Raw genomic sequence first — 72089 nt, forward strand, 5'->3', positions numbered from 1 at the left:
AAAAGTAGTTGATGAGGCTATGGATGCCTCCGAGTCCTCATTGATGGGACAAGAGTGTAATGGAGAAACCGAGTCAATGGGAGATTCTGAAAGCGAGCAGGAATCTAGAACTAGTAACGCTGGTCACATGGAGCATTCCGAATTTCAAAGCAATAGTGACAGAGACCCAGAAGAAGACCCTTACCAATCTGAGGATGATAGCTTGCAACCCTTGGCTGATGAAATAGAAACGTCCTCCAAAAGCAGTATAAGGGTCAGTGACTTTGCCCCAAGTGATCAAATTCAATCAAGCAAATCGGCCACCCGGAATAGTATCAGGGTCAGTGAAGTTGGCCCAAGTGAGTAGGCCCGAAGCAGCAGACTATCTCCCCTAAAAGACATTGTTAAGGACAAGTCCCACGATACAGTCAATTCACAAAGCTCTAACAATAATTTAGAGGAGGGTAGGTACGAGTACAAGGTACGGAAGGGTTGTTAGACCAGTAAAGAGACTTGTTGAAGCCATGACAATGCTTGTCAGAGAACCTGACGTCAGAGACCATAACAACACTCCTAAATGTCCTGTTGAAAGTCTTGGCTATCAGTGATGCAGAGTATTAAGTAGGCTATGTGTATTCAGTGTTGAGTGCAAGTGACAGTTTAGGTTACGGGACAGAAAGGGTGAAGGTGATGTGTAAAAGACACATTATTACTTTGTACAATGTTTTGTACAGTCCTAAGGTTTACCCTTCAGGTATTTCTTTAACTGGTTTAAAGTGCCCGCCCTAGTAATGTGTCTAAGGTATGTATGGGTTGATGGAATTCTGCAGGGGTGAGTGTAGCAAAGTGAAAATGTAGTTTCCATCAACCTCGTGTGCAATGTAGACATCAAAGAACGCCACAGTTCGCGGTAGAGTAGTGGGTGAAACCATTCACTTCAGGAAAAGGGGTGATATAAATAAAGTTTCCTTTAATTTTGTGTTACTGAATTCATAAAAATATTTGCTGCCATTGTAGTAAGGTTGGTAATACGAGAGCTCTTCGGACTTACCATTTTTTGTACTATTTTCTTTTGAAAGAACAACTAGTGGGTTGAGTGCTTCTCCCCTATTTGGGAAGTTGGTCTGCCTGCTCCTCAGTCAGAGAGATATTGTGAGAGCAGGTTCGTGTCTCCTTCCTCTGTATATAAAAACTGTTTAAAACTGTATAACATAAGTGTTTTTGGAAAACTGGTTCATATATCCTAAAGTCTATACCAAATGTGGCTATGTATATATTTATTTTGCCTTTAATGTCTTGAAGACCTATTTCAGCAAGTTAACCAAGTTTTTGCTGGCTTAGCTAGCCATGTTAATGATGAGCTAACTAGCACCGTTGGTCACTGCACTACAACATCACGCTAGCTATTGCCAGAAGGTGATTTGCTAGCAGGTGACTTATTGAAATTAAGTGAATGTTTATTTTCTTACTACCTTAAAAGGTTTATATAAAAGGGTTGTACTTGTGCTCTGTATTTATGGATTAATATTACTTCACATTGAGGGTATGTATCACTACTGTTGCTCCCATCTAAAATATATATTGTGTCCTACCTAACTAGTGAACGTGTGGCAGTGACCGTCCTGTCAATGCCTGTCATCACTGTTTGATATCTTTTACTGCAGGTATGCGTTTCTGTATTTTTGTTATTTTCTAAACACAACACATGTATACTATACGATCACTTTGTGGATTCAGTCTGAGAGAGATATTCTGAGAGCAGTGAACGTGTGGCTGTGACCGTCCTGTCAATGCCTGTCATCACTGTTTGATATATTTTACTGCAGATAAAAACCGAGTCAACCGGAAGTGTGGGTGTCCATGTGCCTTTCTTCTGGGGGGATATGTGAAGTTGGTTACTCATGGAGTCGAAAACTGACTTGTATCACGGGTGACCTGGCTGTGATGCAGCCACCACCACGCTTGAAAATATGAAGAGTGGTACTCAGTGATGTGTTGTGTTGGATTTAACCCAAACATAACACTTTGTTTTCAGGACATAAAATTAATTTCTTTACCACATTTTTTGCAATTTTAATTTAGTGCCTTATTGCACGTTTTGGAATATATTTTTCTGTACAGGTGTCCTTCTTTTCACTGTCATTTAGGTTAATATTGTGGAGTAACTACAATGTTGTTGAGCCATCCTCAGTTGTTTTCTTTTATCACAGCCATTACATTCAAACTGTTTTAAAGTTACCAGTGGCCTCATGGTGAAATCCCTGAGTGTTTTCCTTCCTCTCCGGCAACTGGGTTAAGAAGTATGGACACCTGTATATTTGTAGTCACAGGGTGTATCTATACACCATCCAAAGTGTAATTAATAACTTCACCATGCTCAAAGGGATATTCAATGTCTGCCTTTTTTTTTACCCATCTACCAATAGGTGCCCTTCTTTGCGAGGCATTGAAAAACCTCCCTGGTCTTTGTGGTTGAATCTGTGTGTTTGAAATTGCTCAACTAAGGGACCTTACAGTTAACTGCATGTGTGGGGTACAGAGATGAGGTAGTCAATCAATCAATTAAAAACGTATTGCACACAGAGTGAATCCGTGCAACTTATTAAGCACATTTTTACTCCTGAACTTATTTAGGCTTGCCATAACAATGGGGTTGAATAGTTATTGACTCAAGACATTTCAGAGTTTCATTATTAATACATGTAAAAAAATAAAAACATTATTCCACTTTGACATTATGGGGTATTGTGTGTAGGCCAGTGACACAAAATCTCAATTTAATCTATTTTAAATTCAGGATAAAACACAAAATGTGGATAAAGTCAAGGTGTGTGAATACTTTCTGAAGGCACTATCAGTTGCCCATGACATGACATGACATGACATGACATGAGATTAAATTATTGGAAGAGTCTTGACAGTAAAAGGTGACACGGGAACATTCTGGATTAGTCTTGATTTGGACACACCAATACACTAAGCCATTGTTTCTTAATCCTGGTCCTGGGGACACAAAGGGGTGCACATTTTTGTTTTTTCCCCTAACACTACACACCGGATTCCACTAATCAACTCATCACCAAACCTTTGATTTGAATCAGGTGTGTGAGTGCTAGACAAACAAAAACGTGGGAGGTGTTGAATGGAGCTGAAGGATGGGAATAATAACAGCTAACAACTAATAACAACAAGATAACTAATGTAAAGCACACTGTGTCCATAATAATTATATAGGTTATAGGTTGAGAGCTTTTGTGAAAGAGCACAGTTAGAAAGATATGGCATATAGAAGCAAACCGGATGGACATCATGAAAATGATCGGAGAGGTTGAGGGTAAAGGAAGTTCAGGAGTAAAAACAAACAAAATAGAATTATTGTAAAATTGACTGTGTCCATAAAATGTATATAGTATGTACAGTGAGGGAAAAAAGTATTTGATCCCCTGCTGATTTTGTACATTTGCCCACTGACAAAGAAATGATCAGTCTATCATTTTAATGGTAGGTTTATTTGAACAGTGAGAGACAGAATAACAAAAAAATCCAGAACAACACATGTCAAAAATGTTATAAATTGATTTGCATTTTAATGAGGGAAATAAGTATTTTACCCCCTCTCAATCAGAAAGATTTCTGGCTCCCAGGTGTCTTTTATACAGGTAACGAGCTCTTAAAGGGAGTGCTTCCTAATCTCAGTTTGTTACCTGTATTAAAGACACCTGTCCACAGAAGCAATCAATCAGATTCCAAACTCTCCACCATGGCCAAGACGAAAGAGCTCTCCAAGGATGTCAGGGACAAGATTGTAGACTTGACAACAGTTGGTGCGATTATTCGCAAATGGAAGAAACACAAAATAACTGTCAATCTCCCTCGGCCTGGGGCTCCATCGAAGATCTCACCTCGTGGAGTTGCAATGATCATGAGAACAATGAGGAAACAGCCCAGAACTACACGGGAGGAACTTGTCAATGATCTCAAGGCAGCTGGGACCATAGTCACCAAGAAAAACAATTGGTAACACACTACGCCGTGAAGGACTGAAATCCTGCAGCGCCCGCAAGGTCCCCCTGCTCAAGAAAGCACATATACAGGGCTGTCTGAAGTTTGCCAATGAACATCTGAATGATTCAGAGGAGAACTGGGTGAAGATGTTGTGGTCAGATGAGACCAAAATGGAGCTCTTTGGCATCAACTCAACTCGCCGTGTTTGGAGGAGGAGGAATGCTGCCTATGACCCCAAGAACACCATCCCCACCGTCAAACATGGAGGTGGAAACATTATGCTTTGGGGGTGTTTTGGTGTTCGCCAAAAGCCATGTGGGAGTCTCCCCAAACATATGGAAGAAGGTACTCTGGTCAGATGAGACTAAAATTTAGCTTTTTGGCCATCAAGGAAAACGCTATGGCTGGCACAAACCCAACACCTCTCATCACCCCGAGAACACCATCCCCACAGTGAAGCATGGTGGTGGCAGCATCATACTGTGAGGATGTTTTTCCATCGGCAGGGACTGGGAAACTGGTCAAAATTGAAGGAATGATAGATGGCGCTAAATACAGGGACATTCTTGAGGGAAACCTATTTCATTCTTCCAGAGATTTGAGACTGGGACAGAGGTTCACCTTCCAGCAGGACAATGACCCTAAGCATACTGCTAAAGCAACACTCAAGTGGTTTAAGGGGAAACATTTAAATGTCTTGGAATGGCCTAGTCACAGCCCAGACCTCAATCCAATTGAGAATCTGTGGTATGACTTAAAGATTGCTGTACACCAGCGGAACCCATCCAACTTGAAGGAGCTGGAACAGATATGCCTTGAAGAATTGGCAAAAATCCAAGTGGCTCGATGTGCCAAGCATGTAGAGACATACCCCAAGAGACTTGCAGCTGTAATTGCTGCAAAAGGTGCCTCTACAAAGTATTGACTTTGGGGGGGTGAATAGCTATGCACGCTCAAGTTCTGTTTTTTTTTTTCTTATTTCTTGTTTGTTTCACAATAAAACATATTTTGCATCTTCAAAGCGGTAGGCATGCTATGTAAATCAAATGATACAAACCCCCCAAAATGTTTTAATTCCAGGTTGTAAGGCAACAAAATAGCAAAAAAGCCAAGGGGGGTAAATACGTTCGCAAGCCACTATGTGTAAGTTTTTATCAAACTCAATTTAACAGTTGGATCATATACATCTACGCTCTTATTAAACCATGTTAAATTCCAATAGTGGTGTGTTAAATAAAAATAGTTTACTTAGAAAATCCCAATTTTGGCATGTCCCACATGTTTGTCCAAATTCTAGGAAGATAGTAACCCATTTAACCCCAACATTTCCCCATCTTTTCACATCCTTACATTGAACATATACAGTTGAAGTCGAAAGTTTACATACACTTAGATTTGAGTAATTAAAACTTGTTTTTCAACCACTCCACAAATGTCTTGTTAACAACCTATAGTTTTGGCAAGTCGGTTAGGACATCTACTTTGAGCATGACACAAGTAATATTTCCAACAATTGTTTACAGACAGATTATTTCACTTATAATTCAATGCATCACAATTCCAGTGGGTCAGAAGTTGACTGTGCCTTTAAACAGCTTGGAAAATTCCAGAAAATGATGTCATGGCTTTACAAGCTTCTGATAGGCTAATTGACATCATTTGAGTCAATTGGAGGTGTACCTGTGGATGTATTTCAAGGCCTACCTTCAAACTCAGTGCCTCTTTGCTTGACATCATGGGAAAATCAAAAGAAATCAGCCAAGACCTCAACATTTTTTGGGGGGACCTCCCCAAGTCTGGTTCATCCTTGGGAGCAATTTCCAAATGCCTGAAGGCGTTAAACACCATGGGACCATGCAGCCGTCATACCGCTCAGGAAGGAGACGCGTTCTGTCTCCTAAGGATGAACGTAATTTGGTGCGAAAAGTGCAAATCAATCCCAGAACAACAGCAAAGGACCTTGTGAAGATGCTGGAGGAAACAGGTACAAAAGTATCTATATCCAAAGTAAAACGAGTCCTATATCGACATAACCTGAAAGGCCGCTCAGCAAGGAAGAAGCCACTGCTCCAAAACCGCCATAAAAAAGCCAGACTACGGTTTGCAACTGCACATGGGGACAAATATCATACTTTTTGGAGAAATGTCCTTTGGTCTGATTAAACAAAAATAGAAATGTTTGGCCATAATGACCATCGTTATGTTTGGAGGAAAAAGGGGGTGGCTTGCAAGCCGAAGAACACCATCCCAACCGTCAAACCCGGGGGTGGCAGCATCATGCTGTGGGGGTGCTTTGCTGCAGGAGGGACTGGTGCACTTCACAAAATAGATGGCATCATGAGGAAGGAAAATTATGTGGATAATTGAAGCAACATCTCAAGACATCAGTCAGGAAGTTAAAGCTTGGTCGCAAATGGGTCTTCCAAATGGACAATGACCCCAAGCATACTTCCAAAGTTGTGGCAAAATGGCTTAAGGACAACAAAGTCAAGGTATTGGAGTGGCCATCACAAAGCCCTGACCTCAATCCTATAGAAAATGTGTGAGCAGAACTGAAAAAGCGTGTGCGAGCAAGGAGGCCTACAAACCTGACTCAGTTACACCAGCTCTGTCAGGAGGAATGGGCCAAAATTCACCCAACTTATTGTGGGAAGCTTGTGGAAGGCTACCCGAAACGTTTGACCCAAGTTAAACAATTTAAAGGCAATGCAACCAAATACTAATTGAGTGTATGTAAACTTCTGACCCACTGGGAATGTGATGAAATAAATACAAGCTGAAATAAATCATTCTCTACTATTATTCTGATATTTCACAGTCTTAAAATAAAGTGGCGATCCTAACTGACCTAAGACAGGGAATTCTTACTAGGATTAAATGTCAGGAAATGTGAAAAACTGAGTTTAAATGTGTTTGGCTAAGGTGTATGTAAACTTCCGACTTCAACTGTAATAGTCAAATCATAATGTTAAAGCAGGTGCGCTGGTTCTACTCTTTTCGGCAACATTCTAGTGTTTTGTGAAATTGAGTGCATCATGCATAACATATCAACCCTGTTACCCATAGCTAGATAGGCTAAACATTTTTTAACAAGTTACATTTATTGTAAGCGTGTATTCAAATGCCCCTCCCTGTTGCACACAACACACTTCCATTCCCCCTGTCACAATGGGAGTTATGGCTGATATAAAATTAATTTTGTCAACCCTGTTACAACCAACCCTGAAACTGTAATTATCACCTTTTAGTTATTTTTTATTAATTGAACCTCTGGAAATGGGAAAACATGTTTGTAATGAAGTTGAACACATGCTCTTTATGACAGAAAGTAAAAATTAGGTGAAAATAAAGTTAGTTTTGACAAAATTACACTACACAAAAGGCACTTAGTGGAATGACCTTCTTGCAATACAAGAAATGTTCAGGAAAAGCAATTTCTCAGTGCCCGTAATTGTGTATGGTGCATCAGTTTTAATGCCTAAGGGTTGTTCTTGAATTACGGTGGCATTTGGGCTTGACCTTTTGGAAAAAAATTACTAAATTTTTCTTGTAAAAATAAATACATGTATTTGGGTACATCTTTCTAAATCAACTAATATGGTAGCTTAATCACTAAATATGTTTTACCATTATGACAACATTGTGCCACCAGTAGGAGTAGAAACACCAGTGAGACATTTTTGTTAAGAAGATTTTCTGAAATGGAGGCCACACATGCTAAAATCTATCCTTTTATTTTTTTATTACTAAAGCGGTATGATTATTCATTTTGCTCACAATGTTATTTCCCTTCATTTAACACCAAGTGACACCTTGGATTTAGACACACCAAATTATCAACGGAAGCCTCAAATTTATGACATACTTAAAGGGTGTGAATAGCTAATTATTATATTTAATATAGATCCCTCCCCCAGTAACAGTTTGCCATTGGCGAGAATGCCTTGAATATCTTTGCAGTCAGTAATTTTCAAGACACACATACTACAAAAATGTTTTGTATTTCAAATCAAATAATGTTTTATTTGTTACATGCTTCGAAAACAACAGGTGTAGGCTAACAGTGAAATGCTTATGGGTCCTTCAACAATGCACAGTTAAAGATTAAAATAATTGTGTTAATAAAAAAATTGAAAGTGACACGTGGAATAAATACAGGGTAAATAACGAGTAAAAAGAACATGGCTATATACAGGGAGTACCAGTACCGAGTCGATGTGCAAGGGTATGAGGTAATTGAGGTAGCTTTGTACATATAGGTAGGGGTAAAGTGACTAGGCAACAGGATAGAAAGACAGTAGCAGCAGCGTATGTGGTGTGTGAAAGTGTGTGTGGCGTCAGTATGCATCTGTGCGCATGTTATGTGTGCGTGGGCGTATGTAGTGTGTGTGTTGGGGTGTCAGTGTATGCATGTGTGTGTGTGTGTGTGTGTGTTGGGCTGTCAGTGCAAGTATATGTGAGTGGGTGGGTAGAGTCCAATGTGTGTGCATAGAACAAGTGCAATAGAGTTATTGCAAAAAAGGGTCAATCGCAGGTAGTCTGGGTAGCCATTTGATTAGCCATTTAACAGTCTTGGATCTGAGGGCCTAGCCAAATCTTTTCAGCCTCATGAGTGGGGGAAGAGGCACTGTCGTGCCCTCTTCACAACTGTGTGGGTGTGTGTGGACCATGTTAATTCCTTAGTGATGTGGACACCGAGGAACTTGAAGCAGCTCGACCCACTCCACTACAGCCCCATCGATGTGGATGGGGACGTGCTCACCTCTTCCTGTAGTCCATGATCAGCGCCTTTGTCTTGCTGACGTTGAGGGAGAGGTTTTTCTCCTGGCACCACACTGCCAGGTCTCGGACATCCTTCCTATAAGCTGTCTCATCGTCGTCGGTGATCAGGCCTACCACCGTCACGTCATTTGCAAACTTGATGATGGTGTTGGAGTCGTGCACCGCAGCCACACAGTCGTGGTTGAACAGGGAGTACAGGAGGGGACTAAGCAAACACCCGAGGGTACCCCGTGTTGATGGTCAGCGTGGCATATGTGTTGTCGCCTACCCTCACCGCCTGGGGGTGGCCCGTCAGGAAGTCCAGGATCCAGTTGCAGAGGGAGGTGTTCAGTCCCAGGGTCCTGAGCTTGGTGATGAGCTTGGAGGGGACTATGGTGTTAAATACTGAGCTGTAGTCAATGAACAGCATTCTTACATAAGTATTCATTTTGTCCAGGTTGGTGAGGGCAGTGTGGAGTGCAATAAAGATTGCATCATTTGTGGATCTGTTGGGGCGGTATGCAAATTGGAGTGGGTCCAGGGTGTCTGGGATGATGGCGTTGATGTGAGCCATGACCAGCCATTTCATAGCTATAGATGTGAGTGCTACGGGGCGATAGTCATTTAGGCAGGTAACCTTGGAGTTCCTGGGCACAGGGACTATAGTGGTCTGCTTGAAGCAAGTTTTGCATTACAGGGATAGGTTGAAAATGTCAGTTTAGACACTTTCCAGCTGGTCTGCACATGTTCCGAGTATGCGTCCTGGTATTCCGTCTGGCCCTGCGGCCTTGCGAATGTTAATCTGTTTACAAAGGTCTTACTCACATCGGCTACGGAGAGCGAGATCACACAGTCTTTAGGAACAGCTGGTAATCTCACGCATGGTTCAGTGTTGCTTGCCTTCTAAGCAAGCATAGAAAGGCATTTAGCTCGTCTGGTAGGCTCACGTCGCTGGGCAGCTCGCGGCTGGGTTTCCCTTTGTAATCCGTGATAGTTTGCAAGCCCTGCCACATCGGTTGAGCGTCAGAACTGGCGTAGTAGGATTAGATCTTCGTCCTGTATTGACGCTTTGCCTGTTTGATGGCTCGTCGGAGGTCATAGCGTGATTTCTTATAAGCATCCGGATTAATGTCCTGCTCCTTGAAAACGGCAGCTCTAGCCTTTAGCTCAGCGCGGATGTTGCCTGTAATCCATGGCTTCTGGTTGGTCGATCCACTTATTAATGAAGCCGGTGACTGATGTGGTAAACTCTTCAAAGTTAGAGGAATCCCGGAACATATTCCAGTCTGTGCTAGCGAAACAGTCCTGTAGCTTAGCATCTGCTTCATCGGACCACTCCCGTATTAAGCATGTCACTGGTACTTCTTATTTGAGTTTTTGCTTGTAAGCAGGAGGATAGAGTTATGGTCTAATTTGTCAAAGGGAGGGTGAGGTAGGGCCTTGCCTATGCGTTTCTGTGTGTGGAGTAAAGGTGATCTAGAGTTTTGTCGCTTCTAGTTGCACAGGTGACATGCTGGTAAAAATGACGTAAAATGGATTTCGTTTTCCCTGCATTTAAATCACCGGCCACGAGAAACGCCGCCTCTGAATGTACATTTTCTTGTTTGCTTATGGCCCTATACAGTTTGTTGAGTCCGGTCTTAGTGCCAGCAGCGGTTTGCGGTGGTAAATGGACAGCTACGGATTATATAGATGAAAACTCTTGGTAAATATGGTCTGCAGCTCATCATGAGGTATTCTAACTCAGGCAAGCTATTTTAATAGCCTTGTTTTATTGATCTATACAGTATATTAAATAATTTTGTTCACTGCCTAGCCTTCAAAATAATATAGATCTCTCTAAATCCCAACAACATGTCACTACACCTCTACACAGACATCACCAGTGGGACAAGACAATTTGCTAGCCCCCAGTAGTTTCTACAATGCATACAAATACAGTTGAAGTCGGAAGTTTACATACACTTAGGTTGGAGTCATTAAAACTTGTTTTTCAACCACTCCACACATTTCTTGTTAACAAACTAGTTTTGGCAAGTCGGTTAGGACATCTACTTTGTGCATGACAAGTAATTTTTCCAACAATTGTTTACAGACAGATTATTTCACTTAAATTCACTGTATCACAATTCCAGTAGGTCAGAAGTTAGCATACACTAAGTTGACGGTGCCTTTAAACAGCTTGGAACATTCCAGGAAATGATGTCATGGCTTTAGAAGCTTCTGATAGGCTAATTGACATCATTTGAGTCAATTGGAGATGTACCCGTGGATGTATTTCAAGGCCTACCTTCAAACTCAGTGCCTCTTTGCTTGACATCATGGGAAAATCTAAAGAAATCAGCCAAGACCTCAGAAAAATAATTGTAGACCTCCCCAAGTCTGGTTCATCCTTGGGAGCAATTTCCAAATGCCTGAAGGTACCACGTTCATCTGTACAAACAATAGTACGCAAGTATAAACACCATGGAAACACGCAGCCGTCATACTGCTCAGGAAGGAGACGCGTTCTGTCGCCTAGAGATTAACGTACTTTGGTGCCAAAAGTGCAAATCAATCCCAGAACAGCAGCAAAGGACCTTGTGAAGGTGCTGGAGGAAACAGGTACAAAAGTATCTATATCCACAGTAAAACGAGTCCTATATCGACATAACCTGAAAGGCTGCTCAGCAAGGAAGAAGCCACTGCTCCAAAACTGCCATAAAAAAGCCAGACTACGGTTTGCAACTGCACATGGGGACAAAGATCGTGCTTTTTGGAGAAATGTCCTCTGGTCTGATGAAACAAAAATAGAACTGTTTGGCCATAATGACCATCGTTATGTTTGGAGGAAAAAGGGGGTGGCCTGCAAGCCGAAGAACACCATCCCAACCGTGAAGCACGGGGGTGGCAGCATCATGCTGTGGGGGTGCTTTTCTGCAGGAGGGACTGGTGCACTTCACAAAATAGATGGCATCATGAGGAAGGAAAATTATGTGGATAATTGAAGCAACATCTCAAGACATCAGTCAGGAAGTTAAAGCTTGGTCGCAAATGGGTCTTCCAAATGGACAATGACCCCAAGCATACTTCTAAAGTTGTGGCAAAATGGCTTAAGGACAACAAAGTCAAGGTATTGGAGTGGCCATCACAAAGCCCTGACCTCAATCTTATAGAAAATGTGTGGGCAGAACTGAAAAAGCGTGTGCGAGCAAGGAGGCCTACAAACCTGACCCAATTACACCAGCTCAACAGGAGGAATGGGCCAAAATTCACCCAACTTATTGTGGGAAGCTTGTGGAAGGCTACCCGAAACGTTTGGCCCAAGTTAAACAATTTAAAGGCAATGCTACCAAATACTAATTGAGCGTATGTAAACTTCTGTCCCACTGGGAATGTGATGAAAGAAAGAAAAGATGAAATAAATCGCTCCACTATTATTCTGACATTTCACATTCTTAAAATAAAGTGGTGATCCTAACTGACCTAAGACAGGGAATCTTTACTAGGATTAAATGTCAGGAATTGTGAAAAACAGAGTATAAATGTATTTGGCTAAGGTGTATGTAAACTTCCGACTTCAACTGTATATGTTTTGCAGTATAAAGGACTTACATATGTTTTCTTATTAAATAACAGTTATATTAAACAGATTTTTTCATTTCAAAGTGGTTTTATATGGTGCCAAAGTCAAGGGACAGCATTTACCACTGCAATTCAAGAATTACTCCTAATTATGTTATGACTCATTACTTTACCCGTACCTTTCCTATGACTATCACACTATCATATTTATACCTGGGGGATGCCCACTGCAGTCATTGCAACCCTTCACTTTGAACAATTTCTCACTATTTTTCCCGCAAACTCCTCCGGTCCTTTCCTTATCCAAGCGCTACATCAATTATTAGTCATAGGCTCTAGCCTCAGAGCGACGGGGACTGCGCTGTCCATCTCCCTCTCATCTTGGCTGCCACAGAGAAAATCCCTGCCATCTTACACTCCAATGACATTATATCTCTCCCATTTCCTGCTCGCATCCTAACAAGCCCTTCAGTTGGGCAGCTTTTTGGCAGCGAATCACAAAAACTCATCCTAAAGGTTAATACAGAAACCGTAGTTTCCGTTTAGTCACTCACTAACTCAATTTGAAGGAAACAAATCATGTTTGACGACGTCTTTTACAAACACAACTTTTCTTATTTTGTCCTCTTCTCACCAGATCACAATGACAGCATAACATGCTGAGGTAAACGCTGCCATTATTCCTATACCCAATGTTGCTCCATTTTCTCGTTAGGTTACATGTAATGTTATAGCCTCCACACACATACCATCATACTCGTTTTGGCTTCCCGTAACATATGAAATGCATTTTCATTGGAAGCACTATTAGATTGCTATGTGCCCCGTCATTGGGCACTTAATTTATCACTCAAACACTTCTGGAAACTGACCAAACAACACGCAAAGTGTCATTTCAGTCCACATCAACTCTGCAGAAAGGAATTGAAGCTGGCAGGTGAAGTGGAGAATCACACTCACTCTTTTACCTCACAATATGGCCCACATACTTTCACTGGTACTGAAGCACAACTGATGCATAAAATACTCCTTCACCTTATAGCGCAGAGAGAGAAGAGAGACTCTACATAGACAGAATGTAGAGGGGAAATTAGAAGAAAAAAGAGGTACCACAAAGGACACACAAAGATGTAAAAAGGCAGAAAGAAAGAAAAGGCAGACAGAATATAAAATAGAGGTCCTTTGGAGGATGAGCTGGCAAAACGGTTAAGCTCAGTGAGGCGTTTGGGTATGAGGGGGATCTATGCTCTCTCTCTCCCTCCCCAGCGCTCCCTCTGCTCCTGGACACAATCAACACTGAAACAACAAGCTAATCAGAATCACAAGGCCCAACTGTTGGCACCCTCACCTCTTCCCAGGCTGCCCTAATCTCAAAACACATGATAGACACAAATCCAATGAGCTCCATCCGTTCAGCCATCAGTTCTATCGCAAGCCTGTGCCATGATAGGACAAATATGACCCCTATTGCATCGGAAGTGGGGTGGTCTTCACTGGAGGGCAAAGATTAGGCTCACAATGTAACAGAGTGGAGTGAATATTCTTGGTTGGATCACTGCTGTTTTACCCTTGAGGGAAATAGTTTGACCTCAAACAGTAACCAGACGTGCAAATTAGATGAATTTATGATTTGTTTGAACTGACGGCAAAAGACGTGCAGGAATAAACCTAACACAGACTGTTTGAAGTTGACACAAAAGAACAAAGGAAGCTGACAGTTATGCTTCAATGTCTCGTGTATCTAATTCTAAGAGGAACTTTATCACCAATCATTGATCAATATTGCTTTGAAGATACTGTATCTAGTGACATCATCTCTAAATCAGAACATACAGAACTAACGTGTTTCTAGTCATTAATCTACAACTTCACCACCGCCGTAGTGCTCTGTGGGATACAGTAATACTTGAGGACTTGCTCTCGGTTTAACTTTCCTGCCTGTAGCGAATTAATGTGTAAGGGGCACGGAGTCAAACTTTGGCCCAGTCAGCAGCACACACGCGTCTGCTCCTGCCCAATACTCAGTCTCGTCTAGTCGGTAGGGCTCGTCCATATGGAGATGGTTAAAACCCTCATTAGTCGGCCTACTTGAAATACAGTCGCAGTGACGCTTGTCCATAAAAGCACAAAGTAGAGTGGTTTCTGCGGTGGCATTAACCAGGTCGAGGCATCGAACCCCCGAGACTTAGTGATTTGGCGCAGGCCACGTTCGCTCGAGTGATGGCTGAAACCTGAATGCATTCCAAGAAAGGAGAAGGAAGGACGTTTTCTTGGAAGGTTTCTGGAACCTTTTCGTTGAAATAGACTGATCCATCTTTGGGTGAGGAAGGATGGAAAAATGTCAGAAAAAATGTATGGTAGCCTACAATGGGATATGGTCCATTGAAAGAAAAATGACTTGGTTTTATTAAAAACATATAGTATTACGAAAGTCTAGCTTGAGGGAAGGCAAAATCTCTCACTGGATCGATGTAAGAACTTTTTAAATTCTGTCTGTGTCTAAAAACTAGATGAGGATCTACCAATGGGACTTTCTGCCTCAAATGGAAAAGCCTACAAAGACCACTGGATGAGGTTACATGCAAAAACCATCTACAATGTGAAATTTCACCTGTATTGAACAGGTGACATCAAATTACCCTAACTTCTGAAGTTAGGGATATGTGTCTAGTATGAAAAATGTATGCACTCACTAACTGTAAGTCGCTCTGGATAAGAGCGTCTGCTAAATGACTAAAATGTAAATGTGTCTATACGTGAAGCTTTCCGGCTAAAGGATGTTAGTTTGAGGGTTGGATAATGTTAGCCAAAAGTGTGAGAGATTTGCTGGGCTGTTTGATTCAGACCCTAAGAGTTCTGATCTGTTTGGTGAGCTGACGTTATGAAAAAGGGCAGGCCTAAAGCCACTCCCTGTAAAATCTACAATCTGCAAACAGGAGAAAGTATGCCTAGCTTTTGAGAGGTTTTATAATCAAACAGCACACCAGTGTTAATGGTGTGTGTGTGTATTTATGTATGTATGCGTGTCCTCATGTTATTTCTTATTGAGACCCTTTGGAGTGACCTTTCATCTTAATAATTATTGCCAAACGAATATTATACAGCCATAAACTTTGGGAAACTTTACAACATAAAAGACAAACAAACTATGTATTGACATTGATTTGGCAAAAATGATCAACTATATTGCCACGGACATGGAATGAGCCATCCTACTGTAAGGGGTGTTGGAAAAGCTGTTAGATGAATCAGGTTAGACAACAGAAACCACAGAGCCGTATAGTAACACTGTCAAAGGCCATTAAAAGTGAAAACCTCAGTCACTACAGAGACAAAAGATGTGCTTATGAAATAGGTTCTAATTGGGGTCAAGAGAGGTATTACAGCAATATTGGCGTCCTCAGTTCTGTGCCAAGTGTTTTCTCCCACACCAAAACACACACCCACCCAGGGTGAGAGGGTCACCACATGGTATCCACTGACCTTTTCTAAATATACTGTCAGAAAACAGACTCATTAAAGTGATCGCTTGGCTTTTTATTGGGTGTTATTTCTATGTAACGCAGACAATTGAGAGGCATTTCCACTCCCTGCAGAGGCCAGCTGTGTGTGTGTGTGTGTGTGTGTGTGAGTGTGAGAGAGAGAGAGAGAGAGAGAGGCCTATGTGTGCCTGCCCATGCGTGTGTCTGTGTCTCTGTGTGTGTGTGTGTACATGCATGTCCAGCCACACGTGTATGTGTGTTTGTATGCGTGTGACAGGAAGAAAGAGAGAGAGTGCATACATAAAGTATGAACATCTGTCAAAGCAAGCATGTCCATGTGTGCATACGCAAAATTGAATGTGTGACTATTTGTGTGCACAGTCTACCAGCAGAAGCAAGAATGCAAGATACAAAAATCAGTCGCTTTCAAAAGTATGACATGCTCAACACAGGAACCTGTCATCGAGTCAATATACATTGATCAAAAGTATCCTTTTTTTCCTTTTAATACCTTCAAGAGTTATTGCACAATATCTTTGAGGCGATGGATTTTTGACCAACAGGAGATTTTTACCCTTCACACTAACAATAAAATATTAATTGAATGCAAACTATTAACAAAGCATCCGATTCTGCAAGTGGCGCCAGAGCAAGTGGCGTGTGTGTTTGTTTTGCTGTGTTTGAACAAGTACTACAGGGCCAGCTGGGGCAGTGTTACCTGTAAGCAGTAATAGAAATACCCACTGCAGATTGCAGTGTGTGTGTGTGTGTGTGTGTGTGCATGCGAACAGTGGACTTAGTTTGCGGTACTCACCACCAATGACTTCTTAACTTAAATTCCTGTCAATATTCCATCATTTCTGAGCAGCACTGCGATTGGCCAGTATACATTATTTCTGTCTGACCCGTCCACAACATCTGCAACATGAGAGACAAACAGAAAGGTTTCCACCAAGCCACCTGAGAACTCCGAATGCCAAAATAATTCAGTCAAGTCACTGTCCCTGGTTTGTTATGTAAGCCTGTGCATTCTTAATGGTCAGGGGTTTGGAGCCAGGCCTGGACCCAGATGCCTGCGTCTGCTGTGTATCCGCGGTGTTCTCGCTGGTAGGCTGTGTTTGTTTATGTGTAAGAATAAGTGTATTTGAATGAGGGTGGAATGTATAGTATGCAGTGAGAGGGAAGGGATAAACAGTGAAAACAATAGCCTACCTCCAATATACTTGGAGGTATTTCTTGCAGCCTTGCATCCAAACCATGACAAACCACAGGTCTGAAGAGTTGTGTGAAAAAAATACATATCCTCTGGTCTTTCCCACAGACGCCTTTCCCAAATCCCCATCCTTCGCTCTGGAGAGAACAGGCCTTCTTATGGCGCTGCTGTCAATCAAAGGTCAATAACCCCCTGCCTGATCGATCAGACAGTATTTTATTTTCTCTCCACCAACCAGATACCAGCTCAATGTATAACAAGAGAGCTGGGGATAGAACGAGACAGGGGAATGGGCGAGAGAGAGGAGAAAGAGGCCTCCTCCCTTCCTCCCTCTAGGATCCCTGAAGTATTTGAGCCTTGCTTGACATTGTCAAGGACTAGGCATGGATCAGAGCGGTGCATAGTGATGCACCTGCCTTGCCCTGGGGTCCTGCTGTTTTTGTTCTAGATCTAAAAAAGGGGTCTTACAGGAGGTTTGGCTCTCCAGCTGGTAATTATTTCCTTATGGCAATAACACCCACATCTCTACACATTTACACTTAATTACTGTGCTTCTCACCCAGATTGGTAGCCTATTTGACTAACAGAGATGTTCTGTACAGCGTAAGTACCTAGGGCCAAATACAAATAAAGCTGCTGTATGTGTGTGTAAAATGAACATTATCGCCCATAAGGCATTGATATTAATGGGATAATTATGCACACAGGAAAGATCTGGCATGTAATGTAGAGCCAAAAGTCACCATTATCAAATCTGTAACTAATGTGGAGCCAGCCGATGCATATGGACGGATTTATGAAACGTGTCCAGATTCGTTTTCCATTTCTGATGATAGTGTTTAGACAATCAAAATGATCTGCTAGCTTTGATTATCAGAAAAGCCAGATAAGGGCTGTTTTTCAGCATCTTTGCCAATACAAAATGCACAGGTTGTATTTTGAGGGCAGTGTTCTCGTTCCAAGAATGAATTATGCTCCTCAAAAGATTAATTCCAGAGCGCCAGTAGTTACAAATCAGGGAAATAAGATGACGGAATAGAAAAGCCACTCATTGCTAAATCATTAAAAATGAACTTGCATTACATTGAGTCCAAAGCGGGACCCTAGGATGCCATAATATGGACGGGAGCCAAGAGCTGGGCAGTTAAAGGTGGAAGGCATTCATTAACCACCTTCACTCCTCACAACACGGGACGCTATCACGGAAGCAGACAACTCGCTTTCAGTGGGTTTCAGTCATCTTTCAGTTCGGTCTTATAATATTAATGTTTTGAATTTTCTGAAGCAGACTCGTGTTATGCCACAGGGGCTCACTGGTGGGTTCAAGTCAGATGAAGGTTTATCAAGACTTGACGGGCAATTCCACATTTCAACCTCACTTTCATTATCTCCAGCCAATACCAGTGTCTACATATGTGCATTTCAAAGTTTGGTAAAAAAAATTAAGTTCTACCTGATGACATCATCAAAAGTTAAAACAATTTCAAACACTGAGATTCGCGGTGACGTGGGGAACAAGAAAATACCCTCCCTCTGACTAGAAACTCATTGCAGGTTTTGAAAATCACTGTTCTTCCTTTTAATCCTACCCTGTGACGTCACAGACGCATTTCTGAGGACCTTTCTTCTTAAATATAGAAACGTGCCGTTTTCACTTATGTAGACAATGGTATGGTGATGGAGATTAAGGTGAAAAGTGGCAGAATGTCTCTAAGTTGTCAGGAGTCCTGCATAGCTCAAAAATAAATACAAATAAAGAGTAACAAATACTTGTGCATTTCCATTGTTGTGTCAAACTTGACCCTAGATTTATTCTACATAGAAAGACACACTACAAGCCAAGTGTCTGAATTACATAATACATTTGCTTAAAAAGGACCATTTCACATGCAGCACACCCTCCAGTGACAGGGGAAGGGTAAGAAATTAGGTAACTTTCAACATAAAATGTTGATGAAGTTTGGGGATATGATCTGTGCAGCTTTGGCCCCGGAGACTGCAATTACGCTCGCTCTCCTTCCTTGTCATCTCCATCTTGACATTCTCATTGGTTATCATGCAGGGAGCTAGCCCGAGTCCCCAGATCATGACTATGATTAATAAATAATAATGGAAAGTACACAGCTATATTTATAGACAGGAAGTTCTAACTTGACCTCACTTCACACACTGACCATGGTCGTCGTCCTCAAGCCAAGACCACTACGTCATTCTTTCACAAGTTCCGCTCACCTCCTTACCATGAAATATTAACACCTGCATACTGTATGTTTGGAGGGTGGATGGCGGACAGTAGCACCTGTGCATTTCATCACAGGACAGCGATAGACCTGTGTGCTTTCTCTCTAGACAGTAGCTATTAGTATTGATAGCTACACCTTGCATACTATGTCTATTAGAAGCACTGTGTCTATTGCAAACATGACAGTGATACCTGAATGCTGTGTCCTTGTAGGACAAGACTGCGTAACACACCTACAGTACATACTGCAGCTTCTGTCATTTGTTCTAGAAGTACTGTGTGTAACCCAGGAGTATAACGCCTGTATGTGTCTTTAGAAAGGACATTAACACATTCACAATCTTTCTGACTTACTGTTTCGTCAGCAAAAAGCAAGTTGGATCCAGGCCAAGGTGTGTGTGTTTCTGTGTGTGTGTGTGTGTGTAGGAGTGCTCGGAGGGAGGTGTGTGTGTGTGTGTGTAGGAGTGCTCGGAGGGAGATGTAGGCAAGCAGGCAGGCAGGAAGGTACATTGGGTGCCTGTGAAGTCAGGGGGGGATAGGTGGAGTGTTAACGGGGGAGACACCTGACAGCGGTGGGGTGTATGCTCCCTGGCACTTCTGTACATTCATGTCACCGCAGATAAAGTCAGCACCTGTGAAGAAGAACTACAGCACTGCTGCCACTGTCAGGGACAGGAGGAATCCTATATACTTCTGTTCTTGTGTCCTCCTCGGTCAGCACCCTTGTCATTGTCAGGCACATGGTATGAGATGCATGTACAGAAAGCAAGCTGAAGCTGTGGTTCTCTCTCTGCTTGGGTAACAATCAAGAAGTCTACTTGGGATGTGACCTGGAGTGAGTTGAAAGGGCCTATTCTCTCCTTTTCTTCAACTGGAGACGCAGGATCTGGCAAACCCTGTTAATTATAAAACGACAAATGGGGCACACGTTAGTGTTGTAAGTTAGCGAAGATGAATGAGCGAACATGATACTATTGAGGCACAGCCATGGTGGAGAGTGAGCGTGAAGGGCTAGTAGTTGTGTGTAGAAGAAGAAATGGCTTAACGCCCAGTGAGAGTCATTAGATTGAACCCGTGTGTGGGCTGCTTACTTCATTACACTTCGCACAGTACCGGGTGCAATAATAATCACAGTTCCATCTCATTCATCAAACTCTGGGAATTCACTACTGGCTGCACCTGGATGAAAAACCCCAGGAAAAAGAAAGTTGTCTCCCATTTAACTAGAGGGTAACACAGAAGGAGTGCAAATACCCATCACACTTCCAGGCTATCGAGTTTCACTCCTGTCTCCATGTATATGGAATATAAAATAAACATACACACGTACGCTAGACAGAGGCCGCAAAACAAAGCCAAAAACTATTATGATTGTATGGCCCTCTAGTTTTGGCAGCAGTTACCTGTTCAATAAATCTGCCTCCCACTTCCAGTCCTTACATGCATGTCTGAGAGAGATCCATGCCCCTTTTCCTGCCCCATAATGCACAGCTCAGCAAAGCCAAAGGTTACCTGGAGTTGGGCTATCTATCAATGTGTTCCCAGTTCACCCCTTAAGAACGGCTTGAGCTAAATCGAGCTAAAGCCTGGTACTGCCACCTGCTGGCCCAGGGTGTAAACAGGGTAACCCCTCAATCCCAGAGTCCTCGAAAACGAACTCCTGCCTGCCAATGTAATGTAGCACAAGTCCGGTTAAATTAGTTCTAAAGCTACAGGTTATATAGAGGTGCTAAAGTTAATGTGAAAACGCATTGTACGTGCACAACATACAGGTAAATGCCAAAAAAGGAAACACTTGAATAAATGAGGGATAAAGTATTTTATCAAGCAGGTGTTTCCACACAGGTGTGGTTCCTTTATTAATTAACTGATTAAAACATCCCATTATGGTCACGTATAAAAATGATCTCAACCCAATTGAACACATGGGAGATTCTGGAGAGGCACCTAAGACAGCGTTTTCCACCACTTTCAACAACAAAACACCAAATTATGTAATTTCTCGTGGAAGAATGGTGTTCCTTTATTTTGGCAGTTACCTGTATTTGGATACTACCCCTAGAAAGAGCTGATCTGCAACAACTTCTCTCACTAGCACATAATGGGATGCAATAGTCTAATAAGTGGTGGGTTGTTTTTTCCTCCACCCCCTTTGCTTTCTAAAAGACTGAAAATGAGAGCTTCCCTAATACTTGTGCTTTAAGCAAACGTCCAACTCTGTGGTGAAACGGTGTGGAAAAACTCACCTTCAGCAGTGGGGCAGGGAGGGAGAAGGGGAGGCCGCATGTGCTGTGAATTAGCTTTCGCGGGTAGGCTTGTGGTGGGAGTAACCTTGGAAACCAGCGCGGGTGTTTCTGCATGGCTGCAGTCTGCAGTGCCTCAGGGGCTCAGTGACCCGGGTGCGAAGGGAGGAAAAAAGACAGCAGGCCGAGACCCACGCTCCCCCTCTCCTACTCCCTCGTCCCACCAGTGGCCCCCGGGGAACCCTTGCACGCACCTCCAACCAACCAGCCTCTCTGTAAGGCATCGCTCTCCTTTTCCTTACATGTGAGTCCTCTCCCTCACTCTGCCTTTATGTAAGGCGTATTCGCCCCCTCAGTCTCTCACTCAGCCACTGTGTAAGGCCTTGCTCGCCCTCTCTTTCTATTCCACTGAAAAGCAGCCACCTGTCTCTCATCACGTTCATTTCTGAATGGAGGGTGTCTCAGTCCTTTCTGTCTTACACACACTCCACTCAATGCATGGACACTGCACATAAGAGCACAGCCAGAGGCTGATGATGTTCATTTCAGCCAGTTTATTCACACAGCACATACTACAGTGGGTAATGTATTTCAAAACATTGTACAGCGCTGTCACATCTGACAAAAGACTCTTGATCCTATCAGTAGTATAAAAATAGTGTCACTACAAAAGTATAAATTAGGCCTACCGATAAGACAACTCAAATCCAAAAAACTATCTGCCAAAGCGTGATAAAAAGACAAATTATGGAATCAAAATAAGCAACATGAAATAAATTTTTTGCAGCCCAGCAGAGTATAAAAATTACAAAGAATGACAATTCTCCATAAAATAAGATAAACACAACATTAATGCTCTGTTAGAATTGAGAATAGTCAAATTCTGAACGAGAGGGAAAGAGTATTCATGTTAGCCATCTTGTATTTACAGTTAACATTAGCATCTTCTTTCAACACACCCACTGGAAAAAGAACGAGACCTGTGTTTCTGCGAAGTCATAAGTTAGCAGCAATATTATTTTATTTTTTTAATGTAGTTCTCTATAACAGTATTTAGCTTGAGTTGTGTGTATCAAAACCTTTGAAATGCTAGTTTATAAAAAGAGGTATGGTGTTATCAACGGTGCTACCCATTTCTGCAACACTTGCTCCCTCTAGTGGAATAAAACAGCAGTTATCTTGTATTTACATACTGCCACCCCTGAAAGGAGTACAACGAAGTTGCCCTTAGACTCTGAGCTAAAGTCAGTTTTGTGCCTTTGCCCCTAATGTTTAAAGCTAGGACTTGGGGAGGTTAAGCAGATCTTTAGATCTGTGCCTATGAGCAACTTCTAACCCCCTGAAACTGTTCCGTCTTAGAAGAAACACACTGGCTTATATGATAGAATAGATCAGTACTCTAATATTGATTACATGCATATCTTGTAATAATTCTAATCTTACCAAAGAAAGTATATGAGGCAATAGTAGTAGTAGTATTGGAGATAGCCACATCAACGACTGACTGCATGTCCAGGATCATTTTCTGCTTGAAATCCTAATTTAAGATCTACAGGTAAAATCCCTTCACTACAGCTGCTCTAAAAAAGAACACAAAAACTAAAACATCAATTTCAGTTCCATTATCTATATGCTACACTTACTATTTTATCATATTGGACAGATCCAAAATCATCATGTCGGACAGACCAGAGCCTTTACTGTATGTCCTTCAGTCATAGAACTTGAGGTAAAAAAGCACACCATTGCTTTGGACAGAGGAAAGTTAAGTCTGAACTATCTATACTTGAATGGGAATGTTATCAAGATGTACCTCGGTGTGTGACACTCACTTCCAATATAGTATTGGTCAAGCCGTTTGAGACATTATGCACATTCCAACTACGTTGTGCAAGTTTGTACAAAGGCAACAAAGATTTCACACACTTAACTCCTAAATTAGAAAGTGGAACTTGTGTCACTGAATGGAGGACAGACAAAACTCAAGTGCGGGGAAGGATGAACATACATTGCCAAAACATTTAATCCTTCAATCGAAATCATACAAACAAATCCAGTGCATTAATTAAAAGCATGAAACCATAACAGCCACACCAGTAAGTTTCTTTGGACTACTTGCTTTTGGATAAATTAACACATGGGTCTATCTTTGATGTAAAAAGTACAAACGACAAATGAAGTCTAAGAAAGACTAATAAATATGAGAAACTGACAAACATAGTACATAAAGACAAGTGATGTTTGGTGTAGTGAAAGACTGTCTTTAAAAACAACATGGCTAAAGACAATGGGAGGACCAGACTCAAAGACACCATCTCACATAGAAAAAGTTGAAAGATGCCACTAACAGTCCTGGGGCAATCAGGCCAACGAGTTCCCAAACACATCCACCCCTACCGTCAAGTCATTCAGTATAGTTACTCAGTAACACAGTGGAGTCTAATCGCACCATTGTCCAGAATGGATCTGAGCCCAGGCCCTACACAACCACTGGAGCGCACACTCGCCTTAAGCTGGCCATACATTACACGATTATAAACTGCGATTTTGCCACGATTTGGGATCCACTACAAATTTTCTGCGATCGAAGGTAAATCGTGATGTCGTAGGCTCTGACCAAGACGTCGTACTTCACATAATGTGATTGGATGAAAGAAGTGAGATTATGGGTTTTGCGCTCTGCCGATCAACATTTTAGGTCCCGATAATTTTTCTGCCAGAAATTTTCAGTCGTGTCTTGTGTAGTGAGGGGGGTGCTACGATGTGACTTGCAACTTGTCCTCCGTTGCTCGGCTACAGCAACAGAGTAGGAGGTGGGCCATGACACATCTGGAAATAGCAGGACAGGGAGGGGTCTAGACAGGTCGCAATGTGAGCAAACTGGTGTAATGTGAGCACACCGGTCGCAGACTTCAGGGTGACAAGATTATGCAGTCAATTCAGATAATGTGAGTGCGCCAACGATGTAAAGATTTGTATCGTTGTCTAATGTATACCTAGTTTAGTCCTTCAAATAGTTACTATAGTCAGACAACTACAAGCCATGGAAGAAATGGTGAAAAGGCAATTTGATAACAATGTAAAAGGCATGAAGTTGACTATGACGTATAGGGACAGAAGTAACCTCGCCTGGTAACACAGTGCAACAAAGTGGGACTTGAAAAGTGTGCGGTTAAAAATCAAGGCGGGAGAGGTCCTGTGGTCTTGTGTAGCTCGGTTGGTAGAGCATGGCGCTTGCAATGCCAGGACTGGGGGTTTGATTCCCACGGAGGACCAGCATGAAAAAAAGTATGAAAATGTATACACCCAGTACTGTAAGTCGCTCTGGATAAGAGTGTCTGCTAAATGAATAATATGTCGATGTAGAGCGAGCCGCTACAGCTGTATTACATGGGACTTTGAAAAATGTCCTAAATCTCCAATCAAAATAAATGTTCTATCACATTGATCATATTAATTTTGGGAAGCCCAGTTGATTCTGAGTTCAGCATATAACGTTTATATGTGAAAACTATTTCTAAGATGCATACTTTCAGAACTCACTTCCTTGTTTAAATCAGTTGCGCTGCTCGCGCAATGTAGGGGGGAGGTTCTAAAGGTTATGCTAGATGGTGATGGACTGAGAGACCAGCCAATTAAAACCAGTGGTTGTTTCATCTGCTCCTGCCATAGACTTCCGGCCAAGTCTCGTTCTGAGGCGCTGTGAAACCAGACTGTTCGACAGAGGCAGAGCCGGCTGGTGGACGAGACTAGGTCAGAAGTGAATCAGCGAAAGACAGAGAGAGATCTTTAAGGCCCAACGAATAACAGAGGTTACTTGCAAGCACCATATGCAACACCTTTACCATCCTTGTCATTTATCCTATGAATTTTAAGCCATTTAACCGCTGATAATTATTTGTTGTTGCATTTGGCACTAACCAGATCAGCATCTTGAGAAGACCCCCTATTCCTCGCCTCCTTGAACAGTATCCAACCAGTCCGGGTGTTTGATAAAATAAAATAAAAACATGCCACGGGGGACTCGAACCTACGCTGCAAGTTGTGACAATTGTCAGGAACTAGACGTTCTACACTGTAAACTAGCTAGTTACTTTGATTATCAGAACGTGCCAGTGGACTTCTGGTAAGGACGCTTTCGTGAAAATGTGTTGGATCACGTCCAACTACGTCAATTATTTTAATTGGCTGATACAGAATCTGTTACAGGATTTAATTACGTGCTCAGCTGGTCGTCCTCAGCATCATGGCTAATTGTGCCAGGTTGGCCTATGAGAAACGCTAGCAGCTAGCCATTTTAGACCACAGGTATAAACCTTGGGTCTAAGCAAACGTTCACGAGTATGGCCCCTCTGGGCTCCCCTATCCCTCTGTAGATAGCCTGTGTAGTCATTGGTGGAAAGGTCGTGGTTAGGTCAGCGTTGGTGGTCGGACCGTAATGTTCAGGCCATGTTGGAGCGCAGGAAGACAAGTTTGTTCATCTCCTCGGCGGTGACCTGCTGCCTCCTCTTCATGGCCAGGCTCTGCTCACACACGCTCACACACTCGCTGCGGACGCCCACGGCGGGCACGGCCAGCAGCCACAGTGCTAGGCGTGCCAGTCTGGGGAAGCGGTCGCCCACCGTGGTGCTCCAGTAGTGGAAGAGGTCTGGGGTGGTGCCCTGGAGGAGCGGTTCAGCCAGATACTGGAACACCTCCTGTCTCACCTGGGTCTGGCTTTCATCTGACGACGCCTCCGACGACACGGCTACTACCCCTCTGGCGTTCACTCCACCACCGGGGACGTCCACGCGAAGCCGTTTGGGTGTTGAGGGTCCATCCATGTCCTCAACTCCGGACCCCCCGCCGGTGGCTTGCCCCCCGTCGCGGGGGTCTGTGGCCATCTCGCAGGCACGGGCGATGATCTCCTCATGCTGGTAGGCTGGGACGGGACGCAGCTTCAGCTGAGGATCCAGGACCATGGCTACCTGGTGGGCTTTCTCCACCTTAAAGTTCTCCTTCAGGGCTTCCAGGAAGTAGTGGCAGAGCTTGCTGGCGGTCCCCACCTCCCCAGCCTTGGAGGTGAACAGTTTCTCCAGGCGCAGGTAGACAGGTAGCACCTGCTGCAGGGTGGGCCTCCTCTGGTTGCTGAGCTCCAGGGCGGCCAGGCGCAGGGGGGCCAGCAGGCAGGCCAGCGTCCCCAGCAGGTGTTTGTTGAGGCCCTGCAGCGTGGAAGCTGTGGCCTTGCTCCTCCCATATGCCTCACAGATCTGCTCAAAGTGGGCGTGCACCTGAAGCAGGGCCTCAGCCGTGCGGTCCCAACAGGGAGGGGTGTGGCTAGGCCTGGGGGGAGCGGAGGGGTTAGACGTGCCCTCGTCCATGGCGGCGCTGGTGGAGTCGTCGCGCAACGAGAGGCTGGTGGAGGCAGCAATGTCGCGGCAGGCAGCCAGCAGCTCAGTCAATTCGTGGAGCCCCCGCGCCTGCAGGCTGCGCTTCCCCAGCACTGCCTGGACCACTACACCCAGCGAGCACCCGGCGCACCGCAGACACACCCTCCCCCCGCCCGCCTCCAGCCAGCGGCGAGCCCCCCACCCCCACCGCAGACACCCTCGGCTCAGTCACATATACTGTGCGGATGTCCGACATGACGAACTCCGACAGCACGTTCTGGGTCCACTGGTGCACCTGCTCGGGTCCCTCCCTCAGGTCTGCCTCCTTGACGCCTAGAACGTAGCGCTTGAGCCTGGACCCCTCCACCTGGTAGGCTGTCAGCACTAGGCAGGCGTCAGGCCCCACTGTCTGGGAGTGGCAGGTGACGGCAATGCCCAGTGAGGAGTTTGAGCCCAGGGCGCAGGTCACCTTCACCTTGATCTGGTTGTACATGCGGGGAAGCTGGCGCAGGGCCAGCGAGCTCATGTTGCCCAGGGCTTCGCGGGTGGAGTAGGCACCATGGCGGGCGCCCGTGTCCACCAGAGTCTGGGCCAGCTTCAGGAAGTCCTTGCTATTGAGCATGTTGAGCACACCCAGGTCTGTACACATCACCCTCAGGAGACGTTCGGCCACCTGCTGCCTCTCCTTCTCCGGTAGTCCACCACTGTTCTCTGTGGATAGAGAGAGGCAGTGAGAGAGAGGAGAGAGTGAAAAGAGATGGAAGGAGAAAGAGGAAAAACAGGGAATATATGGGAAAGAGAGGTAGAGAGAGGAGAACGAGTTTGAGTGTGTGTATTCATAGGCAGTGTGGCCATATCTATTCAGTGACAGTGATGATTAATAGTAGCCTACTCACGGTTGGTGTAGTGGTTTCTCTGTGTAGGCTGGGGCTGGGGCTGAGCCCGTATCTGGACTTGAACTATTTGAGCTTGGGCCTGATGCTGGGGCTGGGGCTGGGGGGACCTCCACAGCTGGTCCTGTGAGGCTGGGCCCGGTGATGTCTTTGGAGACTCCCCTTTGGTGTGGTTTTCATTATCCGCTGGGGGGGAAACAGAGATACAGGGTTAGCATTCTGTGATAGAGAAGGTCAACAGCTACAAGTTAGTTAATTGCTAATAACAAAATGGGGATAGCTAAAGGTTAATAGCTAAAGCAGAGGCTAAAGGGTTAGCTAATGACTAATTGTTAATGGAACAGCTAGTAACGCGCTACAGTGGGTTTAGCTAAAAGCTAATAACCAGAGGGTTGGCTATTGTCTACTAGCTCGAGAGTTAACAGATAGTTACATAGGGTTAGGAAACAACCACTAGCAAACAGGTAGCCTCTAATAGAGTGGCTACACATGATAAAACAACAGGGGTGAAATGGTTGTAACACAAAGAGCATACTCAATTTAATATGCAAAAATGAAATTAGAAAATGCAAAAAAACAAAAAGTGTTAGATGAAAATATCCCTTCTTCCTCTCTCCTAGGAGTTTGTATGTTTTAGCTTGGAGTGCAATGTACAGCAGCTATTTCGGCCACCAAATTTGGCTGAGCTTTGTGCAAAGGAATAAACAATTCCAGTAGTTGGAAATACAATTGACAGTATCTGAAGTATTCCGCCATTACAACCGTACATTTAAACTTCTGCTGAAAGCTCCCCCACCCATTTGACTGCTAGTGTTACACTTTGGGGGTACATCCAGTCTGTTGCTGTATATATATCCCTCTAGGTGCAGTTAACTCACCAGCGTGGGACTGCATGTGCTCCAGCAGGTTGTTGTAGAACTGGAACGGGATGCCACAGGCGCCACATGTGTAGGGTTCTAGAAACACAAGGCCCAGAAAAAAGGGTTCCCGTATTGTAACAAGAGCACATCCACTGTGGACCTGCCCAGTCTATCCCCTGAGTGGTGCAAGATCTAGGCCACTGTAACAAGATGTTTAATTTTAACACATATAAAACACACGTTAAACCTACTTAATGAAATATTTTCTTGTATTATCTATATATGCCATTTAAGAGTGATTGAGTCTTCCTACCTAGAGACTTTGTCTCTGCCACTGTCGCCTTGTCTTTGGGGTTTTGGGGGCTGTAGGCCCGGATTGTTGTGAAGCACTTTGTGACTAATGAATTTGCAAAAAGATGTAAATAAATAAAGATAATTTGATTGATTGCTTGAATACATTGTATATGACATTTTCCCACCTGGCTTGTTGTCAACAGTAACAGGTTATTGTTGAAGAGCACAGAAGCATTATGCCCAGCTGAAGTAAAGTATGAGTCAGCAAATATTCTCATCTGCTGCCACAACAACACGAAAAAACTGTTATGCCACACCTAGTCTCTTCCAATTCACCATGGAGTAACCTGCCCAAATCCAAACCAACTACTACAGGGTCACAAACACTGACTAAATGGAAGAGCAAGTGTGACAAGCCCAAATGAACAGGGAGACTGATAAGAAATGACAAGTGAAAGGAAAATATCAGTGGCAGTAGCTGCATCTCATTATGGTCAAAATAAACAACATGGAGAGGGTGAAATGGTCCCATTTGTTTGTGTTTTCAAGCATGCAGGCAGAGAGAGAGAGAGAGAGAAGTAGACTCACTCTGTGATGCAGGGAACGAACCGGCCACCAGGGGGCTTGGAGTACCTTAGGGAGAGCGTGAGAAAGTGACATCACAGACACTGCATTGGTTTTTAGATACGATTCCCTACTCTTCACCCATTTCAGTGTGCACATGCTCTCTTCCCCTTGTGGAGTTAAAAGCATTCGATTTATGTAAGCATTGGCTAGAGAATGTTTCCCTATATTTCATAGACAATCCATTATTTTTTAATCCACAAGGGGGAGTAAATGAGTGCGTACTTCAGGGAGAAGGGTAGAGAATCAGACTATGGCCTCGATTTGAATGTGGATATATGCTTGGACACTAAACCACCAACACTCACACTCCTGTCTGATTCACTCTCCATCTACCGCAGTGTTCTACCCAAGTCTCAGTAAGAACACATCTCCCTGTTAATTGACATTCACAGCTGATATATTGGGAGAGTTGCCCAGATGAAAATACATTTCACTGTGCAGAGAGACATTCATAAAACACATAGGCACACAGCTTATGAGAAGAGCCTCAGTGCTCACCGCTTGAGTTCTGGGAACTGTTGGTGTCCACCAGGCTGGACTGGATTTTGCTCTCCATTTTCCGACTAAAGGGACTGTCTGTGAAAGATAAACAATGTTTGAACTGACAAGACAAAAATGGAAAACCATGTCACGCTCCCAAAAGGTTTCTTACTTAGTGCGTAGAAACAGTTAGTGCACATACACAAAATAAATACCTATTAGTGCAGACCCACTGAAAAGGTGAAAAGCAGGTGGATAGATGATTTCCGAAACCTACACAACACTAATCCATAGCAGAACGATATATATACCGTAATTTTCGGACTATAAGCCGCGACTTTTTTCCAATTTTTCAACCCTGCGGCTTATATAACGGTGCGGCTAATCTATGGATTTTTACAGCTAACAGCCACTAGAAGACCTCCTAAATCTATGGATTTTACAGGTTACAGTCCACCAACTTTAACTCTATGGGCTTTATGACCGGTCCGCGCCCTCCACCTTTAAGCGGCGGGCTCCAGCAGGAAAAGCTGGAGGCCGGAAAAGAGTGAGACAGGTAGCGCTCAAAAGTAAAAGTGGAACCGAGAGTGGTACGAGAGACAGAACGAGAGACAGAACGAGAGCAAGACAGACAGACATTACGAGAGTGAGACAGTTTGTGCAAAGGAAGTTTTCATGCACAAACCCTCATTATGGAAAACAAACGTAGAAATGCATATGATGCAGCTTTTAAGTTAAAGGCAGTCAATCTGGCTGTCAAAACATCCACGATCATTAACGGGTTCCGAAAGGCTGGACTGCTGCGTGATGAAGAGGAGGACGCCGCCACAGCTGAGGCCCTTCAGAGGCTGTTCGATTCCGACAGTGACGAAGAGGAGTTCGTTGGTTTTGAGAGCGACAACGAAGGAGAGAGGAGAGTGGCTGACGAAGCCACCCTGAGCCTGTTTGTTTCCGACACTGAAGATGAGGACTTTGGTGGTTTTAGTACGCAGGAAGAAGACGGAGATGAGGATTAATGACTTGACTTTTCTGGTTACAGCCGTGTACTGCACCTTAGCCTAAAAGATGAAGACGAGGATTGATGACTTTTCTGGTAGGCTGATTACCGTATATTTTAAGCAGCCGTGTTGCTGCAACTTTAGGCTTACGCGCTTACTGTCGTGTTACAGGCACTTTATTTTGCACTTAAAAAAAAACACATTTAATTTAGCCATTGATATTGCCTCGTCAAGCGCTGTAAGCTTTGTTTTTTGTTATGGTACTACTGTAGGCTATAATGTAGATAAATATTCAAAGATGTGCACACTTTTTCAAGGTTTTTCAAAAAAAAAAAAAAAGTTAAGTGGTTAAATGATTGTGACGCTATTAACTAATTTTGCTGGGGAACCCCTAGCACTCCCTCAAGGACCACTGGTTGAAAACCACTGCTGTAGATCACTGCCGGTATGTGCGCTGGGAGCGCACCGTTTAAGTTTGAAAGTTGAAAAGTTTGTGTGTCTGAAACGCTATGTGATACAGTACAGTTTACACAGCACAGTATATGTTCTGTAGCTACTATTGCACTAAATGGTAACACTTGAATACGTTATGCAAATATGCAACTTGTTTGTTGAAATGTTAATAAATGGGAGCTTCCTCAAGCAGCCATCTCTTTCCCGACAATCCCCTCTGTGCACGAACCCTTACATATGGTAATTAAACATTAAAACACCTGCGGCTTATAGTCCAGTGCGGCTTATATATGTACACATCATTCAATATCATTCAATTTAGCTGCTGCGGCTTATACTCCGGTGCGCCTTATAGTGCGGAAAATACGGTATATAGGTACTCTGCGTATTGAATTCTATCATGTCCTTGGGATGATTCATTGCCTTTTCGGCACAAATTTTTTAAATTAATATTCACCCATAGCATTTGAATATGGGTCCCAGTACTCCTCTCCACTATTTCTTTTGACCCATATTTCTGTGCTAGGGGAGACTGCCAAGCTTTAAATAGCTCTCCATAGACAAACTGCTCAGTGGAGAGAGACAGGAACTGATCAGGTTAGAGATATGATAGATAAGAGGAGCGAGGCAGCGTTTCGGATCACAGCAGACAAAGTAGAGCCAAATCATCTTTGGCGGGAGATTGTAGCCTTGGTTTACAGCAGGGATGGGCAACTTTGATGGGGGTGGAGGCCACAAAAAATCTGAACTACTCATGAGGGGCTGCAGTGGCTCGCAGGGATTGCAATGCACCCACCCACCTTTCGAGCAAAACATTTTAGCGGCCCCCCTCTTGACAGTGGAGAAAATAATGTATGTGTTGTGTTTGAAAATGTTGCAGTTAGTTTAAAGCAATTTCGCTGCCATTCTACACATTTTGCCATGGGGCGGAGAGAAGACATTGCAATTTTGTAACTCATTTCATGCAATTCTACTCATTTTGCCATGGGGCAAAGCGAAATATGACATCACAGTGAGTGAGAGTGGCTAACAAAATCAATGTGGGCCCCCAGGTCGGTAATTCGACCACGATTACTACAAGTTTAGATACAGTGCCTTCAGAAAGTATTCACAACCCTTGACTTTTTCCACATTTTGTTGTGTTACAAGGTGGGATTAAAATGGATTTAACCCTGTACAGACTAAACCATGTCTAAACCAGGAGAAAGGGGGAGGTTCTACTAAGCTATATGGAATTGTTTTAAGAAGGTCATACCAAGGATCATTTAGCCATTTGATCTTGAATTTTAAGAACCCTTGAAGTATCCCAAAAAATACACACACACACACACACACACACATATACACATATATATATATATATATATATATATATAAATATAAAATGCTATTAGCCCACACAAAACATTTACTACATGGAACAGATAGTACAAAAAAATCTAAAGGAAGTTTGTTCTGAAGTGTCTGTCCTATATCAGAGAAATAACAAAGATCAGGATTTTCTCAACTGGTACCGGGGGACCTTCAGACGACATGTTCATGAGAGTCTCACCTTTCCACAGAGGGGTCATATATTATTGTGTAGCCCAAACTGTTATGACGCTCCAGACAGAAGTTGGCAGATCGGCTGTACCGACTTCAGTAGAGTCCCAAGACACTTGTGGGGGTCGTAGAGCAAAACGGAGAACACCATCGTGTTCGTGAGAGTCTCATCTTTCCATTGAGGGGTCATAACCGTTCAGCCGCTACAGACCGATTTCTGGGATGTCTCATGGTCTGACAAACACCGCTCTAGCTCTGTCACCTTTCACCGCAGATACGGAAGTGCAACATCGCGGAAGCGGTGGATTGAGACACATCCAATGCAAAAAAACATCTAGCTTAAAACTGCCTGATTTTTTTATTATGCTAATTAGATTTTTTGTCAGTGATCTACACAAAATACTCTAATTATAAATATTCAACCCCCCGAGTCAACACATGTTAGAATCACCTTTGGCAGCGATTACAGCTGTGAGTATTTCTGAGTAAGTCTCTAAGAGGTTTGCACACCTGGATTGTACAATATTTGCACATTATTCTTTAAAATAATTATTTAAGTTGATCATTGCTAGACAGCCATTTTCAAGTCTTGTCATAGATTAAGACGATTTAAGTCAGAACTGTAACTAGGCCACTCAGGAACATTCAATGTCATCTTGGTAAGCAACTCTTGGTAAGCAAAACTGTTTTAGGTTATTGTCCTGCTGAAAGGTGAATTTGTCATCCAGTGTCTGTTGGAAAGCAGACAACCAGGTTTTCCTCTAGGATTTTGCCTGTGCTTAGCTGTTTTCAGTTTATTTGTATCCTAAAAAAAACTCCCTTGCCGATGACAAGCATACCCATAACATGATGCAGCCACCACCATGCTTGAAAATATGAAGATTGGTACTCAGTGATGTGTTGTGTTTGCCCCAAACATAACACTTTCTATTCAGGACATAACACGTATTTCTATAGATACACCATCCAAAGTGTAATTAATAACTTCACCATGCTCAAAGAAATATTGAATGTCTGTTTTTTTTGTTTTTTTACTCAGCTACCAATAGGTGCCATTCTTTGCGAGGCATTGGAAAACCTCCCTGGTCTTTGTGGTTGAATCTGTGTTTAAAATTCACTGCTCGACTGAGGGACCTTACAGATAATTGTACGTGTGGGGTACAGAGATGAGGTGGTCATTCAAAAATCATGTTAAACACTGAGTCCATGCAAGTTATTATGCGACTTCTTATGCACATTTTTACTCCTAACGTTATTTAGGCTTGCCATAACAAAGGGGTTGAATACTTAGACTCAAGACATTTCAAGACACTTTTCGTTTTGATTAATTTGTAAACATTTCTAAAAACAGGCCAGTGTGTAGGCCAGTGACACAAAATCTCAATTTAATAAATTTTAAATTCAGGCTGTAACAACAAAATGTGGAAAAAGTCAAGGGGTGTGAATACTTTTGAGGGACTGTAGCTGGCTAAACCCACTTACCAATCTAAAGAATGTTAGCTGTCATGGGCTAATTGAGTGACTGCCAGTGACTGACATAAGAGAAAAACTGCTGATGCACAACCATATTTTGAAATTGCACCTTGTGCATTCTACTATTCCAACTCTCAACAATAAGTGGAGACCCTGACTGAGTTCCAATTTAAAAAGAAATAAAACACATTTTGGGGAGGGGGGTTGATCCGCGGGCCGCCAGATGCCCATCCATGGTTTACAGTGATGTCAAATGATGTTACACAAATGTTACAGGTAACAGTTTGTGGGGTGTGATTGAACCTACCCACGATCTGGGTAAATTTGCAGGTCCATTTGATGGTCTAAAAGTTGACATCTTTAAGTGGTATACAGTATATTGTATACGTTCAAGCTCAGTGATTGCGAATGAATCTCAGGTTGTGAGACAGTGCGAGAGCTGCTTAAGCACAGATCCCAGGTCAGTTCTCCATACCTGTTTCTAATTTAGTGGCACTGTATTTGCTGACGTCCATGTTTCCATCCACACTTCCACGGGATCGAGGCGACTTCATATTATCAAAGGAGAAATCTGTGGGAAGACAGTTCTGTCAGTATCATCATATAAATAATAGTGGTAAATTATCAAGCTACTTTAACTGAATTGATGATAACACAGGTGTTTTGATGACCCAGGTGAGTTTGGGAGGTAAGAGAGGGAGGTTATGGACTACAACAGACGACTAAGTCCCTTCTGTAGACCTGTGAGATTACTTACTCATTGGTTGGTGAAGAGCCACATGCTCCTGGTATGGGTTGAAGTACTTATACTGCTTCCCACAGAACTCACACTCATAGCTCCCCGTTTCTGTGAGAATTATTTTTTTGAAAAAAAAGAAGTTAACTAAAATATCACATATCTGCATGCGCTAAATATATATAACATCTCCTTCTGTAATGATAAGAGTAGCATCCTTGGTGGTTCACTGAAATGGTTTCCTTAATTTTCAGTAGTGGGGACATTGATTGAATTATTCCCCAAATCTAAATCATATTTTATTTCTCTCATAAAGGATATAATGTACAAATAATACCTATCCCGAGAGCAAAATACATTGCATGTATGAGGTAAAGAGCTAAATGAGGACAAAACTAATAACATTGCCTTAACACACTGCAAAAGTAGGACTTCAGATACAAAATCAACCACTGAAAAAAAAAAATATATATATATATATACAATAATAATAATAATAATAATAATAATAATAATAATAATAATATATATAGTACCAGTCAAAAGTTTGGACACCTACTCATTCAAGGTTTTTCTTTATGTGTACTATTCTCTACATTGTAGAATAATAGTGAAGACATCAAAACTATGAAATAACACACATATGGAATCATGTAGTAAACCAAGAGAGTGTTAAACAAATCAAAATATATTTTATATTCAAATAAAATATAGCCACTCTTTGCCACCCTATAGCCAATATAGCCACCCTTTGCCTTGATGACAGCTTTGCACTCTTGGCATTCTCTCAACCAGCTTCATGAGGTAGTCACCTGGAATGCATTTCAATGAACAAGTGTGCCTTGTTAAAAGTTAATTTGTTTGCGCCAATCAGTTGTGATGTGACAAGGTCTTGGTGGTATACAGAAGATAGCCTTATTTGGTAAAAGACCAAGTCCATATTATGGCAAGAACAGCTCAAATAAGCAAAGAGAAACGACAGTCCATTACTTTAAGACATGAAGATCAGTCAATCTGGAAAAATTCAAGAACTTTGAAAGTTTCTTCAAGTGCAGTTGCAAAAATCATCAAGCGCTATGATGAAACTGGCTCTCATGAGGAAAGGAAGACCCAGAGTTACCTCTGATGCAGAGGAGAAGTTCATTAGAGTTACCAGCATCAGAAATTGCAGCCCAAATAAATGCTTCACAGAGTTCAAGTAACAGACACATCAACATTAACTGTTCAGAGGAGACTGCGTGAAGCAGGCCTTCATGGTTAAATTGCTGCAACGAAACAACTACTAACGGACACCAATAAGAAGAGACTTGCTTGGGCCAAGAAACACCAGCAATGGACATTAGAGATTTTTTTTGTCCAAATTTGAGATTTTTGGTTCCAACCGCCGTGTCTTTGTGAGATGCAGAGTAGGTGAACGGATGATCCCTGCATGTGTGGTTTCCACCGTGAAGCATGGAGGTGGTGGTGTGATGGTGCTTTGCTGGTAACACGGTCAGTGATTTATTTAGAATTCAAGGCACACTTAACCAGCATGGCTACCACAGCATTCTGCAGCGATACACCATCCCATCTGGTTTGCACTTAGTGGGACTATCATTTGTTTTTCAACAGGACAATGACCCAAAACACACCTCCAGGCTGTGTAAGGGCTATTTGACCAAGAAGAAGAGTGATTGAGTGCTGCATCAGATGACCTGGCCTCCACAATCACCCGACCTCAACCCAATTGAGATGGTTTGGGACCACAGAGTGAAGGAAAAGCGAATGCCAAGACTGTGCAAAGCTGTCATCAAGGCAAAGAATGGCTACTTTGAAGAATCTGAAATAAAATATTTTTGGATTTGTTTAACACTTTATTGGTTACTACATGATTCCATGTGTTATTTCATAGTTTTGATGTCTTCACTATTATTCTACAATGTAGAAAATAGTAAAAATAAAGAAAAACCCTGGAAGGTGTAGGTGTCCAAACATTTGACTGGTACTGTGTATATACAGTGGGGAGAACAAGTATTTGATAACCTGCTAAATCAGCAGTGTTTCCTACTTACAAAGCATGTAGAGAACTGTAATCATAGGTACACTTCAACTGTGAGAGACGGAATCTAAAACAAAAATCCAGAAAATCACATTGTATGATTTTTAAGTAATTAATTTGCATTTTATTGCATGACATAAGTATTTGATACATCAAAAAAGCAGAACTTAATATTTGGTACAGAAACCATTGTTTGCAATTACAGAGATCATACGTTTCCTGTAGGTCTTGACCAGGTTTGCACACACTGCAGCAGGGATTTTGGCCCACTCCTCCATACCTTCTCCAGATCCTTCAGGTTTTGGGGCTGTCACTGGGCAATACGGACTTTCAGCTCCCTCCAAAGATTTTCTATTGGGTTCAGGTCTGGAGACTGGCTAGGCCACTCCAGGACCTTGAGATGCTTCTTACGGAGCCACTCCTTAGTTGCCCTGGCTGTGTGTTTCGGGTCGTTGTCATGCTGGAAGACCCAGCCACGACCCATCTTCAATGCTCTTACTGAGGGAAGGAGGTTGTTGGCCAAGAACTCGCAACACATGGCCCAATCCATCCTCCCCTCAATACGGTGCAGTCGTCCTGTCCCCTTTGCAGAAAAGCATCCCCAAAGAATGATGTTTCCACCTCCATGCCTCACGGTTGGGATGGTGTTCTTGGGGTTGTACTCATCCTTCTTCTTCCTCCAAACACGGCGAGTGGAGTTTAGACCAAAAAGCTCTATTTTTGTCTCATCAGACCACATGACCTTCTCCCATTCCTCCTCTGGATCATCCAGATGGTCATTGGCAAACGTCAGACGGGCCTGGACATGCGCTGGCTTGAGCAGGGGGACCTTGCGTGCGCTGCAGGATTTTAATCCATGACGGCGTAGTGTGTTGCTAATGGTTTTCTTTGAGACAGTGGTCCCAGCTCTCTTCAGGTCATTGACCAGGTCCTGCCGTGTAGTTCTGGGCTGATCCCTCACCTTCCTCATGATCATTGATGCCCCACAAGGTGAGATCTTGCATGGAGCCCCTGACCGAGGGTGATTGACAGTCATCTTGAACTTCTTCCATTTTCTAATAATTGCGCCAACAGTTGTTGCCTTCTCACCAAGCTGCTTGCCTATTGTCCTGTAGCCCATTCCAGCCTTGTGCAGGTCTACAATTGTATCCCTGATGTCCTTACACAGCTCTCTGGTCTTGGCCATTGTGGAAAGGTTGGAGTCTGTTTGATTGAGTGTGTGGACAGGTGTCTTTTATACAGGTAACGAGTTCAAACAGGTGCAGTTAATACAGGTAATGAGTGGAGAACAGGAGGGCTTCTTAAAGAAAAACTAACAGGTCTGTGAGAGCCGGAATTCTTACTGGTTGGTAGGTGATCAAATACGTATGTCATGCAATAAAATGCAAATTAATTACTTAAAAATCATACAATGTGATTTTCTGGATTTTTGTTTTAGATTCCGTCTCTCACAGTTGATGATAAAAATTACAGAACTCTACATGCTTTGTAAGTTGGAAAACCTGCAAAATCGGCAGTGTATCAAATACTTGTTCTCCCCACTGTATGTATGTATGTATGTATGTATGTATGTATGTATGTATGTATGTATATATATATATATATATATATATATATATAACATCACAGTACGACGTGCCCAATCGCAAATCCTACTCTGCCAAGTAACAGTAGACCAGCATGCAGTACTGCCTTACTTGGTCCTATTTTCTGGAAGGGTTCCACTGGTTCCTCCTCCTTGAGGTCTTCCACAGGTCCTAGAACGACCTGCTCGTATGGGTCTGGGGTGAAAGGGGGGGTGACATAAACATACAACATACATGGACAGATGGAGATGGAAAGGAAGAGGTCAAGTTAATTCACACAGGTTACTTTATTTAAAGCAGCAGTAACCATGATAGTGGAAGTGAAGTTTCAATAAAATCTCTGTTTTCAGGGCTACAATGATACTTACTCTTACACATAACACTATAATAATTTGGATAGCCACGTTAGCGTCGCCCTCATGTGGGTGCTAGCAAGCAGGCTAGGTATCAACAGCCAATCCAGTAGGGACTGGAACCCCTTCAAATTAGTGGATTCAGCTTTTTCAGCCACACCCGTTGCTGACAGGTATATAAATCGAGCACACAGCCATGCAATCTACATAGACAAACATTGGCAGTATAATGGCCTTACTGAAGAGCTCAGTAAATTTCAACGTGGCAGTCATAGGATGCCACCTTTCCAACAAGTCAGTTAGTCAGATTTCTGCCCTGCTAGAGCTGCCCCAGTCAACTTGTGAAGTGGAAACGTCTAGGAGCAACGACGGCTCAGCCGCGAAGTGGTAGGCCACACAAGCTCACAGAACGGGACTGCCGAGTGCTGAAGCGCGTAAAAATAGTCTGTCCTCGGTTGCAACACTCACTACAGAGTTCCAAACTGCCTCTGGAAGCAATGTCAGCAAACTAACTGTTCGTCGGGAGCTTCATGAAATGGGTTTCCATTGCCGAGCAGCCGCACACAAGCCTAAGATCATCATGCGCAATGCCAAGTGTCGGCTGGAGTGGTGTAAAGCTCGCCGCCATGGGATTCTGGGATAGTGGAAACGCGTTCTCTGGAGTGATGAATCACGCTTCACCATCTGGCAGTCTGACGGTCAAATCTGGGTTTGGCAGATGCCAGGAGAACGCTACCTGCCCCAATGCATAGTGCCAACTGTAAAGTTAGGTGGAGGAGGAATAATGGTCTGGGGCAGTTTTTCATGGTTCAGTTAAGGCCCCTTAGTTCCATTGAAGGGAAATATTGTCCCAAATCGTAACGGTACAGCATACAATGACATTCTAGACGATTCTGTGCTTCTAACTTTGTGGTAACAGTTTGGGTATTGCCCTTTCCTGTTTCAGCATGACAATGCCCCGATATACAAAGCAAGGTCCATACAGAAATGGTTTGTCGATATCTGTGTGGAAGAACTTGACTGGCCTCCACAGAGCCCTGACCTCCACCCCATCGAACACCTTTGGGATGAATTGGAATGCCGACGGCGAGCCAGGTCTAATCGCCCAACGTCACTAATGCTCGTGGCTGAATGGAAGCAAGTCCCTGCAGCAACATCTAGTGGAAAGCCTTCCCAGAACAGCAGCAAAGGGGGGGACCAACTCCATATTAATGCCCATGATTTTGGAATGAGCTGTTCGACGAGCAGGTGTCCACATACTTCTGGTCATGTAGTGTACAGTGAGTTTTGAATGGTCAATAGCGTTGCAATATTGCAGAGTATTTGCATAAAGTTCAGCTTTCCCCAACTTTGGTCCCACCCTGTTCACGGTCCCTCGTCCAAGCTCACCTCCCTCAATGGGGTTCCGTTGTCTCATCGCCCCCATTGTGTTATGTGCAAATGCACGGTTATGCATATCAGCAATTTAACTGCCTAGTTTCCTGTTCTAAGCACTTTGAGCTCTTCATTTTTCACCAGGACTTCACATCCATAACTTCCCAGGAATTCATTCTAGCAAAACCACACAACTATGATGGAACTGCAAGTCATGTCAAAGTTGGCACTGAGGCAGAACAAGCTACCACTCGAATCCATACAGACAAATAATAGAAAGGCCTAGTAGGAATGCAATAATGGAGAGTAAATTAGAGGAGAAGAGAGGGTAGGTAGTCAGTTACCGTCCACAGCGTGCAGGTCGCGGTGCTCCTGGAAGCAGCTGTAGTACTTGTACTTCTTCCCACAGATGTCACAGGAGTAGCGGAAGCTATCTGCATTCGGACACACAGAGACCGCATTGTCTGGTCTGTGGCACACACTGGCATTCAATGACATCACAACCCGCTGGTCACTGCCTAGCACACAGCACTGATTTGTTTCATATCACTCAATAAGGTATAAAAACCAGTAGATGGTTTGCTGTGTTATGGGTCCATCAACTTTGCTTTTGTGTAGTGTTGGCATATTCCATGTTGTACAGGAATAATATATTTATATTTTTTATTTGACCTCTATTCTCTTACTAGGGATGGAGTCAATACAGTTGAGTATCGCAGTATTTTTGACGACATTATATTAAGTCTGACTCAAAGTAACGATCTCCAAAAAAAAAAAAAGCCAGGTAGTTAACATTAGCTAGCGCTAGTTGGCTATACCTGCGCCAAAACATCTGTATTTCTCCTCTTATAGCTTGGACTCAATCTTCTTCTTTTTTTTTAAATGGTAAGCCAACATGCTTTCAGCACTTATTTCCATGACTGATCAAAACTAAAAACGTTCTATTATGGCAGTCTTGTCCCTGCTTTTATTATGGCTCTCTCTTGTACCTGATAAATTGTGATACATATAGAATCACAATACATATCGTATCAGCGGCTAGTTATCATGATAATATTGTATCAGGAGGTCTCCGGCAATTTTAAATGTTCTCTAAATAAGCTTTATTGTACAATTAAAAGGTCAAATACACTGCATTTCAAACAGTCAGCAATACTCTATTGAATTCAGGGCTTCTGAAATTATACCTAGGCTAAATATAAGCCTTCCACAACCACAACACCCACTCGTAATATAATTATTTTATCAACATACAGTAGTTTAACCTGCTTTTTTGCAATAATCACTGATCTAGCTTTCAAGTCGGTCTATGAAAATGACCTTTTTGTTACAAATTTAACCAGAACCATGCATAATGCACATTCACTAATGACAAACTTTTTGTAGTAGGCGTTATAGAAAATGAACACAGGTCTCAATCTTTCAAGCACAAACTAGTGCGTAGCCAGCTAATCTTTATATTTCAAGTTAGTCAACTTGGATCTATTTTCACACCCTTCTGTCAGTCTCCAACTGTTTGAACAGCATGTTAGCCTGTCCACTTTGTTCAGATGTTGAAATCAAGTGGCTTAGCTACCTTATTTCTCAGAATGAGAACGAGTTGTCAACTCTTTATATAATTGTGTTTTATGCTTATTGCTCATTTATAAAAACACAGACAAGATAGCTAGTATAACAATCCTTTACTAAAATGCTGCTAGCGGTACGTGGTACCGTAATGCGCACGCGACAAACTGAGCATACATTTTCCAGAATCAATGTTAATTGATACTCCCGTTTTAGTAGTGTCTGCTCTGCGCGCAATTTGAGGAGTAGAGACAAAATAAAACGGGTATCATTAGAAAGGTTAACTTCTCTATTACAATAAAATAATGTCTCAATGTGTTTGTCTATATGACCGATTCTGTTGGACCAAACTTCAAATGCAAATAGCGAGTTGAAACCGCTTGTCAGAGGGGAAGAAGTGATGTCTAAACTTTGTTATTGTGAGTGGCAGGGGCTTGGTGTGTGTGTGTGTAAACAGAGAGGAAGAGACAAAGCAAGATGTTTCACTCTCGCCAAAATCTGTCCAAAACAAGCCCAATGCATTTCTATGGGCTTATTTTGGACGTAAGCTTGTCTGACTCCCATTGTTAGGGTGGAGACATGAGCATCTCATCATTATATATAGATCAAGTGTAAAATCAGAGAATGAAGGTGCAAACAGTAAAAGCCTTCCGAAATGGACCTGTTTCGAAATGGACCTGGTGCTTTTTCACCTGGACCCGATATGCATAAATACATGTGTTTTTTTTTTTTCAGGGGGTGCTGAGGCCATCCATCGTTTTTGCAAAAAATAGCTTGCTTTTTCATTGTAAGATCATTTGTGTGGCTTCCCGCGGCTATGCCTCGACGATACACCACTGGTTATTTTACTAAGATTTATGAAGTCAAGTAGCGACTACTACTAGCTAGCTACTTTGACTAGCTAGCTTTACAATGTAAACAAAAAGCAGCTTGTGTAATTAGAGGATAATTTAGTACAACCACTAGCAACAATTTAATGAGTACTTGCAAAAAACTGGACCAAAGCTATTGTACTTATGCATAATCGATGAATATGGTACAGTAGGGGAAAATAGAATAAAGATGCTCTTCCCCTCTGCTCCTCTCCACTCTCAAAACAGCATGCTCTGTGTATCAGGTAGAACGTCACATTGACAACGCTGATGGCATAGCAACACAAAGCTTATAGTGGAGCTGAAGTGTAAGGGACAATGAAGTTCTACCGCAGTCATACAGTAGGCTTAAGCATCTGGAATCTGCTTTGTGGCTGCCTGAACGTGCATATGAAATTTAGTCCCAAAGCCAACCGTTAATTCACGTTGCCTCTAGTGTTCCTTCCATTTGTTATGTGCATTAGCGAATCACAACAAAAAAGAAACCTAGCCAAGTGATCACAGCTCTCCTCCCTAAATTCTCTTTCCCCTCAGTTACGCGTCTCTCACTCAATTTCGATCCCACCGCTACATTCCTTGCCAAATCTGACAGATTTATCAGTCTAGGGACATACTTTGTTTCATGTTTAACAAAAGCCTGTCCACTAAGTTTAAGCTCACAAATCAAACACGAGGCAAAATAAAACACGCGCCAAATGCGGGTATCTACTGGTTAAAAAGGGAAGGATTTTAGCGTTCTAATGCTGTTAACTGTATGTCTCAACTCCCATTATAAAGGGAATAACACCCTGTTGAAACAGGAGTAAACGGTGAACAGTGTTTTTGATGAGAAAGACGCACCCGTTTCAGTAGTGTGAGTCGCGGCACAAATGACGCTTGCAGTCCTTCATTTAGCAAATTACTTCGCAACTCAAGTAGGCCATTGACAGTGGCTGCATTTCAACTACAATAATTTCTGTAATTAGCGCTTTTTTTCCAACTGTTAATGACGATGTGCTTATATCCGTGGCAAATAATTTTAAAGATGCATATCCCCTCTTACCAACCTTACAGCAATTGTTGCGTTAGGTAGTAGGGTTGGGCGGTATCCAGATTTTCATATCGTCATACTGTCCTTCTCTCCAGGGATATACGGTATTACCGTCTTAGTACACAAGGGGGCGCCAAATGATGCAAAAAACATTGGGCGTCTGTTACCAGAATGCTACCAAAATTAGCACAAGTAAGAGCAAATTTCAAAAGCGGCTGCTAGCTAAATATGCTAACGAGCGCAAATGAAAATAAACAAATAGCAAAGACAGCTAATCCAGCTCAAAGTTATACATATATAGGAAGGAGCTACCAAATGTCATTTTTGGTGAGTTCGGACATTTACAAGCGAATGTGAACTAGACATTGTGCACATGCTTGTCTGAAGGAAGAACAGTCCTGGCTCTGAGCAGCATGTGTAGGCTACACACCATGTCTGTGTGGAGTCTGGAGTCACTAGGGCAGCGTTTCCTAAACTCGGTCCTGGGGACCCCAAGGGGTGTACGTTTTTGTTTTTGCCTTAGCACTACACAGCTGATTCAAATAATCAATGATGATTAGTTGATTGTTTAAATCAGCTGTGTAGTGCAAGGGCAAAACCCAAAATGTTTGAGAAACGCTGTGCTAGGCAACGGACCTGCCTGCTCTGAGAAGAGGGGCCGAGAACGGAGAGGAAAATAAATAGATAGAGGCAGCTGTACAAATAACTCATCCAAAGGGCTTTGACTTCTCAAACACAGCAGAAAGCTAACACAATATGATGCCCCATCACATTATTATTTCAGCCACTTAATTAGATTATTAACTACCAAGTTAAACTTAGGGGTCGCGTTAATGCAGAATTTTGCATTTTTCACACAGGAAAAAAAGATCAAACGCACAAGAATGCCATGACTGTAAGTCGCTTTGGATAAAAGCGTCTGCTAAATGGCACAAAAAAAATAAAAATAAATATCTTGCTGCGTTTTGTAAACGAAGACTTAAAATGCTTCTTATTGTAATTTATTCTCGGTATCAGACTAAATTCATGCTTCAGTTGCACTCCTCAACTAAGATGAGAATGCACAAATGCACATTCTATCAGCAGACAGCACTGACTGATGTGTAGCTACTTTTGTAGTTGTAGCCAGCCTAATTTTCTCCGGTAAAATGCAAGATTCACTTTTAGGAAATGTAGCTGGCTACATTCTTTCTATGATAAACATTAGAAATATGGCCATCCATCATTTTTGCAAAAAAGAGCTTGCTTTTTCATTGTAAGATCATTTGTGTGGCTGCCAGCCAAATAGCGTTGCAATTTGTTGTCATCGGATGAAAATGATGCTATTTTCTGCCGAATGTGTTGCACTAATGTATTTTCTGTGAAGGAAAGCTATAGTTGTACGTCCCTGATCACTCTATTGAAGAAGAAAAATAAAAACACACACAAAAACAATACACAGCTGGACACACCTGCTCCCGCTTTCTCCCATAGTGCTATTTCCAAACAAACACGTGACTGGCCCAACTGTTCTGGGGAACTATGGTAAGCTTCATAATGTAAAATAATGTGACAGGTGAAATGAAGAACGCAATCTGCTTTATATCTAATGTATGCACAAGTTGACTGTAGGAATTAACTTAAAAAGTAGCTACAAGTATAAAAATATATTGAAAAACTTCCCATGGCTATTTCCAAATACCTCAGTATACGGTATACCGCCCAAGCTTATTGGGTAGGCCTACTTGTTTAATTTTTTTCCATTTATGATGATGACGATCAGGACCTGTTAGTGGTAGTTTTGTGATAACTGAACTGTGATTAAAATGTAGTGGTGGTGGGGGACAGTGACGGACATTGTTTTTCGGTTAGGGATTTTTTCTTAACATTAAACTCTTCCATTTTGTTTAAACGTTCACAACCCTAGTGTGCATACACATCCATGTACTCACTGTTGGGAGTTGGTGTTGCCCCCTCTCCTGGCATGCTGTCGGACTCTGCGGGGGGAAGAGAGACAGGCACATTCAAAAAGAAATCTGCTGTTGGCGTGGTGCCAACGCTTATAACAGCTTGACTCACTCTGATCTCTTGCACACAACATTTGGCATCGATCACATTAAAAATAATGATGTCAGAAAGGAAAGGGGAAAAGAGAATACTTGAAAAGTATTAGCGGATGAATGCAGCTGACAAGTTAGAGGGCAACTCCACCACTTTTCAACCTCATATTCATTATCTCCAGAACCATACCAGTGTATAAATATGTGACAACACCGCATTTCTATGTTTTGTAGAACAAAATATAAAGTAAAATGGTTCTACCCGATTACGTCATGAAAAGTGAAAACATTTTAAAAAGTGATTTTCAAACACTGACATTCACGGTGTCGTGGGGAGCAAGCCAATACCCTCCATCTAGCTAGAAACTTATTGCAGGTTTTGAAAATCGTTAACGGTAAGAAATGTTCTAAAAATTGGGTTCATGTGACTACGGATAGAGGCTTGCATGATCATGCCCCATATATTTAGCAGGAGGGGGATTATCAAAAATAAGCTGGTATTAAATCATGTATGCAAAGACTTGAGTTGATCATTTTAAATTGTACACTACATATACAAAAGTATGTGGACACCCCTTTAAATTAGTGAATTCGACTATTTCAGCCACACCAGTTGTTGACAGGTCAGTTCGTCAAATTTCTGCCCTGGTCAACTGTAAGTGCCGTTATTGTGAAGTGTAAGCTTACAGAACGGGACAGTCGAGTGCTGAAGCGCGTAAAAATCGTCTGTCCTCGGTTGCAACACTCACTACCGAGTTCCAAACTGCCTCTGGGAGCAACATCAGCAAAATAACTGTTCGTCGGGAGTTTCATGAAATGGATTTCCATGGCCGAGCAGCCGCACACAAGCCTAAGAACTCCATGCGCAATGCTAAGAGTCGGCTGGAGTGGTGTAAAGCTCGCCGCCATTGGACTCTGGAGCAGTGGAAACGCGTTCTCTGGAGTGATGAATCACACTTCACCATCTGGCAGTCCGACGGACTAATCTGGGTTTGGTGGATGCCAGGAGAACGCTACCTGCCCCAATGCATAGTGTCAACTGCAAAGTTAGGTGGAGGAGGAATAATGGTCTGGGGCTGTTTTTCATGTTTTGGGCTAGGCCCCTTAGTTCCAGTGAAGGGAAATATTAACGCTACAGCATACAATGACATTCTAGACGATTCTGTGCTTCCAACTTTTAGGAAGGCCCTTTCTTGTTTCAGCATGACAATGCCCCCGTGCACAAAGCGAAGTCCATACAGAAATGGTTTATCGAGATCGGTGTGGAAGAACTTGACTGGCCTGCACAGAGCCCTGACCTCAACTCCATCGAACACCTTTGGGATGAATTGGAACGCCGACTGCGAGCCAGGCCTAATCACCCAACATCAGTGCCCGACCTCGCTAATGCTTCTGGCTGAATGGAAGCAAGTCCCCGCAGCAATGTTCTAACATCTAGTGGAAAGCCTTCCCAGGAGAGTGGAGGCTGTTATAGCAGCAAAGGGGGGACAAACTCCATATTAATGCCCATGATTTTGGAATGAGATGTTCGAAGAGCAGGTGTCAACATACTTCTGATCATATAGTGTATCAAACAATTCCCATTTCATCACACAAAGAAGCATTACAGTGTTTCAGGGTAGGCCTTCCTTACCTCTGTGTGCACGGACGTGTGTTTGAAAGCAGTTGTAGTACTTGTATTTCTTCCCACATATCCCGCAAACGTAGGAGCCTGTATGAGAGGAAAAGCAAAATAGAGAGCGCTGGAAAAGCTACAAGAGTTAACTGCATCGATATCACTAGCGTGTAACAACATGACACTTAAAATGATTGCACAAGGTTTGTCTTAGTTAAGACTGTAAAATAAGTGACCAGTCTTGATTCACATGTATTTATCAATACATTACATGGTCAGACAGTTATTACATAATTTCCTAATGATTACCTTTTCTTCTAAATATGTACAGAAATGTACCGGTTTCCTAGCATGTAATTTCTCAGTAAATACCAGATACATTCCAGCTGAGATGGTTAATGTTCAACTTCAGGAGGCCAGTGTGAATGAGGGCAGGCTGAGAAAGGTGTGAGGTAGCTAATGACAGGTGCAAAAAGTTTTGTGTAACAAACCCAGATGTTGGGAGTAGGTAAAAATGAAGCAGTTGAGATGAGGACATTTTCATGGCCGGGTGCAGGTGCACAGGTTTGGAACAGAGGACAGATACAGAGGGAGAAGTTAAAATGACAGGTGCAAGGGATCGTACCTTGGGTCTGGTCATTGCGCGACCTTCCTCCTCCTCCTCCTCCTCCTCCTCCTTCTGCTGCTCCTCCTCCTCCTCCTCCACCACCAAGGACAACACAGATCTCGGCAGGCACATCTTTCCCGTTACTGGCCCCCTGCAAGCCAGGCTCCTTCTTTATCGTGACCGGAACAGCGAGGGTGGCGGAGGTGGTGGTCGGGGTAGGGGAGGGGCCATCTGGGACTCCACCCCCCACGTCAACCTGCTCCTGCCCAGGATTGGCGGGCACCTCCTGAGCACTCATGACTGACTGCTCAGGGCCAGCACTCCTGGGGCTGTGAGTGAGTGCAACAGACAGCCAGGCAAAAGGCAGGAGGAGGAAGAAACAAAACAAGCCAGAATTACTAATCCAACTCTCCAAAAACAGCAGCCTTCCTTTGAAACAAACGGGTGCAGTTCAAATACATCAAGGGATAACATCAAGGCAGCAGAGCTCTGAGAAACCCATCTTTAGCAAGTTCTAAAGCAAGGCACTTGACACTCACAGACTACCATATGCCTGACCAAGGTACTTCAAAGAGAGAGAGGTAGTCTGGCATACCAATGAGAGAAAGTGCAATTTAATGGTTCTAAAAATGGTCTCCATAAGGACATTATTTCAATACCATTTCTCTAGTCTCTGTCCAGGTACTGAACAATTTTGTTACTGAGATTAATAAAAAAAGGTATATTCTAACCATGGGGGCAACCAAAACCAGCATCTATAAAAGATTGTGACCCGTGACAATGGAGTTTGTCCAAAATAGGAGGGGCTGAGATGGGAGATATGCATTATTATTATTATCTATTATTAGCCCTACAGCACAGTGCTTCATTGTGTATGGGTGACCTTTGATGACAATCCACAGCACCCAGGTGTTCTAATTTTAAAAAAAATCAAAATTACCCAGCCTTCTACTGCAAGTACCATTGTACACTAGGACTATAATGAGAGGGCTCGAGTAAAGTAAAATGCAACCAAGCAAAACAGAGTTATAACCTGGATGACAGATTTTTAGTGGAAAGAGAAATTACATTTCATGGGCAGCACCTTTTCTTGGAAGGGATAACTGACTGACAATGGCGCTAATGATTAAAACAGATCATAGTTACATGGGCAGCTGTTGTCCCCAAAAATATAGCATTGCTATGTTTCCGTTTGTCACCCTAAATATGAATAATTGTGCAGAACTTTTAGATTCCCAAGCTGTGGAGGGAGTATTGCTGGATGGCAATGGGTTAAATCAGGAGTTCCTTAGACAGAGCTGGCAATATCGTAAAAGGGTATTGGTTCAATAGAATGGTGTGTGGTAGGAGGGAAGAAGCTCATTGCATGTAGGCTAGTCATTAAAACATTCAACAATTCCCAGTTACTCCAACTTTGTTAAATATTAATTTCAAAAGGTGTTTCCTGCTCCATTGTTTCATGCCCCATTTCCATAATTTTGCAATCTAGTCTACATTGGTGTGTCATGGTAGAGAAAATGCAGGTAGAGAAAACACTCCTGATCTGGTAGAGAAATTGACAATGGCAGAACCTCCATGTTTTTCATATCAGCATGGGTTCAACAGTTTAAGGGGCTGATGCTATACTAACATCATATAGCATTAGAATAAATGCAAAACGACTAACCGCCTCAGACATCTATAGCCTACTTGATAAAATGATGCCTGCAAAGAAATGTAGCTAGCCGACAATGACATTCTAATCTCACTCAAAAGAGGCCAATTCAACAAGCCTGGGCAGATTGGAGGCCGTAAAAGCTAATTTGGGAAGCGAAGGGAACGGCTGAGTGTTCATTTCAGCAGCAGCCGTGTCGCGGCCGTGCGCCATGTTGTGTTGGAAATCATGACAATACTTTTTCTTTTTTTACAAAAACACAGCCCCATCAGGAACAAGTGGGGGCAGGAAGCTACATGGAGTGGAATATCTGCCGAGAGGAAAAAGCAGAAAAGTGAAATCCCTCTCAGAGCTGGACATGATTGGATTTCATACCCTAATGGCAGAACGTGATTAATTTCTCCACAAAATTCCTTTAGCACACGTAGGTATTAATGCTGTGCTGCTTGGTCTGCTGCTATGCAATTGTGAGTTAGCTATCAATAGTTAGCCCAGTCTATTTGAGATGTGTTTGCTTCTGTGCTGGAACAGTCGTGTAATAAATCTAAATCAAGCATGTGAAATCTCATGGTGGAAAGCAAACAAACCACATTTTAGAAAACATTATGTGCCATTTCAGGGAATCTCTCTCATAAGCCACACAATGATACAGATATTGTCACCTGCATATATAAATATGAGAGCGACAATCTCATTTTTATGCCTCATGTAGGCCTAATTTGGTTTTTCCATTTCGTCACTGCTCAAATAATTCCATCACATAACTACAGAGGCATGACAGTCACATATTACATTATTTCATCTACATTCAAAATGGAGGATTTAGACCTCTTGCTATTCACATTATGGAATTTGACAATATCCGTTCCAAGATTCAATATCAGGAACAAAAACATACCACAGAATGTTTCCAAATAATCTAATGCTGTGAAACCGAATTGAGGCCAACTCCAAAATGGTGTCGTAAGCACAACACTTTGAAAACAGCCTGGAAATAGCATTCATGGACATTGACAAATGGATTCTGGGAAGGCAAGGCATCATTGATCCCCCCCACCCCCATATGGTTTAAATGGATGAAAATCAATCAATGACCAAAAGGTTGGGTATTGAGCACATTTTTCATGCCTCAGTACAGCCCATTACATAAGGTTTTGCTAAAATGGAGACTAAAAGGTCAATTCACCCTGAGAGAAGAAAAAGGGAATCAAATGAATACCGAAGAATTTACCTAGTTAAATTATTGAACAAATACTGAATACATGCTTGATTTGGGCTTCTAACTAGGCCAGAATCGTTTTGGCACCCATATAACATTTCCATTGTGTATAACTTTAATGTATTTAGAATGGATACCCTGCAAACAAAATGGCTTGCTGCATCTTTTATCGAATTGAAAACGTGAAACAGCCATCATAAATGCTTTCTGAAGGATCTATAAAAATTCCCCATCAATGTTTTTCAACATTGTTCCACACAAAAAGCCAATGATATTCCTATTTAATAAAATGTTCAAATAAATATTGAATGGTTAAAATGTTCCTATTCATGGCTGATTGGAGGATGGGATGGGGCCCTGTGTAGCTCAGTTGGTAGAGCATGGCGCTTGCAACGCCAGGGTTGTGGGTTCGTTTCCCACGGGGGGCCAGTATGAAGAAAAAAAATATATGTATGCACTCACTAACTAAGTCGCTCTGGATTAGAGCATCTGCTAAATTACTAAAATGTAAATGATAGGAAAATGTTCCATGAAATAGGAACACACGACCAGATCATTCTGAAAATGTATCGACAAAGAAAAACATTTGTGAGGCCCCTGGCAATTCCCAGCCCTAATACAATAGTAATTTGAACATTTTATTTCAAACTGAAATTCCTGGAATAAAAGCATTTTTGGGGGGCAATTGGCAGTGTGTGTATGTGAGACAGCATGATATGAAAATAGTTTAGCTTGAAACTAAACCATTTGAATAGACTGCTTTCCTTAAGATTGAGGGCAGCGGTTTAGTTTATGTCATTGCACGACATTAAACATATTGTTCTGGACTACAGCCCTAAGCGAATCAGTCTCAATGCTAGAGATGTCGGAAAGGTCAACATTGGACGGTAAATAAATGAATTAATATTTTTTAAACAGCACAGATTTGTCAATATACTTTAAATACTAGGATGTGTGTGGAAAGTACACGATGGGCTAATACCAGAATAAATTACAGTGCCTTCAGAAAGTATTCATACCCCTTGACTTATTCCACATTGTTGTGTTACGGCCCGAATTCAAAATTGATTAAATAGTAGTTTTTTCTTACCCATCTACACACAATACCCCATAATAACAAATTGCAAACATGTTTCTAGAAATTAGTGCACATTTATAGAAAATGAAATACAGAAATATCGAATTTACATAAGTATTCACACCCCTGAGTCAATACTTTGTAGATGCACCTTTGGCGGCGATTACAGCTTTGAGTCGTCTTGGGTATGTCTGTATAAGCTTTGCACATCTGGATTTGGGGATTTTCTCCCATAGTTCATTGCAGATTTTCCCAAGCTCTTAAGTTAGATGGGGAGCGGCGGTGAACAGCAATCTTCAAGTCTTTCCACAGATTTTCAAATGGGATTCAAGCCTGGGCTTTGGCTGGGCCACTCAAGGACTTTCGCATTCTTGTTCTAAAGCCATTCCAGCATTGCTTTGGCTGTATGCTTAGGGTCATTGTCCTGTTGGAAAGTAAATCGTTTGCACTCTGAAGCAAGTTCTCATCAAGGATTTGCCTGTATTTGGTCCATTCATTGTTCCCTCTATCCTTACCAGTCTCCCAGTCCCTGCTGCTGAAAAGCATCCCCATAGCATGATGCTGCCAGCACCATGCTTCACGGTAGGGATGGCGTTAGACGGGTGATGAGCTGTGCCTGGTTCTCCAGACATAGCACTTTGCATTCAGGCCAAATAGTTACATTTTTGTCTCATCAGACCACATAATATTTTGCCTTATGAGCTCAGTCTTTCACATGCCTTTTTGCAAACTCCAGGCATGCTGTCATGTGCCTTTTTCTCAAGAGTGGCGTCCGTCTCTCCTATACAGCCCAAATTGGTGAAGTGCTGTAGAGACTGTGGTCCTTCTGGCATGCTCTCCCATCGCAGCCAAGGAACTCTACTTCTGTCAGAGTGGTCATTGGGTTCTTGGTCACCTCCCTGAACAAGGTCCTTCTTGCCCGGTCGCTCAGTTTAGTCAGATGGCCAGCTCTAGGCAGAGTCTGGGTAGTTCCATATTTTTTCAATTTCCCAATGACTGAGACAACTGTGCTCTTGGAAACTTTCAACACTCTAGAAATAGTTTTATACCCTTCCCCAGATATATGCCTCATCACAATTCGGAGATCTACGGACAGTTCCTTGGACTTCATGGTATAGTTTTTGCTCTGACATGCACTGTCAACTGTGGAACCTTATATAGACAGGTGTGTTCCTCATGTTGGGCACAGGTAGACTCCAATCAAGAGTGTAGTGACATCTAAAGGATGATCAAAGGAAATTGGACGCACCAGACCTCAATTTGGAGTGTCATAGCAAAGGGGTGTGAATACTTATGTAAATGAGATATAGATTGGTTTGCTATATCCCTGCTATGCAGAGAGGAGAATATTATCAGCCACAGGGATGAACAAAACCTATTTCAGCCTGAATGCTTTCCCCCACTACTTAAAATCAGAAGCACATTTTCCTAGCCTCCTCGGTGTAATGTCTCTCAAAATGGCTTCCAACCAACGATTTCAAAAAAGCAATAATGCAGAGAAATGGGAGAATATTTTTTCCCCCTTTTTTCTACATTTCCTTCTATTAGCCGGAATGGTATGGAAACAGAACTGTCCACTCTTGAAATTACATCCGCATGCAGTCCGAAACCCCATAAAACATTTTCAATGTATATGTTAATGCTGTGAATTAAAATGTAATAACTAGAGATATTGGAAAGTGGCCTTGAATTATACAACAAATAAATCCTGAAAGAGCAGCCCTAAAATTTGAAATTCAGGGCAGCATCCGGTCTGCCGCTAAACCCTTATACCCTGGCAGATTAATTTTTTAGGTGAAAATCTAAATTGCAGTGCAGTCTGAGGCAGGTCTGGTAAACCTGCTCCTTTGTGATTTATGGATTCATTAGAGCAAGAGGTGACTTTTCCCCCCCTTTCACAGAAATGAGATTCTCTTTGTAAAATTTGTATTTTTTGAAAGGCAACCTGAGCCCTGAAACATTAAAAAAACACTTCCTATGTACCACAGTACACCGACGGGCCTTAAATCATCTCTGCTGCAGCAATTGAATGTCCTTGTGCATTATTCATGAGACCAATAAGGTTCATTTTAAGTAGAGAAGGGGAGGGAAATATGCACAGAATGCACATATTCCCCCAAATGCCAAAAACTCTTTTCATGTAGCCGTCCAAACCTGAAATACCAGTGGTATTATTTTCAGAGATTTATCAGGACAACTATGCTTATATAAGGAAGGTAATTGTTGATGCATTTAGCAGATTTGGACAGATGCCAAGGTTTACCTGGCCAATAAGGAAAGAGTAAAAAAAACAAAAAAAAAACACTAACTATCACCTGCAATTGCTAAACTTTTGCAGCTCTCAGCAAGAACATCAGAAGGAAGGATTATGCCTATCTGGGTCTCCTGAACGACAGGTATGCCTACATAATGTTTGTGACTGCACTCGAGTCTAGAGAAAATAAGTAAATGACACCAAGTCCTGGCTAGTGAAAGATGGTCTAGGGAGGCCTTCATGGATTGTTATGAACTGACAAGATGGTTTACTCTCTCTCTCGTTGCCCATCTTTCTCTCCAGACCTATTGAGTTGTTTTGTTTTAATTGGGGTGGCATATATTTTTTGGTTCACAAGTAGACCAGGACATCCTACCTCTTGGTGATCAGTGCCTGAAGGTACAAACAGCCCTGTCTTGCTCAGTCCTCTGTCTCCGCTCTTGCAGAGTCCCGCAAGCCACAGTGTCACCTGGGTGGGTAGAGAGCTTAGGTCTGAGAAGGCATCAAACTACTATGAATGAATTTATACAACGATATATAAACACAAAACACTCCATCAAATGTAATATCAAAGTTGCATTTTGTGTGTCTATAAAAAAGGAGCCTTTCGCTTCAATGCTACCTTCCCCAAAACAAATCCTAAATGCCTTTTACTTGGCTGCGCTGACATTTAATAATAATAATAATAATAAAATTCCTGTCATTCCTACATTCATGCTCTTCCATTAAAACCATGGAATTTCCTAGTGTAATTTATAGCCAGCATTTTTGATTACAGTGAATGTGGAGGGAAAAGGTCAGGGTTCCGATTTAGCATACACACCCAAAAAAAATCCACCAACACATCAAATTCGTACTACAGTACTGAAGGTCAGCATCAAAATTAACAAAGTAAAATGGCTCTGCCAGATCTACTTACAATGACAAACTATGCAAGACAGAAAATAGTTTTGGGTCTACAAGATTCATGTAAAAAGCAGAGAGATTGGTAATGATTGTTTTTCCTGTTCTTAAAATGTTCCGACTTGGTCCTCCTCTGCATTTGTCCTCTTTCGTGTACCGTTCCCTTTTGTTTGGTCAGTGTCCCCCCCCAAGTTTAGACGCATAACAAGTCCGGTGCATTCCTTGTTTACCATGTTTCACCAGCCAAGCAGGCCATGAACTCACTCTATCCTTTCTCAAAACACACAAACTAATCAAAGATTACCAACCTTTCAAACACAGCATTTCTATTGTTTATTACAAAGGGAATCCTTATAGAATAATCTCTGAATGGGTGACAATGCAGAATCTCTTACTTGAATGTACAGTGGTGTTACCATCTCTGCACCCTCTCTTCTAATGTACATCTAAGGGTTTAGATATGTCATACACTGTCATCCTTTCTTTAACACTATGGAAAGGCACACGCAACCTACAGATTAGGCTGATTGTTACATTATTGGTAGCCTACTAAACACCTCTTCACAATTACCATCAACATCAGAGAGGATGTTAGTAGTATAAAAGCCATAATCTACCATTTCAACAGCCAGGCCCTGCCTGCCACTTTGTTTGGTAAAGCTGGATGGGACTGGGTAAATGTGACCACTCAAATGCATCTAAACTGTGGAAACAAGTATTAGTTCTAAACTGATTTTGAAGCTATAGCCTACATTGTTTGTTGTCAAATGACAAAAACATCAACAATGGATTAATACAGCCTAGATCTTTGGTTATTATTGAGTAAGACAGTTGCACTGTAAGATAAGGAATTTATATTAGATTATTTTAAGTAGGAGAATGCTAATTAGTAGGGTATTTTAATTAAGGACATATTGTCACTATTATACAAAATAGATAGCAGTCCAAACTTTGAGATAAGACCTTAAGATGAGAGTTGACACACCCTGATTCAAGCTGTAGCCTACTCCTATTGTTTCTCATATTCAACATCAAAGAGCGCATCGTGATCGAACGAATCTGTTTCTAAACGAGGCAATTTTGCAACTGGTATCATTTGATCGTTTTTCATGAACTCAAACAGAGCTGCTCGTGCAATCTACTAATTATACTCTACAGTAAAAAAAAAAAAAAAAAGTCTTCATACTGACAGTCAAGGCACTTAATCATAGGCTACCAACGTAGCCTACTTATTTTTAAAAACACGTTCGACATTAAAAAATAATTTCATGTCACAAAATGTTTCAAAACTAAGGTTCGAATAAAATGCTTAAACAAGGCAAATTAAATGGAATTTCTTAATTTCACAAAATAACCGCCAACAGGTGGCGCCAATTTCAGAATGAAATGAATTAAAATCCTACAGCCATTTCGAAAACAGAAGTAGAAATTATATTCGAAATTGGAAACATTTTCTTCATATCGACCGATTGAACCAAATAGCCTACCTACGCTTTACCACAACAAACACTGACGACTCAATTGTGAATATAGAATGTGAGAGAAAATTGAAGCAAAATTCCCAAAACATGGCTGCAAGGTTGTGTTTTCAGATTGTTCCCCCTCGTCCTTCATGTAACCACCGCTGCTAATTTCCCACGCGTTTTTAAAACTACAATTTACAAAGTATCGCTGGGTTAATTAGCCAGTGTAGACAGCCGAGTTTACTCAAACTTTATTCGAAATCGCTGTCTAAAATCAACAGATTATTTGCGACGGTAACTAAAACCAGCACCCTTGCTTTCGATAAAGCTCAGCAAACATGCATTAGCGTGAAAACACACACCCTCACTAATTATGAAGAGCGAGTCGAGAAAACTATCAGCAACTGCGGCCTGTACAAAAAAATTAAATTTTGGATTTCTAAATCAGAAAAAAACGATTAATAATTGTTTGACGTTACCTCCCAAAATGATGCAGCACATGCGAGTAGGATAGCTCGAGCTCCAAAATCCTCCTCGGACACCAAAGGTGACTGCACAACTAGAGCTTTGAAATAAAATTAGTTATTCATTTTCAAATTATCTCAACTAAAACTGCTTTATTTTCGAAAATGCAACCTTGACATCTTTCGGCATGAGCCCGAGTGTATGATTGTGTTGACGAAGGTGTAGGCTAGTCCGTCCAGGCTCAGCTTTTGCCGTATTCAGGGTAGGCTATGCGTTGCGGTTTCTCCAGTGGAAATTTTCGTCGTCCGCCATCATACAAGGACAGATTCCGAAATTGCTACGCCTGCTAGTTATATCAAAATGATTCTGGGCAGAGTGAAAAAAGGTCGAACGACCGTAAAGTTGCGCAGGGAATTATGGAGACCAGAAATCACATGCAGAATAACATGTCTGCATCTAATAATGTGAAAGTTGTATTGGAGTTGAAACAAGTAACAACTTCATGACACACATGATGTTGAACATTCTAAAAATTCTGTGAATTGCACCCTTTGTCCATGTATTTCCAAATGATAGCCTATAAATCAATCCAACAAGACAGATGAGGATATTATGTTGTATATTTTGTCACTTACGTCATTTTTTTATTCAATAGTTTTTGCTATGTCTGAATTATATATTTATAATTCAGACATATATGTGTGTAGTGATGTATTTTTTCAGACAGATGTAAAAAAACAACACCATAAACCAAAATGCCATGACTATTAGCTTGCTAGGCTAATGAAACTAGATGAGAATTGCTGACTTCTTGGTTGGCCAACACTTTAGAAAATTTCCAATTCAAAGAGTATGCTGACACTGCATTCAAAACCAAGTGGGAAGGTAGTATTTGTCCATGACTGGGAAAAACAGCATTTTCGGCAGTTAAATGCAACTCAACATTATTTATAACATCATTTTACATTTTAGTCATTTAGCAGACGCTCTTATCCAGAGCGACTTACAGTTAGTGAATACATATATATTTTTTTTATACTGGCCCCCCGTGGGAATCGAACCCACAACCCTGGCGTTGCAAACGCCATGCTCTATCAACTGAGCTACATCCCTGCCGGCCATTCCCTCCCCTACCCTGGACGACGCTGGGCCAATTGTGCGCCGCCCATGAGTCTCCCGGTCGCGGCCGGCGGCGACAGAGCCTGGATTCAAACCAGGATCTCTAGTGGCACAGTTAGCACTGCGATGCAGTGCCTTACACCACTGCGCCACTCAGGAGGATAGCAAAATTGAAAAGCATTATATCAATATAGTTTTTGAACACTATAATATTTTTTACAAGCATGATAGCTGTACTTTTAGTTGATGAATGACACAGCTTGTTCAAAGCCAATCTGCGTTTCTCAACAAGTTCAAAGCACGTGAATGCATCCAACTGGTATGCACGACTTCACAACTGGTAATTTCCACCTTCCCACTTTGTTATGAATGCAGCATTAGTTTCAGTCCAAATAATCATACAACATACATTCACATTTACATTTGAGTCATTTAGCAGACACTCTTATCCAGAGCGACTTACAGTAGTGAGTGCATACATTTTCATTCATACTGGTCCCCCGTGGGAATTGAACCCACAACCTTGGCATTACAAGTGCCATACTCTACCTGAGTACCAACTGAGCCACACAGGGGTGTACGAGGATAGTAGGCATAGGCTGTGCTGTAAAATATAGTGTGCTTTAAATGCCAGGATGTCATGCTCATAAGGCTTTGTCATATGCCTAGCCGGAATTCGCTGCATACTTCAGGAAGTATCTGAAATAAGACCCAATTTAACAATAGGCCTACCCTTTACACACACTAACGTATAGCCTATTATGGCACTATATAGGCCTATTATTAGTTATTATTAATGCACATTATGTTTTACACCACAGCATTGTTGAATACTTGCTTTCACCATTGTGTGATCAACTGATTCTCTTATCTGTTTCTGTCGTCCTGTCTCTTCCCATTCCCTCTCTCCCTATCCCTCACTTTTTCCTCCCTCTCTGAGGGCTTTTATTTTCAAAGTGAAGAATAAATAGGCCTAAAAGCATTGGGCCTAAAAGTACTATGCCTGTGCCAACAGTACTTACAATACAATATTTACAATAAACAGGACAAATAACAACAAGTGAATAAATCAACACTAATTGAACCCAATAAGTCAGAGTATGGAGCGATGTCAGTGTCAACAGAAATTGTATTTTAATTCCATAATTTTAAATATGTATGCATTCAGATTCAGTGTTCAAATTCAGTTCTCTAAATTCTGATTCAAAACCATAGGCAACACCCTGGGCATATTGCATTCAAACCCTGGAATGAATGCAATATCTACCATATTGAAACTGAGTATATACATTTCATTGAATTTTAATATTGAATTACATTTAAATTAAATTTTAAAACAATATTGCAATATTCATTCAGTTAAGTTTAAAATCATGAAATGTATGAACTCAATGATTCAACTAGCGCATTACAAATTCAAAATTATTAAATTCAAATTCAATATCCTAATACAAATGGAAAATTATGGAATTCTAATACAATTTATGTTGGCACTGATTTCGCTTCATATCAGAGCACTGAACTACCTTAGCAAGGTCTCAGTAATGCCAAGTGGCACATTCTTCTGCCCAGGCGTTGCTGACGCCTGCTAGCTCTTATGACTGGAAGGTATTTTACGTAGCAGCTAACCACATTTTAGCAATCTGTCAGTTGATGACACAGTCGATGAAGTGGCACGCAACCATTGGTTGATGCATGCAACATCTGAGCAGGGGAACGCAACCATTGCTTTAGTAATTGCAGCGGCAAGAACAACCCAACCTTCCCTGTCTGGCCACTACAGGGGTGTAATCATTACTCCAAACAGTTGAAAAAAGGTCCCTCCCCCTGTTTGCTGAACCTGTCCAATAGAAACGCTAGTTTGGAGTAATGATTACACACCAGGTAAATGAGGGGTTTGAATTATTTGAAGACATTTTACCCATAATGCATTTCAGCATGGAACATACCATAGAGATAGATAGAGGACTCATCTTTGTATCTGTGCCATTATAGTGTCTATGACAGCATGGGCAGCGCAATTCATCTCCATTTTAAACGATTGGCTGATCCCTCCTGATGACCCGGTTCGACATGACTCCAACAGGGTCACCAGGAGGGATCAGCTCGAATTTGGAAGTCCCACCCAGTTGACTGAATTAAAATGGCGGAAGCCCTAAATGGCACTGCCCATGCTAATAAAGCCTTTTGGCCACTAGAGGCCTCTATAATTTTCTATGAAACATACCAACATTTCAACCCCCCCTGTCAATCAACAGGTTGGCATGAACCAAAACTTATAATGAGCTCTAAAAATTACTTCCGATTGTCTGTCACCAACTCCGACCTGGAAACAACAAGAACAACTCTACACAATTACGAGGACAAACAAATAAGCATTTACATTAATTAGCTTAACTTTAGCATTAATTATTAAACATGATCACCTTGTAGTTATATATTGAACAAAAATATAAACGCAATATGCAACACTTTCAAAGATTTTACTGAGTTACAGTTCCTATAAAGAAATTCATTAGGCCCTAATCTATGGATTTAACATGACTGGACAGGGTTGCAGCCATGGGTGGGCCCGGGAGGGCATACTGTAGGCCCACCCACTTGGCAGCCAGGCCCACCCACTGGGGATCCAGGCTCAGCCAATCAGAATTACTTTGTCCCCACAAAAGGGCATTATTACGGACAGAAATACTCCTCAGCACCCCTCCCACCCTTCCTCAGATGATCCCGCAGGTGAAGAAGCTGGATGTGGAGGTCCTGGGCTGGCGTGGTTACACGTGGTCTACGGTTGTGAGGCCGGTTGGACGTACTGCCAAATTCTCTAAAACAACATTGGAGGCGGCTTATGGTAGAGAAATTAACATTAAATTATCAGGCAAAAGCTCTGGTGGACATTCCTGCAGTCAGCATGCCAATTGCATGCTCCCTCAAAACTTGAGACATCTGTGGCATTGTGTTGTGTGACAAAACTGCACATTTTAAAATGGCCTTTTATTGTCCCCAGCACAAGGTGCACCTGTGTAATGATCATACTGTTTAATCAGCTTCTTGATATGCCACACCTGTCAGGTGGATGAATTATCTTGGCAAAGGACAAATGCTCACTAACAGGGATGTAAACAAATTGTGCACAAAATTTGTAAAACATGTAAAATTTGGGACCAACACTTTACATGTTGCGTTTATATTTTTGTTCAGTGTACTTTTGATCAACAATGCAAAAAATGGAAAACAGAGTAACGTTAATGACTGGTAGTCAGGACTGTGCATAGCTTCATCCAGAAACTAGGCATTTATATAACAATTTATATTAACGATTCTGACTTTAACTTTATTGTTTACAGGGATGCCTAGTTGCGTAAAGAACCATAGATTGGAGTTTGATCACTGAATGGAATTAAACCTGACAAATTGTAAGTATTGATCCTAGAGATTATGGATATGCCGTTGTTGACAGGAAAGGTTTTTATGGTGAAACCGAATAGTTTAGGTTTGGTTTATCAAGGATGCCATGCTACGGTTCTTTCCGCAATGAGGCATCTGTACACAATAAAGTAAAAGTCCAAATTGTTCATATTGTGGGGATCTATTTTCTTATAACTAGATGTGATGCCTAGCTTAGAAAGAATACATTAATGATTAAACATAATAGGTTTGTACTGTACTGATATAGATTGTTTAATATAACAAGCTGTGATTAATGTGGGGAACTGTTAGGGGGTAGGATGAGATAAGAATTGTGTCTCACATACACACACACTGCCTCTTTGTTAAACCGCTCAAGGACATGTGTTCTGCTACAAAGATGTCTGAGGTTGCTGACTCAAGACAAGTTGTGGAGATAACAACAAATGCCTGGCAACAGTGAAGCGCCAAGGGGCTGGGACCAGCCTGTGCGCCAACGATAGGCTGAGTAAGTCTAAACAACGCTCAGACTCTACTCTGATAGGCCTGCTTGGAGCAGGAACTATCTCTGTCAGAGTTTTTAAAGAAGAACTTATAACAATGGCTCAGTTCTCTGACTGCCCTGCGTGGTTTTTCAGTGGGCCCGTATATACGAACATCATATTTACCTATTCAAGTGTTTGCATTAATTAAAATACTAGTCTATTTTAGAAGACGTGTATTGACCTCTTTTTGTTCCTATACCAGATTTGAACTTAACAATATAAATGCCTAGTTGCGCCACGAAGCTGTGATATGCACAGAGCTTTGGTGAGGCAGGTGCTCAAAGTGAAAAGAAGGGCCACATCCCACCCCAACCCCTAAAAAATAATGATGACCTTAATTCCATTCATTGATCAAACTACAGTTTGATCAATCAAGATGCCGACCTGGCATCTTTTCACTCCCTCCTCTCTACATTTTCTTCATCTGTTTCTGCTGCTAAGGCCACTTTCTACCACTCTAAATTCCAAGCATCTGCCTCTAACCCTAGGAAGCTCTTTGCCACATTCTCCTCCCTGCTGAATCCCCCCCCCCCCCTCCTCTCTCTCTGTGGATGACTTCGTCAACCACTTTGAAAAGAAGTTTGACGACATCCGATCCTCGTTTGTTAAGTCTAATGACACTGCTGGTCCTGCTCACACTGCCCTACCCTATGCTTTGACTTCTTTCTCCCCTCTCTCTCCAGATAAAATCTTGCGACTTGTGACTGCAGGCCGCCCAACAACCTGCCCGCTTGACCCCATCCCCTCCTCTCTTCTCCAGACCATCTCCGGTGACCTTCTCCCCTACCTCACCTCGCTGACCAACTCATCCTTGACCGCTGGCTATGTCCCTTCCGTCTTCAAGAGAGCGAGAGTTGCACCCCTTCTCAAAAAACCAACACTCGATCCCACTGATGTCAACAACTACAGACCAGTATCCCTTCTTTCTTTTCTTTCCAAAACTATTGAGCGTGCCGTCTTTAGCCAACTCTCTTGCTATCTCTCTCAGAATGACCTTCTTGATCCAAACCAGTCAGGTTTCAGGACTGGTCATTCAACTGAGACTGCTCTTCTCTGTGTCACGGAGGCTCTCCGCACTGCTAAAGCTAACTCTCTCTCCTCTGCTCTTGTCCTTCTAGACCTGTCTGCTGCCTTTGATACTGTGAACCATCAGATCCTCCTCTCCACCCTCTCCGAGCTGGGCATCTCCGGCGCGGCTCACTCCTGGATCGCGTCCTACCTGACCGGTCGCTCCTACCAAGTGGCGTGGCTAGAAGCTGTCTCCGCACCACGTGCTCTCACCACTGGTGTCCCCCAGGGCTCAGTTCTAGGCCCTCTCCTATTCTCCCTATACACCAAGTCACTTGGCTCTGTCATATCCTCACATGGCCTCTCCTATCATTGCTACGCTGACGATACACAACTAATCTTCTCCTTTCCCCCTTCTGATAACCAGGTGGCGAATCGCATCTCTGCATGTCTGAAAGACATATCAGTATGGATGACGGATCACCACCTCAAGCTGAACCTTGGCAAGACGGAGCTGCTCTTCCTCCCGGGGAAGGACTGCCCGTTCCATGATCTCGCCATCACGGTTGACAACTCCGTTGTGTCCTCCTCCCAGAGTGCGAAGAGCCTTGGCGTGACCCTGGACAACACCCTGTCGTTCTCCGCTAACATCAAGGCGGTGACCCGATCCTGCAGGTTCATGCTCTACAACATTCGGAGAGTACGACCCTGCCTTACAAGGAAGCGGCACAGGTCCTAATCCAGGCACTTGTCATCTCCCGTCTGGATTACTGCAACTCGCTGTTGGCTGGGCTCCCTGCCTGTGCCATTAAACCCCTACAACTCATCCAGAATGCTGCAGCCCGTCTGGTGTTCAACCTTCCCAAGTTCTCTCACGTCACCCCGCTCCTCCGCACACTCCACTGGCTTCCAGTTGAAGCTCGCATCTGTTACAAGACCATGGTGCTTGCCTATGGAGCTGTGAGTGGATCGGCACCTCTGTACCTTCAGGCTCTGATCAGTCCCTACACCCAAACAAGGGCATTGCGTTCATCCACCTCTGGCCTGCTGGCTCCCCTTCCTCTGCGGAAGCATAGTTCCCGCTCAGCCCAGTCAAAACTGTTCGCTGCTCTGGCACCCCAATGGTGGAACAAGCTCCCTCACGACGCCAGGACAGCGGAGTCACTCACCACCTTCCGGAGACATTTGAAACCGCACCTCTTTAAGGAATACCTGGGATAGGATAAAGTAATCCTTCTACCCCCCCCCCTAAAAAAAAAAAAAAAGATATTGTAAAGTGGTTATCCCACTGGCTATAGGGTGAATGCACCTATTTGTAAGTCGCTCTGGATAAGAGCGTCTGCTAAATGACGTAAACGTAAATGTACAGTACCGTTCAGAGGTGGGTAGTAACGAGTTACATTTACTCCGTTACATTTACTTGAGTAAGTTTTTGAAAAAATTATACTTCTATGAGTAGTTTTAAATCACTATACTTTTTACTTTTACTTGAGTAGATTTGTGAAGAAGAAACTGTACTCTTACTCCACTACATTAGGCTACAATGAGGTCGTTACTTTTCTTTTTACCTCTTTGGTATTCTACACGTCATTGTCTTTATCCCCCGCATATGCCTTATTTTAATGTTTTATTTTGACAGAGAGAGAGAGACTTCCGCTAAGGCTCTACCACGTGACTGTGTTTCACCAATCAAACGTAGTTGTGCAGTCTCGTCACTTTACCATACTCAATCTCAGCGGCGGGACGGGTTGGCTTTACAGTCATAGCAACACAAAAATGTCAGAGTTAGCCGTCGGCAATGCAGACACAGACGAGGAGGAACACCCGCACCCCTGGCCTCATATTGAAAGCATGTTTACCTTAGTAAAAGTGCGAAAGAACAGCTACATTATTCGGTGTCTTCTGTGTCTAGCAAAACAAACGGACATTTCAGCATTCAAGAACTCAACATCTAACTTGAGGAAACTTGTAGCGGTAAGTTTCCTAAATTCGTTTTTTTGCTGTGGATAGGCGAATGTTTGTCTTTTAGGTTACATATGTTTTAAACATTGTCTATTTCTATATATATATATATATATATATATATATATATCCACATTTGATGTGATAATAAGTCTCTTTTAATGTCTTGATCTCCCTGTAGCCTCACAGATTTTTTTTTGTCCACAGAGGATTCACCCCAATCAAACTGGCAAAGTACACAGACTTACTAGAGAACCACAGAAAGCGTAAGTCCTCCTCTTCCAGTGATACTCTTGTGAAAAAGCAAAAATCACAGCCTTTGCTGCCCCAGGGCGGGTAACACAAGCAACGCTTGACAAGCTGATGCTAAATTTTGTATGTGAGGCCAACCAACCATTTTCTGTGGTTGAGACGCCATCCTTCAATACTTTGATAGAAACCTTGCAACCTCATACAGTAATGACAAGGAAAACGTTATGCACAAGAATACAAGAAGCTGCAAAACACAAGAAGAGCATAATCATCAAAAAGCTGAGTGCTGTGAACTATGTTGCTAACGTAGCTACTTAGGTGTCACCTGTCACTGGATAGACAACACCTCACTGGAGAGGCACTCCACATTGGCTTGTAGACCTGTCAAAGGCTCGCACACGTTTGATGTCCTTGCTGCTGCATTAGAGGAAATACATTCTGAGTACCACATCAGGGAAAAACGTGACCAGGACGACAACAGACAGTGGCTCAAACTTCCTTTCGATTATATGGTGAGGAGGAAGCCATCAATGTACAAGAGGAGAGTGACTCCACCCTTGATGATGCAACAGAAGATCAGAGTGAGTCAGAGGTGGAGTATCAAGATATCTGCAATTCTGGATGACAACACAGGCCTTGAGTACCAACTTCCAAGGCACCAAAAGTGTGCATGCCATCTCCTCAATCTTATATCCACAGTTGATGCCACTGCTGCAGGAGGAGCTGCAAACGAAACCTACTAGAGGCTGTCTCGGTCTGCTTTTGCAAAATGTCATGCTCTTTGGAATAAAACCAGCAGGTCAACCATGGCTCATGAAACAGTGGAACGTGAATGCAAGCTGCAGTTTCTCCGACCCAATCAGACACACTGGAGCTCCCTGTTCCTCGCTGTAGAAAGGATTGTGCGCATTCACTGAGAGCAAGGAGAACAAGCAATTCGCAATGTCTGCACAGCATTAAAGATGTAAGTTGACAAAATGTATATTTTGTTTTGAAAGAATAATATTAGTAAATAAGCCTTGCTGATTAATGGGTGAATCCACTTGTCTCAAGTAACTAAGTTTTCTTTGCATGGTGGTGTGACAATTGTGGATGACTTGAATGAAATATATATATATATATATATATATATATATATATATATATATATATATATATATATATATATATATATATATATATATATATATTTTGTATTTAACATGTACAATGCATAATAAAGACATTGTACCAGAAATAGCTATAAGTAATTGTTTTATCGTTACATCTTTTATAGGTTCAATCCAGCTGAAAATTGGTTTTTGGTCAAGTATGCTGCTGTGATGAAGCCTGTTGCCATGGCCCTTAATATCCTCCAAGGGGAATCATCTGTGCATATGGGCCTCCTGCTGCCAACACTTTACCAGTTGCGGGACAAGCTGAAGAAGTTGGAGTCAACTTGCAAAATGTGTACACCTCTTGTTCACGCCCTGCAGCAAGGGATCCAGAAATGTTTTGGAGATGTCATGAGAGCCTGAGCTGATTGCAGCAGCAATACTCCTACCAAGATTCAGAACATCCTGGACCACAGAGGAGAACATCTTAAATGCTGGTAAATATACTTGTTTATCAATTCAAATGTGAACCAGTAGACATTGACCTATATAACTCTGTATAATGTTACTGTCATTTAGGATTATAGTGTGTCAGTGACAAACCACAGGGTGGCAATATAGTTAGTGTGACTATTTTTTGCTGACTTTTCTTGTTAGATATTGGAACTGGAAGTAAACATAATGCCCGATCTACAACTACATCACTCTCCTCTAATGCCTTTTAGAGAACATGCATTCAGCTTAATTTGTGTTCTGGGATACTAGGCCTGCAAAATTGTTTTATTTGGCCATATATCATGGACTGGTGCTTTTTTTAGTTGATGTGTACTGCTGCTCTTTTCCTCTGCTCAGTGAGATGTGCAGTGTGGCCTAATCACAGATCAGAGTATTCATTTCTAGGCACACAGAAAAAGGGCTGTTGCTTGCCATGCAATACAAAGGTACTGAGTAGGCCTAATCAACACCTATTGATTATTTTACGTTGACCGCTTCCTTCTGGTGTGCAGTTTTCTGTTCAGCATGCCTGGTGTGAAACGTTTGTGTGTTTCCTTCTGTTGTTCTGTCACTGTGGAGACACACACACAGTTTATGGGCTGCCTCGTTCTAGTTCTGCCTGGTAAAAAAAGTATAAAGGTTTGGAAATTTGTGTTACTTGTGCTTATTTATTTTTTATTTATTATTATTTTAAAAATGTATACTTGAATTTACCTGAATTATTTTAATTTAAGCTATTTTGTAATTCATTAAAGATGATTATTTTGTATTTTTGTCTGTCTGATTGTTGTCTTGTGTTAAAAAAATAAATCAGACGTTACTCAACAGTTACTCAGTACTTGAGTAGTTTTTTCACCAAGTACTTTTTTACTCTTACTCAAGTAATTATTTGGATGACTACTTTTAACTTTTACTTGAGTCATATTATTCTGAAGTAACAGTACTTTTACTTGAGTACAATTTTTGGCTACTCTACCCACCTCTGGTACCGTTCATCTGTGGTTATAGCTTGTTTATCCTGCAATGTAGGCTACTGCTCCTGTAACCAAATTATATACAGTACCAGTTTGGCCACACCTACTCATTCAAGGGTTTTCCTTTATTTTTAGAATTTTATACATTGTAGAATAATAGTGAAGACATCAAAACTATGAAATAACACATATGGAATCATCTAGTAACCAAAAAGGTGTTATACACATTTTGCCTTGATGACAGCTTTGCACACTCTTGGCATTCTCTCAACCAGCTTCACCTGGAATGCTTTTCCAACAGTCTTGAAGGAGTTCCCACATATGCTGAGCACTTGTTGGCTGCTTTTCCTTCACTCTGTGGTCCAACTCATCCCAAACCATCTCAATTGGGTTGAGGTCGGGTGATTGTGGAGGCCAGGTCATCTGATGCAGCAATCCATCACTCTCCTTCTTGGTCAAATAGCCCTTACACAGCCTGGAGGTGTGTTGGGTCATTGTCCTGTTGAAAAACAAATGATAGTCCTACTAAGTGCAAACCAGATGGGATGGCGTATCGCTGCAGAATGCAGTGGTAGCCATGCTGGTTAAGTGTGCCTTGAATTCTAAATAAATCATGGACAGTGTCACCAGCAAAGCACCCCCACACCATCAAACCTCCTCCTCCATGCTTCACGATGGGAACTACACATGCAGAGATCATCCGTTCACCTACTCTGCGTCTCACAAAGACACGGCTTAGCGAACACAATTTCATCATAGCGCTTGATGGTTTTTGGGACTGTACTTGAAGAAACGTACAAAGTTCTTGAAATTTCCCGGATTGACTGACCTTCATGTCTTAAAGTAATGATGGACTGTCGTTTCTCGTCGCTTATTTGAGCTGTTCTTGACATAATATGGACTTGGTCTTTTACCAAATAGGGCTATCTTCTGTATAACACCCCTACCTTGTCACAACACAACTGATTGCCTCAAACACATTAAGAAGGAAATCAATTCCACAAATTAACTTTTAACAAGGCACACCTGTTAATTGAAATGCATTATAATATAATATATAATATGCCATTTCGCAGACGCTTTTATCCAAAGCAACTTACAGTCATGCGTGCATAATATTTTTTTTTTGTGTATTCCAGGGACTACCTCGTGAAGCTGGTTGAGAGAATGCCAAGCGTGTGCAAAGCTGTCATCAAGGCAAAGGGTGGCTACTTTGAAGAATCTCAAATATAAAATATATTTGTTTAACACTTTTTTGGTTACTACATGATTCCATATGTGTTATTTCATAGTTTTGATGTCTTCACTATTATTCTACAATGTAGAAAATAGTAAAAAAGAAAGAAAAACCCTGGAATGAGTAGGTGTGTCCAAACCTTTGACTGGTACTGTATATTTTTAACATAGGCTTTAATTAAAAAATGTATATTATTTATATTCAAAGACTCAACCATGGACACTCTTACTGACAGTTGTGGCTGCTTCGCGTGATGTATTGCTGTCTCTACCTTCTTGCCTTTGTGCTGTTGTCTGTGCCCAATAATGTTTGTACCATGTTTTTTTCTGCTAACATGTTGTGCTGCTGCCATGTTGTGTTGCTACCATGTTGTTGTCATGTGGTGTTACTACCATGCTGTGTTGTCATGTGTTGCTGCCATGCTATGTTGTTGTCTTAGGTCTCTCTTTATGTAGTATTGTGGTGTCTCTCTTGTCGTGATGTGTGTTTTGTCCTATATTTTTATTTTTAATCCCCCGTCCCTGCAGGAGGCCTTTTGCCTTTTGGTAGGCCGTCATTGTAAATAAGAATTTGTTCTTAACTTACTTGCCTAGTTAAATAATAATAATAAAATACAAAATGTTTCTGCAAAAACACACTCACTCATCACACATTGCAGGCTAAACAAGCTAGAACCACAGATGAAAGGTAGTTCGTTAAAAGTACATTACATGGCCAAAGTATGTGGACACCGCTTCTTATTAGTGGATTCGGCTATTTCAGCCAAACTCGTTGCTAATAGGTGTATAAAATCGAGCACACAGCCATTCAATCTCCATAGACAAACATTGGCAGTAGAATGGCCCGTACTGAAGAGCTCAGTGACTTTCAATGTGGCACCGTCATACGATGCCATCTTTCCAACAAGTCAGTTTGTCAAATTTCTGCCCTGCTAGAGCTTCCCCGGTCATCTGTAAGTGCTGTTATTGTGAAGTGGAAACGTCTAGGAGCAACAACGGCTCAGCCGCGAAGTGGTAGGCCACACAAGCTCACAGAACGGGACCGCCGAGTGCTGCACGTCAGCACAAGAACTGTTCGTCGGGAGCTTCATGAAATGGGTTTCCATGGCCGAGCAGCCGATCACCATGCGCAATGTCAAGCGTTGGCTGGAGTGCTTTAAAGCTTGCCACCATTGGACTCTGGGGCAGTGAAAACGCGTTCTCTGGGGTGATGAATCATGCTTCACCATCTGGCAATCCGACGGACGAATCTGAGTTTGGCGGATGCCAGGAGAACGCTACCTGCCCTAATGCATAGTGCCAACTGTAAAGTTTGGTGGAGGAGGAATAATGGTCTGGGACTGTTTTTCATGGTTCGGGCTAGGACCCTTAGTTCCAGTGAAGGGAAATCTTAATGGTACAGCATACAATGACATTCTAACAATATTGTGCTTCCAACTTTTTGGCAACAGTTTGGGGAAGGCCCTTTGTTGTTTCAGCATGACAATGCCCCTGTGCACAAAGTGAGGTCCATACAGAAATGGTTTATCGAGATCGGTGTGGAAGAACGACTGGCCTGCACAGAGCCCTGACCTCAACCCCATCGAACACCTTTGGGATGAATTGGAACGCCGACTGCGAGCCAGACCTAATCGGCCAACATCAGTGCCCGACCTCACTAACGCTCTTGTGGCTGAATTGAAGCAAGTCCCCGCAGCAATGTTCCAACATCTAGTGGAAAGCCTTCCCAGAAGAGTGGAGGCTGTTATAGCAGCAAAGGGGGGACTAACTCCATATTAATGCCAATGATTTTGGAATGAGATGTTCGATGAGTAGGTTTGTACATACTTTTTGCCATGTAGTGTATCTTTGTTAGAACCACTAGTTGCGAATTAATCGGCTAGTTAGCTAGGCTATGCTGTCAAAACAAGCTAACTAGTCTTTACTTGATTAAAAGATTATGGATATACTGACAAGATACTTGTCTCTCCGCCCTAACACTAGCAATATTTCCATTAACTTGCCAGTGATTTTTTTTGTCGACAGAAAGTTTGCATAGAAAATAGATGAGACAATTGTCTGCTAGGGTGCGTTTCCATTTAACTATCTTGCGTCGATGAAAACAGACGGACAGAAAACAATTTTTCACAAAACCTACAGTACCCACGTTTCCATCCACATTTTTAAATGCGAGTAAAGTCATACCGTATAAAAAAAAAAAAATCACGACAGCTGTGATGGAAACAGTATGTTTAATAAAAATGTTATAAATGCCAACACACCATTTGTTTGCAGGATCTTTTTAGCAGGATCTTTTTGTGTCTGTAAAATTAAATATGCGAGAAATGGCGGTGGAAATGCCTTCATGAGCAAATATTGATATAACAACCATCATATCAAAGTAAACTTGAGTCACGAGATAACAAGGTGTGTTGTCCTCCCACCATGGCTCGGGAAACCATTCAGTTTATTAGGCTACAGATGAAATAAGTTATGATGAACTTCACAGGGTGATGAAAGTGTACGGTGATCTTGATGCTACTTTCCAATAAATATTGAGGGTCTTATTCTGGTGACAAATAAAAATATGCACGCTCTTATCCATAATAATCTCATCATGTAGACTAGCCTACCCGCACTTCTGTGAGCTGTTGGCTAGAGCACACCTGCTAAGACTAGAGTAGGCACAT

At 42.2% G+C, this 72089-nt stretch overlaps 1 protein-coding gene across 1 annotated transcript; it reads right to left on the bottom strand.

The window, feature by feature from the left end:
* Positions 1-22028: 22028 nt before the first annotated feature.
* LOC121582492 (zinc finger protein 618) lies at positions 22029-57696 on the bottom strand. Its single transcript, XM_045225116.1, has 16 exons — positions 57345-57696; positions 54876-54968; positions 48313-48623; positions 47706-47783; positions 45965-46009; positions 40910-40999; positions 38950-39033; positions 35236-35325; positions 34954-35049; positions 30031-30108; positions 29494-29538; positions 28925-29008; positions 28630-28707; positions 27755-27937; positions 27067-27569; positions 22029-27035 (listed from the first exon to the last, which is right to left on the bottom strand). Exons 3-16 carry the CDS (start codon positions 48590-48592, stop codon positions 25932-25934), a joined length of 2838 nt encoding a protein of 945 aa, XP_045081051.1. The 5' UTR covers positions 48593-48623; positions 54876-54968; positions 57345-57696; the 3' UTR covers positions 22029-25931.
* Positions 57697-72089: the final 14393 nt, after the last annotated feature.

This window comes from Coregonus clupeaformis, chromosome 15 (genome assembly GCF_020615455.1).
Source record: "Coregonus clupeaformis isolate EN_2021a chromosome 15, ASM2061545v1, whole genome shotgun sequence".
Lineage (NCBI taxonomy): Eukaryota > Metazoa > Chordata > Actinopteri > Salmoniformes > Salmonidae > Coregonus > Coregonus clupeaformis.

Bases quoted from the DNA above. Each gene is read 5' to 3' on its own strand.
- LOC121582492 (XM_045225116.1), bottom strand. From the start codon at position 48,592: ATGAGTGCTCAGGAGGTGCCCGCCAATCCTGGGCAGGAGCAGGTTGAC. The intron at 30,109-34,953 runs GTATGGAGAACT...TATCTTTCACAG, and splicing joins TGCCACTAAATTAGAAACAG to ACAGTCCCTTTAGTCGGAAA. The intron at 28,708-28,924 runs GTAGGAAGACTC...TTGTGTTTCTAG, and splicing joins GGCAGAGACAAAGTCTCTAG to AACCCTACACATGTGGCGCC.